Raw genomic sequence first — 72,089 nt, 5'->3', positions numbered from 1 at the left:
GTGCTGCTGAAACCGTAGTTTGCACCTGAGCTAATAGGCTATAGCATTATCAGTCAATTCTATGTTCGGGACTTTGGAAAGCGCTTTGGTTTATGTGTGTCGTTTAAATATGTGGAACATTTTAGGCAAAGTTACCGTCCTCTCCTTGCTTCTGGCTAAAGGTATGTTTATCATTTTCTTGTTTAAGTGTCTCTCTGTCACTGTGTGTCCATAAAGGGGTCTTAGTAGTTTTCTCCGTCCGTAATTCAGTTTACAATGGCTTCTATGTGCGCTGTCGGGTATGGTGTCACTCGTGCTTAATTCTCTGACTGCTTAACACATCCATTCATTCTTGCTGTTTCAAGTGGAGCCTTGGAAGTTTGCTCCTTAGTTTCTTAAGTTAAAATTACTGAAATGTTGTGTTTAATTGAATAATATGTACCTAAACATGGCGACGCGGTGGCGCAGTATAGTGATATCGGCTCACAGGAAGGTCGCTGGTTCGAGCCACGGCTGGGTGAGTAAGCGTTTCTGTGTGGAGTTTGTTGCACAGTTCAAAGACATGCGGTACAGGTGAATTGGGTAAGCTAAATTGTCCGTAGTCTTTGAGTGTGAATGAGTGTGTATGGGTGTTTCCCAGAGATGGATTGCAGCTGGAAGGGCATCCGCTGCGTAAAACATGTGCTGGATGAGTTGCCGGTTCATTCCGCCGTGGCGACCCTGGATTAATAAAGGGACTAAGTCGAAAAGAAAATGAATGAATGAATGAATGAATGTACATTCATTTTACGATCAGAATGAGCTGTAACACAAAACAGGGCAGCTGACTTATAGGCTAGCTAAAATAAATGAACTAATGAACTGAATATAAAGTAACGTAAGCAGAACAGGAGACTAAAAATTAACAAAACATTACAGTATTAAAATAGACTGAAAAAGTAAAAGCACAGAACAGAACAGAATAAAAAGTTGCCTTCACCGACATTGAGGTAAATTTGGATTTATATTCAAACATTCGGACTTTCTTCTTAATAATATACATTTCAGTAACGTTATGCTTTGCAATTTCTAAATAGTGAAGTCAAATCAAATTAGCAGCCAGTGACTAACGTTATCAAAGTACAACACTGTTCACAGTCAACTAAATAGAGCTCATGTTGATTTCAAGTCATACTTGCATGTGATTTTACACCGAACATTCAAAATACCATGGTAAACACTATAGGGAGCATGTCACAGCAAGTTGTCACTGAACGAATGTACGAATATATAACCAACTTTACCTCAATTTCACCGACCCGCCCGCTGCACACAAACAACATTTTATTTAAAGGCGCACATATAATAATATTAATCAAAACTATTTTATAATAGTTATTAACATTTATAGGCCCTACAAACGAAAAACTAAAGATGGTAAGTATGTGGATCAATTGTGAGAAGAAGAAAGGGTTTGCGAAAGAGAGCCGTATGCTAATCTACCGGCGTACAGGGCGCCCTTTAGTCAGAAGTCGGTGTTTCGGCGAGTCGGGAAATTGCTTTTTATTACATAATGTATGACAAAACCGCAATTCTGCGATGTTGAATATACGTTTTGGATGTTTTTACACATGTCAGCGACCTCGCGAATCGCCTGTCTTGATAAAAGACGTAATAAGCAGAGAATCGAACCTGCTGTGCGTTGTTAAAGCGTTAGTTCAACTGGTTCAACCATGACAAATGACTACTCGCACTCAAGTGTTTCCAAACATTTATGGGTTTCTTTGTTCTGTTGAAAAAATATTCTGAATAAAGCATGAAGAAAGTTAATGGAGCTTTCCTCAAACCATCTTTGTTTGTGTTCATCAGAATAAGACACTCATAAATGTTTGTAAGCCTAAATGAAGACAGCATTTAAATGATGGGGCTTTAAAATAATGCCTTTTGTGTGCAGTTGTCAACACTGGAAGTGGATCCAAAAAGACAATCATTGATCAAGTGTTTTGATCCACGTCAAATGACTGTTAACTTTTAATGTTATTTCTGGTAACCTATACGTCAACGCCACTGTTAGTTATGCGAACTTAAACCAACTAATACAACACGTAGGCTTCAAATAATGCACTCAATTTATTTTTTACACATATTTTTATTGATAATTTTGACCACCAACTGGCAGGATTATGCAAAGATATAATAGTCTCCTATTTCTCGACTTCAGCGAGTACATTATCAGCCCAAATGAATTTTCACGACTTCATCATGGCAGGAATCGTGTTTGCGCCGCCCCAAAACTGTCTCTGTGCCGTGGAGCGGAATCCACAAAGACTGAGCGGAACAGTATGCCTACAGGCATGATATGTCCGACGGAGGTTGAAGTGTTTGTCCAATATGGAAATATGATATCATTTATAATATAAAAAAATATATTTTAGAAATATGAACTGGCGGCACTTTTTGTTTTGCTGCTTAAACATAAAGTGCCGCCAGTTCATATTTCCAAAATCTTCATAATAAACTAGGCCTAAACTAGCAGTTTCTGTATTTATTTCTTATTTCTTTAATTGTACTTACGTCTATTTCTTATACAAACTACTAAAATGTCAACAAAAGTCGCTTTGTCAAAAAAAAAGTTCAACATAAAAAGTCGACAGAGCAGAGATCAACATCCCATTATGCAATCCACAAACGGAAAACACTTGTGAATCACAAAATATGGAAATTGATAATTAACATGTAATTACATGAATCATATTTTACAGTCATTTATCAATATTAAAGGAGTTGAGAATTTTGAAAAGTTTCTTATAAGCTCAAAACATGATGCGGGTAGACCTGTCGCGTTTACCTAATGGCGCTACACATCAAGTGCTGCTCTACTCACGTTTAACACAAGAGAAGGATGCGTTTCTTCTGTGCGACAGAAAAGGTTCTCTTTTCACTGGAGGTAGGCTATAGCGCTGTTGTCATGCAATGAATGCTTTTAGTGACATTTTTTTAAATGTCTGGTGCCGGATTCAGGGGACAATTTGTTGTTAAGCAAGAGGCCCGTGAGATTACGTGTTCAGATATTGGACAACCACTTCAACTTCCGTCGGACATATCATGCCTGCAGGCATACTGTTCCGCTCAGTGATTGTGGGTTCCGCTCCACGGCACAGAGACAGTTTTGGGGCGGCGCAAACACGATTCCTGCCAAGATGAAGTCGTGAAAATTCATTTGGGCTGATACTTGTTGAAGTTGACAAATAGGAGATTATGTCTATGCATAACCCTTCTTCTGCTTAAAGGTATACGTGGATCATATTCATGTTTGTATCTGTGTGTATACGTATACTCAGAATAATTCGCCAATACGCATTTTTATGTGCATTTTCCCGCTTAATATTGGCTTTGGCGTGCGCGTAGCCTACTTTTGCTTTGTGGGCGCACGCATGCAGTTTCATATTCTGCTGCACTCATACTTTCACACCTTCTTTAATCCGATTCATTTGATCTGTATCAAAAAAGATACACTCACTTTCATACGTGACCTGAAGTTTAAACGCATGGAGTAGCCTTGGGAATAGTTTTCTGCCGCTACTGTACACTGAAAAAAAAGTGTTCAATGCAAAACTGTTGCAACCTATTTATTTGCAATGTTCAACTTCATTTGTAATTCAGCCTTAAATCAATTGTGTACAACCACTTAACGTAAAAAATTTAGTAAATCCAAGGAATCATCTTTGAATATTTTTTTTGTATGTTGAGTTGTCATTTTGTGTTTTGTTCTGTGTAATATTTGCTTGTGTTCATTTTTTATATATTGTGCAAGAAGCATGCTCTGTGCTTATTTTCTTAATTTTTTTGTTGTATATATTGCTCGTTTAATGTTATATTTTTTGCTGCTTGTTGTTCCTTTTTCTGTTTGTATACTTTTTGTTACTTTTGCAGTCTTTTAATAATATTTTATTTTGTTTTGTAAACGGCCTGTGTGTCAATGTGCTGCTTTTTATTCTGTTTGCCTTGTGTTACTGTTTTATAACCTTTTTTTGCACTGACAATTAAAGTTATTCCGATTTATTAAATTAATGTTTAGGTACATTATTAACATTTAAAATAGTTATTATAATAAATGTAAAATTAAAACCGTAAAAAATTATTTTTATTTGCGCGCGCGTGTGTGTGTTTGTATAGAGACATTTGTAATATGTGCCTAAACAATGGACAAGTTTTGTAATTGTTAGGCCTACGTGACATTTACATTAAGCCACTGTTTTCTTACATAGCTATACACCATATGCATCCCTTAGACTTACAAAAGTATCCGGTATGCAGCAGAAATATTCATGTGTAATAAAGATGTTAAATGAAAATGTTGACAAAAATATTATTACACGCCACCCTTACGACTGATTTTAATGTCACAAATAATAATCTCTTTACTGCATGATTCTTTCTTTGTTTACTGTGGATTAGGTGGTGTATAATCAAACATTTTCAACACTATCAACCGGATAACTCAAAAACATCTTGACTTCTTATTTGCTGTAAGTCCCTCCGTCAAACAGACCAAACGCCATCCAAAAACAATTACTGTGCTCTTCCAGCTGCAAACTACTGGGAAACACCCATACACACTCATTTACACTCAAACACTACGGCCAATTTAGTTGATCAATTCCCCTATAGCGCATGTGTTTGGACTGTGGGGGAAACCGGAGCACCCGGAGGAAACCCACACCAACACGGGGAGAACATGCAAACTCCACACAGAAACACCACCTGACCCAGCCGAGACTCGAACCAGCGATCTTCTTGCCGTGAGGCGACAGTGCTAATAACTTTATGCTTTATGGCCGTGCCATAAAATTCAGATTTTTTTTTTCAGCTGATAAGACACATTTATCTCCAATGCTGTCAGAGTTTATTTGATTTAAATTATTTTGTACATTAAAAGTTATTTAAAAAATATGACAAAATGCCAGTTCCAAAAACAGAGTCTTATTAAGTAACCGGGCTGTTTTTCCTGAACATTTTGGTACTGGATTTACTGCATAATGTCATATTTTTCATTTGTTTAATTCACTTATGCAGCCTAGATAATTTATTTTTAAACATTTTTGAGAAATTAAGCCTTGTAAAGAGAGAAGGATAGACTTTTAGTGTTCATTTTCTTCTATATTCATCCATTTATTTATTTATTTATTTATTTATTTATTTATTTTGAGTTGTTTTATTATTTATTTATCTGTGTCTTTATTCATCTTTGCGTACTGAAGGCCCCATAAAGGAGGGTATAGAAAGGTGTAAGTATGATTTTAGAGTCCTACAGTTTTCTTGCTGGTGTTGCTATATATTCGATGTCATCTCTTTGCTGATAGGACTTCTATTTTTCATATACATTTATAAATCTGTATATTATCTGGAAAAAATGCAATAAAAATATTGAAAATAAATTAAGCCGTAAAGGACACACAGTAATGCCTTGCTGACATAGTTTTTGCTCGAAATATAACATGCGCAGTTCTTGCTGAACTGTAATGACCATAAATTCGGAAGTGCTAAACCGAGCAAGACTCATTAAGATTTCAGAATGACTTGAAGTGAAAGCTACGGGAAAAACTCGCTTTATCCCGCGGCGTCTCCCACACTGTTTGCCGATATCCATTTCAATCAATCTATTATTGAATTAGTTATGTTTTCCATTAATGTTATTAAATATTATCATACATTAAATTTCTGTGTGAAATATTACGTTTTATTATGTTTGTGTTTTTCAGTTTTGAGTGTCATTTATAGGCTAGGCTCTACGTTTTATTACACTGTAAAACCCAATAAGTTAAGGTAACTCAAATCATTTGAGGAAACCGATTACAACAAACCATTTAAGTTCAAAAAATAATCCTAATGATTTCTGTGAACTTAATCCATTTGAGTAAACGAAGCTATTTGAGCACAGTAAAACCCAGTAAATGAAGAGAACTCAAACCAACTGAGTACTGTAAAATCCAATAAGTTAAGGCAACTCAAATCATTAGAGGAAACCGATTGCAACAAACCATCTGAGTGAAAAACTAATCTATATGAGTACTGTGAACTTAATTTAAGATGAAGTAGTGAGGTATTTAATTAACTCGTTACCTTCCACAGAGTTCAACACTTTTCAAATGAGTAGAATTAACTTTCAGTCAATTTTGAGTTCACTACACTCATTTCATTTGATAAAGTTAACTGTTGGGTTTAACAGTGTAGGCCTATGCGTTTTACTTTTATTGTTTTGTATTTTGCGTTACATTTTATGCTGTTTTGTGTTATTACTTTTTATTCTGCCACTTTATTACTGCCACTGTTGAGTTGGGTTTTATTCTGCTTAGCATTTGCTTGTGTTCATTCTTATTCTGTTTTGCAAATGCAAGCATGGTGTGCTTTTTCTTACGTTTCTTAATTATTTGTTATTTATTCTTATTTATTTTGTGCTTGTTTCTTTGCTGCATTACAAACATTATTTTCTCCTTTTGCTTTTTGTGTAACTTTTTATTGTTTAGTCTAGTTATTTTTATTTTAAATTGCCTGTTGTGTTACTTTTTTACAACATTTTCGCCTCTATGGACGCCCCGGCCCTGACAGCACGTATCAGAAATATTCATGTGTAGTAGTTTGCATGTTCTCCCTGCGTTCGCGTGGGTTTCCTCCTGGTGCTCCGGTTTCCCCCACAGTCCAAAGACGTGCGGTACAGGTGAATTGGGTAAGCTAAATTGTCCGTTGTGTGTGAGTGTGCGCTGCGTAAAACATGTGCTGGATAAGTTGGCGGTTCATTCCGCTGTGGCGACCCCTGATTAATAAAGGAACTAAGCCGAAAAGAAAATGAATGAATGAATATATTATTATACGCTATACATACAGCCTATTTTATTTCACAATGAATTCTATATTTATTGCATGATTCTTTGTTTAGTTTGGGTTTGGTGAAGTGTAAAAACAAACGTTTTCATCACTGTCCTCCAGTTTACTTTCTATTTCTATATGCTGTCATTTCCCTCCAGTTTAAACGCCGCACACTTCATATTCATTCAAAAGCAATGACTAATACTGAACAAATTGTTTGGCTTAGTTTCACTGGGCTGTATTTGGACTGTTTTGTTCTTATAAAATATCTTTATTTTCAAATACCTGCTGATCGGCTGCGTGTAAAAGTTGTTCAATTTTAATGATTTTTTTCTGTTTATTTGCTCATCTCTAACTCAGATAGTTGTTTATGATGGCTATGTATTATTATAAAACAAGTAGTGGTTTAAGGTTTTGCTCTGAAGTCGCTTACAAAACCTCATTACAAAACCCAAAATCTCCGCAGACCGACTCAAAACTAGTTTTCGGTCTGTATGGGCTGGCCTAGTCCTGACCATTTTTTATGTTTGTTTATCAGCTTGATTAAACTGTCTAGGCTAGCGCACTGGCGACTAATTTAAGCAAGTAAGAAACTGGGCAAATCACACAAGGGGCTAAATTCTTAACAAAAAACAAACAAAAAAACTATGTCTAGAAGTAGCACAAAAACATACAAAACGAACAAAGTGAAATATAATACAAGTAATACAATAAGCAGAATACAGAATATAATTAATAAGTAATATAGACTAAATAAAAACAATCACAAACAGGATACAAAACGGAATAAAATGTAGCTCAAAATGCAGGAAAATAAAATATACTTCTAAATGCAGGCTATAAAACAGTATAAAACCCATGCAGCATATAAAAGCGAATATAACGTTACTCAAAATGCAGGATTCTTATGTTATGTTGGCATTATAAAGTTTCACAGTCAAAACCACAGCCAAACTATGGGCCTGTACTTAAATCAGCATCAAATTCAAGTGAAGAACAAGATCTTTTCGGAGATCTGAATACTTTTTTTTTTGAGAGAAGAAAAATCGCTTGTGCCAAAGCGACTGAGGAAAAAAAATGCACTTTCTAACATCACTGCACACGTAGCACCGCCTTTGGTGGAAATTAAGGGAGGGGTATAGCGCAGCGATACAGCACACGAGTGTCTCTCAGTCAGTCACCGCCAGCCATTCTGTGTGCGTTAATCCTCTTTAATGTGGAACTTGTTGAAGTTTGGAACTATGAGGAAAGCTCCCTTTCTCTGCATAAGTCTACTTCTTGCTAAAGGTAGGCTGCGTGCATCATGTTCTTGATTGTCTGTTAGTAGTGCGGCGATTTTCTCTCTTTTACCGTTTCTATTGATTTTTTCCCCCTTTGCGCTCGTGTCTTTTGGTCTTTGGGGTTTGTCTTTAAATAGAAGACGCATTAGACATGTATTATATTATGATTAGCATTTTAAAAATAATAATTACTATTATTCCCAGGAAAAGGTGGCGGACAGGAGAAAACGGGCTCAAGCACCCAAAGCCCAACCCTCTGCACAGAACAACCACTGTCGCCCACTTTCAGCCTCTTTTCTGATAAGGGAGGGCCCGTGTGCGGGTATGGGCTTTATCACCATGAAGATTTATTGATTTAAAATACGTTTAAGTAGAACCTAATTAGCTTTGTCACAAAGTGTATTGTCAAAAATTACACTCAAGTGTGTTTGTCATTACTCTATTTAAATGTCCTTTTTAATATAAATTTTTATATATGTAAGCGCACTTTTTTAAAAGTATAGTGTTTGGATTTTCAGTATAAAAACGTACACTTTTATTACAATAAGGCTCACTTCAACCATATAAACAACCAAATAAACGCTTTGCATTAGACGCTTTGCACTAGGCGCTCAGATCTCAGTTGCATATGAGTCATATCAGGATTGTAATCTTTATCCTGTAGTACTACAGGGTTTTGTGAACTTCATTCTTGCTTCAAGAAAAGTAAAGTAATGCCTCATTCAAATACTATATCGCATGAGAAGCAATTCTCACAAAACAGAGGGAAGGCAGAGTTGCTTGACTTAAAATAATGGTTAACCTGCTGCTGCTGCTGCTTGGTTAATTTAAAATGAGCTGAAACAACACAATTCATATAATTTGGCTAATTTATTTGTTTTACGTTCAGTCCACTTAAATTTGGAAACCGTTAACTTAATAGTTTTTTGTTGGGACAACATGAAGTAATTGTGTTAGTTCAACTGTTTTAGGGGGTTTGTCGTCAGCGTGCTTTGTGTGGGATTGAATTAAGCGAGGGAAATGTTTACAATAAAGTGTTTAAAGATAACAGAAAGACTTGTTAGAGTTTAATCTTAACTTCAGTTTAAAGATTTAGAGGATTTTTATGTAATGCTTTGAGTTTTGAGATTACCACCTCACAGAAGCACCCATGCTTTGGGTGTTGGCTGCTTTAGCTAAAATGCAGTTTGTTGCTTTGCTCTTAAAAAACTGTAACTCATGATATAAGCTTAAGATGGCTCTTTTAGTTATTTTAGTATAACTCCAAGTAAAACTAAGAGACTTGTGAGACACATTAAAGACATACATGATATTATCAGACCTTTGAGTTTGATAAACAAATGTATTTAAACTTTTATTTTATACAATCATGTTGGACCAACTCAATAGCATTTAATTGTGTAAATTGATTTTTTAGTTGATGCTAAACCATATTATTGGATGGAAATACTATCCTCAGTTAAATTGAGTTCATCCAATTCATTTTTTAAGTGTGTTCTGTGCACAAAGAAAGACATTTGGAAGAAAGTCAGTCACCAAACAGATCTCGCCACCTCTTTGCTACACTGTAAAAAATAAAAAGTTGAGCTAACTTTGAGCTAAATTTTGAGTTTATTAAGCTTCAGTGGTTGAAGTTGAACCAAGTGAAGTTTCATAAACTAATTTGGAGAGGAGCACGTGATATGATCGAGCACGTCTGGCCACTCATCTGTAATCAGTAATAATCCAATCAGAGTGATCCTAGTTTACTATAAATGGATCGTTTTCTCCCTACCGCTCTATCTTCGTTTGGAAGAATCCCCCCTTCCACCCCATCTCCTCCTTTTCTAAAGGGGGAGCTCTCGAGACCTCAAATATCTCCGAGCTCAGGGTTCTCTCCCGGAACAGCTTGCCAAACCTGCTTTAAACACCAAGCATATCTAAGTGGGAACTCTTGAAATGATTTTTTAAGTTGTCTGAAAGGGCTGGTTTAATTCAAGTATACTTTACTAAAAATTTGGCACAATTTCAGCCACTGGAGCTTAATAAACTCAACATTTCTTTGCAGCCAGTTGCTTTAACATTTTAAGTTAACTCAACTTTTTATTTTTACAGTGTTTAACGCTCAAGTAAAGAAATAAAAATTCTCCTCCACTGAATCTTTCATTGAACCAACTGTTCCAAACATGCAAGTAAATCGTTTTCATGAGTAAACTCAACTCTGAGCTCAAAAATAAGTCCAACTAACTTACAATTTTAACAATTTCTAAGCTGGATTTTTACAGTGTACCATAGTATTTATTTTTCCAGTACTGATAGTTAATGAGTGTCAGAATTTGTTTGTTTACTCACATTTTTCCAAACATCTGCCTTTAGAAATCTACAATAACCTGAGGGTGAGTACATGATGGCAGAAATGTCATTTTTAGGTGAACATTTTGAGTGACCGAATTCTTTAAAAAAGATGCTTAAGCTTTTACAAAAACAAGAACATGACACCTAAGAAGAAGGTCGCCGGTTCGAGCTCCAGCTGGGTCAGTTGGCGATTCTGTGTGGAGTTTGCATGTTCTCCCCATGTTGGCGTTTCCCCCACAGTCCAAATATCTAATGTGATCTCTGATTGATTGTGTTTTCCAGGTGTGTTTAGTGTTGAGACTGAAGAAGTGAAGGCGGTGAGAGGAGAAACTAAAACTCTACACACTGGAGTCAAAGACTATTTTAAGATATTTTGGAGGAATGAAAACAACAGTAATATAGCTGACTGTCAAGTACTGACAGATGATTCAACACTATGTAAGACTCTCAGAGACGGAGTGCAGATCGACAATCAGACTGGATCTCTCACCTTCATCAACATCAGTGATGAACTCGGCGGACTTTACAAACTGCAGATCATCAACAAGAGCTTTGAGCGGTCAACCAACGAGTTCAATGTTGCTGTCTTTAGTAAGTAAATTCCTCATATCATTTAAGCTTGCAAAATGTTGGTGCATCTTGGTCCCAATAAGACCAACACAGAGGTATTAAAAACTTAAAATGCCTTAAAATCCAAGCTGGCAACAACCCCGTCCTAACTGTAAATCATACTCAGAAAACACATGAAGTCACAGGTGAGAACATATCCTCTTCAGATGGAGCTACATTTGACTGTGCTCAGTTCACAAAATAAATTTGAATACGCCTTGTGTTTCAGCCTTGATAATAGTGTTGCGCAATGTTACTGCCAACACAGAGACACATTGTTGCCTGTATTTCACATTGAACCTTTATTCTGCCTTTTCCAGATCCTTTTCCCATTCCCATAGTCTACAAATCAGAGAACTCCTCATGCTCTCAGTGTTTCCTGCTGTGTTCAGTGAATGAGACACAGACGACTCTCTCCTGGTACAAAGGAGACCGTTTACTGTCCTCCATCCACATCTCTGATCCCAACAACAGCATCCCTCTGCATCTAAAGGGGAATTATGAAGACATTAATGAATACAGATGTGTGGTGAACAACTCAATCAGCACCCAGACTAAACCCCTCAGCACATCTGAACTCTGTCAGTCATGTGCAGGTATGAGTGAATGAATAAATAAATGTTTTTCTACAGCGCCTTACTCTGCATTGCTGTACAAGCGAAGCGATTTACAGTCATATGAGCAGGTCTCTCATGGTTATTATGGAGGTATTTCCATCTCATTTCAGAGCCAGAACATTAGTTCATCTATTGATCACAAATGAAGACATCTTTAACAAATTTCCTTTCCACTAGAAGTTAATTACATTAAAAAGATTCATATGAATCAAGTAGTTAAATTTTACGTTTCCCAAGAGGCATCACTATTGTGTTACAAAATGTAGAGATTTAGCTTCAGTCACACAAACATGGAAAACTCAACACATGTGGGAAACAAAAGCTTGTTGTTTAAATTTTCATCAATTGGACGGAAAGAGTAGAGAATGTAACACCAGTTATTGTTTTACACCTTACTTCCATAATAAGTCCATAATAATCCAAATATGGATTGGAGCAACATTAGTATTTGATTACACCAGCATCGAACACACCTGAATCATGGAAGCAATGGGAAAATGTTATTAAATATTTAAAATATGGTAGGTTTTAGACAAGTTATGTCTAAAATGTACAGTATAATTATGTGTAAAAATGATTATAGCACTTAATTTTCATCAGTCAGATTTCATATTGTAGTAAAAGTCATAAAATAGAAAGTGTACTGTTTTCTCTGATGACTGTTTCTCTTTGTCCATTACAGAAACAGGGCTAAACCCAGGTTATATAGCACTGATCTGTCTGACGGGGATTGCAGGAGTTGTGATTTACTGGCGCTGGAGGAAAAGAGGAAAAACTGGACGAAATGGCAAGTGTTAGTACAGCTGGTATACATGTGTGCAAGTTGTCTTTAAAAACTGCACACATTACCTTATCTCTAACTTGCTGAAACAAAACAATAACACAGTCAAAGTAACAAAGGTTTCTATTATTATATAAATTATTATTCTTAATGTAAGGGACTTGTGCACTTTTACGTTAGACACAATTCTTTACACTATGGCTCCAGCTTTACAAAATGCTTTTAATAAAAAAAAATCCCATGATTGCTTACAATTAAAACAGCAAATCAGAACAATTTGTGACAGTAAGGAAAACGTAAATAATAAAAAAGTAGTGATTTCTAAATTTACTTTGACCTGTGTTTCAATACAACAAACATTATTTAATGTGTTTCTGTTGTTGTTGTTGTTGTTGTTGTTTTCCAAATAAACACGTTTTCCAATTTTGGTTCTTGCAACACACTCCGAAAAGTTGTGACAGGATCAGTTTAGGGCTGGTAATCCAGCCTGATCTCACGAGAGAACGTAAGTATTTTACGTTTTGTCAGTTTAGTGGCTAATTCGTACGAATTCGTACGAGTTCAGTCGTACGAAATTGTTCGATTTTAAAAAGGAGGCGTGGCACCTAACCCCACCCCTAAACCCAACCGTCATTGGGGGATGAGCAAAACGTACTAAATTGTACGAACTAGATCGTATGAATTCAAACGAATTAGCCACTAAATCAAAAAGTTACGAATTGGCGTGAGATTGTGTTGGGTAATCAGGTAAATTGGTTAAATAATGGTGTGAAACAGGTGATGTCAACAGGTGATTGTAATTATAATTTGGTACAAAAGCAGCATCCAAGAAAGGTCTAGTCCTGCAGGAGCAAAGATTGGCCAAGTATCGCCAGTTTGCCAACAAATAAGTGAGAAAATTATTGAAATGTTCCTCAGAGAAAGAGAGGAGGACATTTGGATATTTCACCTTCAGCAGTGCAGAACATCATTAAAAGATTCAAGGAATCTGGATGGATCTGGAGGAATTTCAGTGTGGAAAGGACAAGGGTGCAACCCTAAGCTGAACAACCGTCATCTCCGATCCCTCAGGGGGCGCTGCATCAAGAATCATCACTCATCTATAAGCCATATCACCACATGAGCTCAGGACTACTGCGGCAAACCTTTGTCAAGTACCACAATACGGAGTCACATCCACAAATGCCAGTTAAAACTGTACTGTGCCAAAAAGAAGCCCTATGTTAACAGTGTCCAGAAGTGCTGTTGACTTCTCTGTGTTCGGAGGCATCTGGGATGGACCATCACACAGTGGAAACATGTACTGTGGTCAGATGAATCAGTAATTCAGGTATTTTAGTAGAGAAATGGACGCCTTGAGTTCCGGACCAAAGAAGAAAAGGATCATCCAGACTGTTACCAGCAACAAGTCCAGAATCCAGGGTCTGTCATGGTATGGGGTTGTGTCAACGTACTTGGCACTTCTGTGATGCTCCATTGAGGCTGAAAAGCACACAGAGCTTTTGGAGCACAATATGCTGCCTTCTTTTCCAGGGATGCCCATGCATATTACACAGTCCTGGCTGAGGAGGAAGAGGATACAGATACTGGACTGGCCTGCCTACAGTCCTGACCTGTTTCCAATAGATAATGTGCGGCGCATTCACAAGACCTCGTACTTGGAATGTGTTACAAGAACCAAAACTATAATATTAGTGTTAGTTTTGAAAAAACAAAAACAAAAAAACCCAATATAAATGATGAGGAACACATTTAATAATATTTGTTGTATTGTCTGCAATGAAATACAAGTCAAATTAAATACAGAAATCACTACTTTTTTTATTTGTGTTTTCCACACTGTCACAATTTCTGATTTGGAGTTACTGGAGTTAGTAATTACTAAGGATGGGTGTTTTTGTTTTGTTCGTTTGGGTGGGTTTTGCACGTTATTTGGGCTGGAAACAAAATCTTCTTCTGGCTTTGTCGGGGAAACATTTTACTTGTATTTGCTCTAATGCTCTCATTGCTGAATTACAGCGGCTGCTTACCGTTATCAGAATGGAGGAACAGGAGGATCACCAGACGAGGAGGAGAATCTGGATTATTGAAGAACAATCTTAAGCACAGATCATCAACATGAGAGCATAATCTGGTTTTAAATTCACACACAGCATTCGTTTTAAAGACGAAATGCAGCCATATGTACTTCTGGCTACATAATTCACGATCTCCAGAAATGTATACAGGGCTACGTTTTCAGAATGAGCCTATGTTGCCGAACAGTGTGAGTTGGAATTAGTGTTAGGGCAAATACATTACAAGTGACATGAGTTGCATAAAAATATTAGGCCTACTTTTCTAAGTAATGAGTAAAAAAGTTATAACATTTGACTTACTTTTAAAAAATGTAACGTGAGATACTTTTCAGTTTAAAGAATTCTTTAAAAAAAGTATTGCTGAATTAAATTAAGGTAGTTACGTTGAATCTTGCAATAATGAGAGAATTTTCTCCCCACAGGAACAGCTTACGTTTCTGTGATGGAAGTATTGTCATTATTTTGAACACATGGAAGAAAATGAATGGGGATTATAGTCTCAATGTGATTTTACTGAACTTACAAGACAAAAATTGCTTTAAACATTCATTAATCTGTATATACGGCATGTAGATCTCTGGTCAGGCAGTTCTCAGAAGATAACATTATTCTACGTGAAGTTTAGTTATAAGCTAATTTCGAGAGGATCACGTGCTTATGATTGCTAGCGGCTGGATCCGCATTATCCAATTCTCAATGCACCAATCAGACGACTCCTAAGCTACTACAAATACCCTGGGTTACGTACCACCGCTATCTTCGTTTTGAAGAATCCCCCTTCCACCCCTACTCCTCCTCCTTCCTAGATGGGTGACACGGTGGCCCAGTGCTTAGCACTGTTGCCTCACAGCAAGAATGTCTCTGGTTCTAGGCTTTACCAAACCAGCAGACATTTCTGTGCGGAGTTTGCATTTTCTCCCCGTGCTCATGTGAGTTTCCCCCGGGTTCCCCGGTTTCCTCCCACCGTCCAAAAAACATGCAACATAAGTTAATTGAATAATCCAAACCGACACTATAGACATGCTCCTAGTAAATGGTTATCTCTTAAGAGCAATCACTGGCTGTTCATTGGTTATTACAGCGGAGGAGTTCTCGAGATCTACCTGAGCTCAAACTCCCCTCTCGCCTTGCCTAGGGAGGAAGCCCCGGGCTCGAGGATCTTATGAGCTCAGGGCTCTCTCCCGGGACAGCATGCCAAACAAGCTTATAATATCAGTGTGAACTCTTGAAATTATTATTTTGTTGTTATATTATTATGATGTGCTTATTTAAAGGTGAAGTTCTGAAAGAGATCAAACCTCGGCCTGCAAAAAAAAAAAGTTGACTCAACTCAAAACTGTAAGGCAACTTGCTGCAGAGCTTTTTTGACTTGACTCAACTTTCAACCCTTGATTCGATTTAAGTTGAGTCAACTCAAAAATGTCCTGAAGTTGGTTTTATGTTCGGATATTCAGACATTCTCCTTAATAATATCATTTCAGTAAAGTATTCTTTGCAAGTTCTAAATAGGAAAATCATATTAGCAGCAAATGACTATCAAAGTACAGCATTGTTTACAACAATATAGAGACTGCTAAATGAACGAATGTGCGAATATAAAACCAACTTTAGCTCTATTCAGGGTTATGTCACGTGACTAGCGTCACATTATTGTGGCTTTGAGGCCACAATTACTGGCCAGAGTTATTTAAAATTACACTTTGTTTCAATATATATTAAATATAAATATATTAATTATATAATAAATCTATTATATAATATTTAATTACAGAAAATAATTAAAAGGTCAAATTCTGGACATTTTGGCCATGGGGGGGGGTGGTTCGTTTAAACCACCCGAACCCCATCCCCCTGGTTACAGGCATGGGCGTACTGTTTTTTACAAACTATGTTGTAGGGAAGTATGTGATATTGGATGCAGCCATACACACACACACTCAAGAAGAATATGAGGGACTGAAAGTGTAGTACAACATGTCTTTCATGTGGCAGTGTGGCTGCCCATGCAGGGCCAACACTAATGTGACAATTAAAGGTACAGTAGGTGATCGTCGACACATACGAGGACTTTGTTTTGGTGACAGAGCTTCTACAGTGCAACAGGATTACAGAGACAGGACAAAAAACAGATCATGAATATATATTTTTAAAAAATGGTGACTGATTTAGCTGTACCACACGGAGAATAATAAATAATTGGACCAAGTTACATGTGTCCTCGTTCATTCACCGGCTGCAACGAAAAGAGAAGGGAGTTAGCCCCGAAACTAATATTCTTCGGCCCTGAAGTAATAAGTGAATCTCCCCTGCTATCTCTAACACCACAAAGAGACAGAGCAGGAGAGGTTTAAAGTGGCTGACAATAATACATATTCTTAATAAGTGGCGCAGTAGGTAGTGCTGTCACCTCAAAGCAAGAAGGTCACTGGTTTGAGCCTCAGTTGGGTCAGTTGGCGTTTCTCTGTGGAGTTTGCATGTTCTCCCCGTGTTGGTGTGGGTTTCCTCCGGGTGCTCCGGTTTCCCCCACAGTCCAAACATGCAATTGGGGATGCTAAATTGTCCATAGTGTATGAGTGTGAGTGAGTGTGTATGGATGTTTCCCAGAGATGGGTTGCGGCTGGAAGTGCATCCGCTGAGTAAAACATGTGCTGGATAAATTGCCGGTTCATTACCCCAGATTAATAAAGGGACTAAGCCGAAAAGAAATGAATGAATGAGTAAATAAAATACTGCGTGTGGCAAAAAATAAATATATATAATTTTTTATTTTATTCTAATTATTGCCATAGAGCAGATATATATATATATATATATAAATTGAAAAAGCGTCTGCTCTATGGCAATAATTTGAATAAAATAAAATAAAAATTTATTTACAAAAACACAGCATTTGGTAGGATACCCTGTGGAAAAAAAATAAAATTGAACAAATTTTTTTTTTAAAGCGCAGCATTGGGTACCCTGTGGGGAAATAAATCGGGCTGGAGACACGAAAACTACTTTTCTGTTCAAATACATTTGACACAAATACATACTCGTGCTGAGAGACACATAAAGGGGAAATTCGTGAGATATGAAACTATGGTAAGTTTGTAGTCTTGTGGTTTCATCAGCACATTCTTTAGCTTATTACAAACCAACGCTCGCTGTCATTCAGGAGGAAGAGCAAAACCGCAATCAATCAGACAAACAGATTAACAATTAAAGGTACAGTAGGTGATCGTCTTCAGAAACATGTGTTGTTGTGCTGGTTCAGTCTCTTCACAGTCCAATAGTACTGATTAAAGTAAATGATCTAAATGTGTTTTATATTCTGGGTGAGGCATAAAACTAAAAATGTTGGTCATCGAATTTGTCAGGCCGACAATTCCTTTAATTTTAATAAGCAGCCCAAACAGTCAGTCGGCAAATGTAGATTTGAACTATACTGCGCTGCCGTTCACACAGATCAGCTGTTTGCACTTGTACATGAGAGTGACCGCGGTAAAAACAATTGCTCAAAACTTATTAAACTTCTGAATCAATATTGGAGTGAGTTTTGCATGCTGGAGGAAGGACGACACTATGGCTGAAGTGTTTCTGTTACACAGGGAATGTTCTGTTTTAAAACTATTTCAGTCACGCAGAGTTGATGTAGATTGGTTTGTTATTAATGGGTTATCTGCACAGAAGTGTTGTTCAGCCACTGAAATCTCCTGGTGAACGATCGATCTGACTATTTTCAGGTTCATAAGGTCCTTTTACAGCATCCATAATGTAGATTTATATTTAGTTTAACAACAAAACATCAGTAAATCAAACTCGGGTCACTGTGAGCACCTTAGTGCTGTATTGGTGCACTTTACTACTAGGTTATTGACACCAACCGATTAATTAAATTCTTAATGGCTCTGGGCCCCACACTAGACATTCATGGTATTAATGGGGGGTGTCTGCTAATGTGGGCTGCTCACAGAGTCAGCTGTGGTCCAGTGCGCACACAAAGCCAGCAGCTTTGCACAGGAGAAAAATAAGGTGGAAATGATGACAGAAGTTTCAGTTTCAGGTCTAACTCTCCTTTCAAGTTTTGATTGAGTTTTGACTGTCAGTAAAAAGTAGAGTGAGGGTACAATTGTGTACCTTTTTCCGAGAATGCAGTGGAAATGCAGCATCCATTTTGCATATTTCGTTGACTACTTATGCGACTATAAATACGGCCAGGTGGAATATGTGAAAACCACATATTTTTAGCTAATTGTTGAGTCTGTTTATTTACTTCTGTTATTGTGTGTAAATATATACTGTATTTGTTCAGTTTATATATGACTTTCAGTAATTTGATCAACTAATTTGCAGATGTTTAGATTTGCATTGTAAACCTCAATCATTTTTTTAAAGTTATTGTGTTTAATTTCATTATTTTCAGGTTTTTAGTTACTCACAAAATCTTTCAGCATAAATCTGCTGTTTTTTTTTATATATATAAAATTCTGCACAGATATATAAAGCTAAATATAATGTCTGATTCTGTTTGTCCCAGATTCTGTTTGTCCCTGACTATAAGTTACATTGTTAATAGAATTCTGTATTGGCTGTTGCTTGAAGCGTACGATCACAGCGCAGTGCTGAGATTGATTACTGTGCATTGCCAATGGAGCCAAATGGTCTGCAGAAGAGCATCTCTGAACACACAACACGTCCAACCTTGAGGCGGATGGGCTACAGCAGCAGAAGACCACACCAGGTGCCGCTCCTGTCAGCTAAGATCAGGAAACTGAGGCTACAATTCACACAGGCTCACCAAAACTGGACAATAGAAGATTGGAGAAACGTTGCCTGGTCTGATGAGTCTCCATTTCTGCTGACACATTCAGATGGTCGGGTCAGAATTTGGCCTCAACATCATGAAAGCATGGATCCATCCTGCCTTGTATCAGCGGTTCAGGCTGGTGGTGGTGGTGTAATGGTGTGGGGGATATTCTCTTGGCACACTTTGGGTTCATTAGTACCAACTGAGCATCATGTCAACACCACAGCCTACCTGAGTATTGTTGCTGACCATGTCCATCCCTTTATGAGCACAGTGTCTCCATCTTCTGATGGCTACTTCCAGCAGGAAGACTGGTTTCTTGAACATGACAATGAGTTCACTGTACTCAAATGGCCTCCACAGTCACCAGAGCTCAATCCAATAGAGCACCTTTGGGATGTGGTGACATGGGAGATTGGCATCATGGATGTGCAGCCGACAAATCTGCAGCAACTGCGTGATGCTATCATGTCAATATGGAGCAAAATCTCTGAGGAATATTTCCAGTAGCTTGTTGAATCTCCGCCATGAAAGATTAAGGCAGCTCTGAAGGCAAAAGGGGTCCAACATGGTACTAGTAAGGTGTACCTAATAAAGTGGCCTGTGAGTGTGTGTGTGTGTGTGTGTGTGTATATATATATATATATATTAGTTTTTTTATTATTATTAATTAATTTATTTATTTATTATATATTTATAATTATGACATATAGCCTATATTTATCAGGTCCAAGCAACATTTCCTGGTTTTGATAAATAGGTTACTATATGTTACTACTTAAAATTTAAGTACAGCTGTTTTCTTTTTACTTTTTAAGAACAATGCCGTTTTAAAAGCACATTTTAATTTAAACTTTTTTTGTCTGCAAGCACAGTTAATGTTCAAACTATTTATGTGTTGTTATGTGTTGTCCTTTAAGGGGCGGGGCTGCGGTTTGGTGTATATGGTTAAAGCGGAAAGGGTTATAAAAAGAGCAGCGGCTTTTTTCGCAATGAGATAAAAGTGAGCGTTGTTCCCTCTATGAATCAGAATCAGAAAGAGCTTTATTGCCAGGTATGTTCACACATACGAGGACTTTGTTTTGGTGACAGAGCTTCTACAGTGCAACAGGATTACAGAGACAGGACAAAAAACAGATCATGAATATATATTTTAAAAAAATGGTGACTGATTTAGCTGTACCACACGGAGAATAATAAATAATTGGACCAAGTTACATGTGTCCTCGTTCATTCACCGGCTGCAACGAAAAGAGAAGGGAGTTAGCCTCGAAACTAATATTCTTCGGCCCTGAAGTAATAAGTGAATCTCCCCTGCTATCTCTAACACCACAAAGAGACAGAGCAGGAGAGGTTTAAAGTGGCTGACAATAATACATATTCTTAATAAGTGGCGCAGTAGGTAGTGCTGTCACCTCAAAGCAAGAAGGTCACTGGTTTGAGCCTCGGATGGGTCAGTTGGTGTTTCTGTGTGGAGTTTGCATGTTCTCCCCGTGTTGGTGTGGGTTTCCTCCGGGTGCTCCGGTTTCCCCCACAGTCAAAAGACATGCACTTGGGGATGCTAAATTGTCCATAGTGTATGTGTGTGAGTGAGTGTGTATGGATGTTTCCCAGAGAGTGCATGTGCTGGATAAATTGGCGGTTCATGACCCCAGATTAATAAAGGGATTAAGCCGAAAAGAAAATGAATGAATGAGTAAATAAAATACTGCGTGTGGCAAAAATAAATTAAATAAATAAATAAATATAAATTTTTATTTTATTCTAATTATTCCCATAGAGCAGATATATATATAAATTGAAAAAGGCGTCTGCTCTATGGCAATAATTAGAATAAAATAAAATAAAAATTTATTTACCAAAACACAGCATTTGGTAGGCTACCTTGTGAAAAAAAAATAAAATTGAACAAATTTTTTTTAAAGCGCAGCATTGGGTACCCTGTGGGAAATACATCGGGCTGGAGACACGAAAACTCAAATACATTTAACACAAATACATACTCGTGCTGAGTGACACTAAAGGGGAAAGTTGTGTGGTTCTTGTGGTCGCTTGTTTCATCAGCACATTCATAAACATATTACCAAACCAACGCTCGCTGTCATTCAGGAGGAGGAGCAGAGTCGCAATCAATCAGACAAACAGATGCGGTGCTCCACAATTCACAACAGCTCTGCAGTCAAGTGAACAGAACGCTTCAGACGAGAGCCAGACAGCTGAAGGAGGAATGATGTTCAGAGAAAACGAGCTGATTCTCTTCATCTTGTGCACCATCCTCTGTCATGGTAAGAGCTTCAGACTTTAAGCAGCCTGTTCAGTCCTTTGACATTTTGTGGAGACTTTTTACTAATGTGGAAAAATAGCGGAGAGTAGATTACTGATGCCATGTCTTTCTGCTCAATGAACTTTAACATTCACTATAACAGGGGTCTCCATGACGAGCTACTTAAATCATATCTGCGCATTACTAAATTAAACATAAGTAACTTAGATAGCCTGAGGGTTTAGTTTCCTGAATGGTTTTGTGTAGTTATATTCTAACTGAGGAAACTAACAATTAAACAGTCTCCAATTACTTATTTATACTTTAGAAAGGTGCAGATCTGAGTACAAATACATAATAAAATCCTTCATTGTCAGCGAGCTCTCTACAGCCCTTAACATTTTACTGCGGTCACGCCATCTGCGGTTCCGAGAGAGACGGTCGCGCTATCTGTGCTTTAAATTGTAGTGCGCGTCTACTCTGTGTTTTGCGGTAGATTAAAGACGCGTGTGTTTAATGCGCGGCAGTTTTAAAATCTTGTTTCACTTTTATTCGCGTAAATGAATTCAAATGAGGGATAATAAAAAATCGTCACTTTTGTTCATATTTGGGTATATAATAATCATGAATTTGCATGTAGGCTATGCTATTATTCCTTTGTTTTGCTGTAATTGTGTTTTATTTGCGAGTTTAAAACAAAATTAATTAAAGTCATTACCCGGCTGTCATGACTATTCACATTCCTTTTCATATTCACAACTTACTATTTAGGTGTTTACTGTACAATTATGACTGTTTTATTGGTTTATTTGTGTTTTTGTTAATAATTTCCCCTTTTTCATGTGAAATGTTGCTAAGTTAATGAAATTATGAATAATGAAATTATTTTTTTTACGAATGTTCATTTTCCCTACTTCAATCAGATTTAAATAATAACATACCAAAATCATGTGAAATACTGACTTTTTACCAAAGAGTCATATTAGAAAATTCATAAAAAAATAAAATCTAATTGTTTTCTGCCAACTCCACCAGATTATTATTCTACACGTCCTGATGTACCACTGTACCAGCTTTTCATATCATATTACTGTTGCATATTTTAATAATAGCGCGCTAAAATCATGGAAAATACAGTGTTTTTTACTGTACGGTCATATTAGAAAATTCATAAAAAAATAAAATCAAATTGTTTTCTGCCAACTCCACCAGATTATTATTCTACATAAGTATTAAATTGTACTTTATTACTTACTTTGCACTACATGAACCTCCAATTATAAAGTAAAAAAGGGGGGAGGTGATAACAAATCAACCAGGCAGGTTTCTTAAAGAAACAGGACCCTTAATGACAGGGTGAAAATTAAATTATGTGTAGGTTCAAATTGTACAATTTTAATAAAAAATTGATTCTACATTGTTATATGAATTCAATAATTAAATTTATTCAATAAATGGTTTGGTAAAATTAAAACACTTAAGTATTTTAAATGAATACAATAAGTCTTTTTACACGGACTGTAAATGCATGGGCCATGTCCTTATAAATACATAACATCTTCAACTTAATTTTGAAATTTGTAGTTCATTACAATATTTGCAATATGATAATTAGATAAATGTTCTAAACTTTATGAACTTTAAACTTTTTTAATGACTTATTGGCTTCATTTTATTAAAACAAATCTAATTTGGCTATTATTTAATGAACTAAAATTTTTACTTAATTACAAAAAACAGACAAGTGACATGAAAAGTGAGCACAGTGTAGAATAATAACAATTTGATTTGATTTTTTATGAATTTTCTAATATGACCGTAAAGTAAAAAAAAACATTATTTTCCATGATTTTAGCACGCTATTATTAAAATATGCAACAGTAATATGATATGAAAAGTGGGTACAGTGGTACATCAGGACATTTAGAATAATAATCTGGTGGAGTTGGCAGAAAACAATTAGATTTTATTTTTTTATGAATTTTCTAATATGACTCTTCAGTAAAAAGTCAGTATTTCACATGATTTTGGTATGTTATTATTTAAATGTGATATAAGTAGGGAAAATGAACATTCGTAAAAAAAAAATAATTTCATTATTCATAATTTCATTAACTTAGCAACATTTCACATGAAAAAGGGAAAATTATTAACAAAAACACAAATAAACCAATAAAACAGTCATAATTGTACAGTAAACACCTAAATAGTAAGTTGTGAATATGAAAAGGAATGTGAATAGTCATGACAGCCGGGTAATGACTTTAATTAATTTTGTTTTAAACTCGCAAATAAAACACAATTACAGCAAAACAAAGGAATAATAGCATAGCCTACATGCAAATTCATGATTATTATATACCCAAATATGAACAAAAGTGACGATTTTTTATTATCCCTCATTTGAATTCATTTACGCGAATAAAAGTGAAACAAGATTATAAAACTGCCGCGCATTAAACACACGCGTCTTTAATCTACCGCAAAACACAGAGTAGACGCGCACTACAATTTAAAGCACAGATAGCGCGACCGTCTCTCTCGGAACCGCAGATACTGAGGGGGTCCTATTGATCGTGTGTTATTATTTAGACGCGCGGTTCAGTGTGTGTAATGTAATCATGGAGGATTATTATGTATAAAAGTGCAGAAATAGCCTATTGTTCAGTCACGCTTGACTGCGATTTACACCGCATTTAAATATTACTTACACTTATGGTTTCCTTTTGTTGTGAGTGTGAGGGCTGACGTGCTAAGTCATGACATTACCAAGTGTGCAGCACGCTGCTTTCGAGTGACGCTCCCGCCTGTTAGGTCGCTCCGTGGGAGGTAGAGGTTGGTTTTATGTTCGCACATTAGTTCATTTAGCAATCTCTATATTGTTTACCATGTTACTTTGAATATTCAATCGGAATTAGCATGCAAGTATGACTTCTAAACAACATCAACACTATCTAATTCACTGTGAACAATGCTGTACTTTGATAGTCATTTTCCCTATTTAAAACTTGCAAAGAATACTTTTCTGAAATGATATTATTAAAGAGAATGTCTGAATATCTGAATATAAAACCAACATTACCTCTATCCCTGGGTTTGGCTGCAGTACAAGTCATAAAGCCTCCTCTGTGGGAATGACCCAGATAGCATATGAATGTGGGCCACTTTAGGCAGTTATACGGCACTGGTGGTATTCCTTCAGCCCAGACAAAATGAATGTGAGCCTGAAGTGGCCCACCTGTACAATGGCAAAGAGGGGGGCAAAGATTCAAATTTGTGTATGGGCCATTTAAGGCAAAGTTTAGGCACTTATGTCAAAATGTAATCTGAATGTGAGCCTAATGTGGCCCATGTGGAAAATGATCAATTTGGTCCAAATGACAGAGAACAAATGTGGGCCGCAGTTGGCAAAATAGTGGCATAGTCATTTAAGAGTAATCTGGGTCTGAACCTAAAGTGGCTCACACGTGTAGGTGTAAATGTGGCCCAGTTATCTTAAAACATGTGGACCACTTTTGTCAAATATTTGGTACAGTAAGCTCTGGCTATTGCGGCTGTGAGCCTAATGTGGCCCAGGGAAAATATGGCAAATGTGGCCCAGTTATTTTAAAACATATGTAGGCCACTTTTGGCAAATATTCAGCACAGTAAGCTCTGACTAATGTGCATTTGAGCCTATAGTGGCCCAAAGAAGATATGGCCCATGTGGAAAATTATCAATTTGGTCCAAATGACAGAGAACAAATGTGGGCCGCAGTTGGCAAAATAGTGGCATAGTCATTTAAGAGTAATCTGGGTCTGAACCTAAAGTGGCTCACACGTGTAGGTGCAAATGTGGCGCAGTTAATATAAAACATGTGGACCACTTTTGTCAAATATTTGGTACAGTAAGCTCTGGCTATTGCGGCTGTGAGCCTAATGTGGCCCAGGGAAAATATGGCAAATGTGGCCCAGTTGTTTTAAAACATATGTGGGCCACTTTTGTCAAATATTTGGTACAGTAAGCTCTGGCTATTGCGGCTGTAAGTCTAATGTGGCCCAGGGAAAATATGGCAAAGGTGGCCCAGTTATTTTAAAACATATGTGGGCCACTTTTGGCAAATATTTAGCGCAGTAAGCTCTGACTAATGTGCATTTATGCCTATAGTGGCCCAAAGAAGATATGGCAAATGGGGCCCAGTTATCCTAAAACATATGTGGGCCACTTTTGGCAAATATTCAGCACAGTAAGCTCTGACTAATGTGCATTTGAGCCTATAGTGGCCCAAACAAGATATGGCAAATGTGGCCCAGTTATCCTAAAACAAATGTGGGCAACTTTTGGCAAATATTTGGCACAGTTAGCCCTGGCTATTGTGGCTGTGAGCCTAAAGCGACCCAGAGGAGATATGGCAAATGTGGGCCAGGTATCTTAAAACATATGTGGACCCCATAGACTAAAGTCACCATCATGGAGGAAAGTGTTTGCTTGAGTTGGGCTCAGCCCTGAACCTCTAAATATAAACTTTCTTTTGGGCTGCTGTAACTTTTAAGAACTTTGCCTGAAAAGTTTGTTCATTACAGCAAACAAAATGAAATGAGGCACAACCTGTGATGAAATAATATAATTCACTGTTTACCAATGTTTAATCCATTATTAAAAGTAATAGGCCAGATTTGGGCCAGAATAAAAGCAAAGTGTGGCACAGAATCGGGTCAATTCTTGTACGTTTGGTTGAATTCTGGCTAATATGTGGTATTTCTTTGGCTTATTTGTGGCCCAGATCTGACAAACAGGAAACATTTAGCAATTAAAGCCATTCCTCTGGATTTAAGGAACCATCCGCAACAAACACAGGGTTTAAGTCGTGACTGATAATGTAAAGAGGTAAGTGCAGTTGTGACACTCATATCACCCACATAGGGTTGAGCAAGTGCGGGTGCAGCATTATGAGTGACATTAACTTGACTTTGAGACTGCCGGTGGCAAACGAGCCACCCCATACGGTGTTGAGCTGACCAAGGGAATTGTCTGTGGAGCAACAGATATGGTACAGTCATCATGCACTAATTGGTCTATCATGCCTTTTATAGAGGTCAGTGGGCATCCAGGGTTGCACAGCACTCATCAATAAACAAGACTTTTTTATTTAAAAACATTCTGTCGTGTTGTGTTTGGTACAGACAGACAGACAAAATTGCTTGTTGCTGGAGTCTTGTCACGTCGCATGCTGTTAGGACTCGGTGTGAATGTATATCATCTTTAAGAATGTGTATGTTGCACTGTCTGAAGCCTTCACCTAAGCTTTCACACATCATATCACATGTGCTGCCGATGATGTGACTAAGTGATTTGAATTCTTCTTTCATAATACAAACTCCTGCTGCTACTATTGAGTGGAGTATAACATGTTATAAATACTGTATGTGTCTGTGCTGTTTGTCTTAGCAAAGCACTCTTATTATTTTGGCTCCTTATAGGTTTATGCTGAAAGCACTTACATTGAAACGGTCATTACTCTTCTAGTTTCCTAACTGATACTTTTATACTGAGTATTTAATTTGATCTTTGATTGATTGTGTTTTCCAGGTGTGTTTGGTGTTGAGACTGAAGAAGTGAAGGCGGTGAGAGGAGAAACTCCAACTCTACACACTGGAGTCAAAGAGTATCATCAGATTATTTGGTTTTATGGACCTAAAGACAGTAAAATAGCTCAATGTCGACAGGTAAACGCAGATAAATCTCCATCATGCTGGATTACTGAGAGTCTCAGAGACGGACTGCAGATCGACAATCAGACCGGATCTCTCACCTTCATCAACATCAGTGATGAACTCAGCGGACTTTACAAACTGCAGATCATCAACAAAAGCTTCAAGCTGTCAACCAAAGAGTTCAATGTTACTTTCTATGGTGAGTAAATTATCTTATATATCTTTAAAGTCTTTTCTCAATTACAGTGTAGTTAATCTAAGAGGTCAAAAGAGTTGGCGCATCTTAGTCCCAGCAAGACCAACACAGAACTAATAAAGTATTAAAAACTCATAATGCCTTAAAATCAAAGCTGACAGCAACCCCATCCTAACTGTAAATCACTGGCCGCATACTCAAACACAAAGAAAAACATGAGGGACAGGTGAAGCCATATCCTCTCCAGATGGTGCTAAATTTATCTGGACGCGATTGACAAAATAAATCTGAACAAAAGCCGTGTTTTCAGCCTTGATAAAAGTGTTGCGCAATGTTACTTACTAAACATCCACTGACAAACCACATTCCAGGACTCGACAATAAGGAATGCCAGATGGCCCGGGGCCAGCGTGCAAGATGCTCGGGACAGTAGGATGGTTCCTGGGTGCAACTATGCAGGCTGAACTATGCATTACGATGTATCGTTTGGGAAAAGAGCGATGTGGTGACGAGTGTTTCCCAAAACCGCAGTTTCTCTGTCACAGATCCATCATTTGTACAACATTAGTTATAATGTAAAATGTCCATAATGATGCTCTAAATGGGGTGGACTACTACATAAATATAAAGAGCTTAGAATGACCAAGAGGCGAAACTCAATAGAATGTTCAATTGCAACAGCCCCGGATTCCGCCATTTTGGAGTGAAAGCGATCGACTGTCCATTGGAGCTTATTGCTGTCGCGCTTTGTTTTTTATTTATTTATTTATTTAAAAAGCAGATTAAAGCTAATATACAACCTGAAAGACGACAATACAACACTTAGTTGTAAGTGTACTTGTACTTACTTGTAGACTTATAATATGCTGTTGTTCTATTGGAATTTTCATTCCAAAATGGCCGCCACGCCATCTAGTGGCCAAATCGCACCAGAGTGTTGATATATATATATACACACACACACACACTATCAAATTTGTTTACATCACAATTGTAATTTTTTAAATTGTCAGTTGTATTTAAAGTAAAGTTATGCTGAATAAAAAGTGTATGCATCCAGTTATGTTTGGCTTTTGACGCATTATTTGAAATATGTGGCTAAGAAACAGCTATTAACTTGAACATTTTGGCAGGACAAGTGAAAATTTGAAAAAATCCCTAGCGTTGAACCCTGCATTCTTGCCTATTTTTCACATTGAACCTTTATTCTGCCTTTTCCAGATCCTCTTCCCATTCCCACAGTCCACCAATCAGAGAACTCCTCATGCTCTCAGTGTTTCCTGCTGTGTTCAGTGAACGAGACACAGACGACTCTCTCCTGGTACAAAAAAGACCGCTTACTGTCCTCCATCCACATCTCTGATCCCAACAACAGCATCCCTCTGCATCTAAAGGGGAATTATGAAGACATTAATGAATACAGATGTGTGGTGAACAACTCAATCAGCACCCAGACTAAACCCCTCAGCAGATCTGAACTCTGTCAGTCATGTGCAGGTATGAGTGAATGTATTTCTGCAGGGTTTTACTGTGCACTACTGTACAAACACAGAGCTTTACTATCACACCATGAGCAGGTCTCTCTGAATCAGCCAGTTTAGTAGATGGTCCACAAGAGGAGAGGATATTAAGCTTTACACTTTTTGTTTCAATGATAAAATAAAAGTCTTAAAGATTTAGAAAAACGTCAGTATTTGCTTTTCATTTTTGTAAAATCTTTTTAAATACACTTTTAAATGTGCTTTAAATGCCAAAAATATCAATAAAAACTAACAACATAACAATGAAAACAATCTGAAACAGTTATATAACAGTAAATATAAAAAAAAATGATTGATTTTAGCCATAACCTATAAAAGTGCAGTATTATTATACATTTATAATTATAGCAGCACTTAATATTAATAAATCTGATTTTGTAATGTGGCAGAGGTCACAGTTTTACTGTTTTCACTAATGACTGTCTCTCTTTGTCTATTACAGAAACAGGTCTGAACCCACTTCATATAGCCCTGATCTGTCTGATGGTGATGGTGATTGTGATGGTGGCAGGAGCCCTGATTGCCTGGCGCTGCAGGAAAGAGGTTTAAACTGGATATAAAGGCAAGTGTTGCATACAGATAAAGTAGACTGTCTACAAGTAATCTTTAAAAAAAGCTCTGTGCTGGACTATTTCTCTCATCTCTCTCATGCTAATACAGATCAATAATAAACAATGAAAACTAAGAAGCACATGTGAACCCTGATATATAGCTATAATATGTCAGAAATCGAAATAACAGAGCAGGAGCGCGTGGCTGAACTCTTGACAGTGCACTGTTTGGTTGCTAAACGTAACTAGTTTTAAAAACATCTCACATTTGAATCATAAAACATCCTCCTGGCTTTGTAGGAGAAACAGATCCCTTGTGTTTGTTGTAATGCTGCACTGGTGTGTTCGCAGAGGCTGATTTATGAACGAAGGATCGGGGGAATCAACAGATGAAGAGGAGAATCTCTGGATTAATCTGAGCCGCAGATCACCAACATGAGACCATCATGTGTGTTTTTATCTGCTTTTAAATACGCGTCCAGCACTGAAACAGCTCTTGGAGAGTTAAACTCTTTATTTTCTGATTCAGCAATCAGGGTTTTTTACATTCATCAGCAGCTATTGATGCTGCGGACACAACCTCTTCCATCATGCTTTATTTACAGATTTCTAGATGGATACTGTTGAAGATGTTGTTATTCTTGTCACCATTTTTCATATATATTAAATACTTGCCGTTTGTGAATTGGCTGCCATTCATTTCCACTGGGACGTGTTATTTTATTTAAACAGGCCCTCTCTTAACCAGCTCATCATCTGACCGCTGTTTCAGCCAGAAAGCAGAATCACCGGATTCAATTCTACCTACTACTCTGACTGCTGGCAGACTAGTGTTGCCAACTCAATGATAGTTGCTAGATGAAATAGACAGACTTCACAACATTTTATAAATAACAATATGATTAATAGAGGCTATTTGGCATTGATCGGGGGGCCCTAATTCCCCGGGGTCTTAAGCGGCTGCTTACCTAGCTTATTGGTTAAGTCCACTCCTGTTGTTTTCTTATCTGACATGACAGATAAAGATATAAATGAGAGCAAAATATACAGTACAATAGCATAGATATTAGCAAGTAATATACACTGTAAAAGATAATGAGTTCCACTCAATTCATTCATGTCGTCCCAACACAAATCGATTAAGTTCACTTCATAGTTTTTACAAATTTAAGCAGATTGAACATAAAATATTTAAGCTGCCCCTTAAAGCTTATTTGAGTTTACAAGTAATGAAATAAATACACAATTTTACTAATGTTACTGAAGGATTTACTGGGTGTACAGCTGATGGACTCCATGACTCCCCAAACCCCCTTTTCATAATGTGAACAGTTTTAGTTTATGTGTGGGTAATGGCTAGAAGGGATACAGCTGTGGATACACACATCAAAACAGCAGGATTTTTGGCTTTTGTTTTGTTGCACTCTGTAAAGACATGCCCTAAATATATAACAGTTTAACTCACATATAAAACTTGCTCTGGCAAATAAAAACGTGGAAATATAATATCTTCTTTGGTTCTACGCATCATGTAAACATGAATTATATTGCAAGTCATATCTCTGCCCATAATAATCAGTGAAAACCAGCGCTACTTGTGGAATATATAACCAAATCATCAGCATACATGTAATGATTTATTATAGCATCACCAAGCACACAGCCAGTCAGTCACTTAATTCCTCAGACAACTCATTCATGCATTAAAAATAGCAGGTGAATGTAAACCTCCTTGTCGTACTCCAAATAATCCTTTAAGTGTATCAGATACATAAGCGAACAGTATATAGTTTAATGTCTAGAAGAGATACAGCTGTGGATACGCACGTAAATATAGCAGGATTGTTTTGTAAGCAGCATTTGTGGAGCTCTGCAGCCATCTGCTGGACAATTTATGAAAGGTTTTTGTTTTTCCCAGAATAAAAATACAGTTTATGTGCCATGAACATTAAAAAAAGTTAAATGTCTTACAAAATAAATGTTAAAAATGTCCGTATTACATCACAAAACAACATAAATGTATTAGAAATTAATATATAAATAAATAAAACATCAGAAAAATCTAAATAAAAATATTTTAAAGTCCTCATACCTTTGTATTTCTAAATATTCTATCATAATTATTATTTACTTTATTTTTTCTGACCTCAATGCTTCACTTCTTACTGAAATAATCCTTATGAAAGTGAAATGTGGTCAAAAACTCTGTCAGCTACTTCACTTGAACAGGAACACTGAAATTAAACCGGTTCATCCACATATCCTCATCAACAGCTCTCGCTTTTTTCCGGCAACTGAACGAGCTTTGACTGAATTCGGACTAGTCCAGCAGCAGGACCTGCATCACTGCCCGGTACTGTTACTTTGAGCTCTGTTTTAACAGTTATACCTTTTTTACACTGTTATTATCATTCTGTTTTGTACATAATCGACACTAGCTCGTTCCGGAGGCTTGTTTACCCGTGTGAAAATGTAAACAAAGCGTAATAATTAACTGACAATATAAAAGACGATAGGCCTAAAACCAGACATTTTTTCTGCTCAAATCTTTCCGTATGTGTAGGCTAACAACAAAAACCGTGTCAGACTTTCGGTACTATATGAAAAACTGTCAAACTGTCTATTGATTTAGCTTTGCTGTAATGTTCTTAATTGATTTATTTTCATATACTTGTAATTACTTACTCTTTTTTTTTTTGGTAAGTCTTTTTTCTCTCTGCAGTTAATGTAACTTGTATTTTCCCTCTCTTATATTGATCTCCTGATTGTGGTTGTATTTTGTCATTCATGAATAATTAAAAATAAATAAATAAAATAAACAATATTAATTTTCTATCATTAATTTCTGTTTATCGTACCAATCAACTCAATTATGAATATACAACTGATAAAACAGGTTGTGTTGGTGGTTATAAATGAAGCGTTAAAGCAGGTTCATCAGTGTTTAATTAGATGTTGCTTATATTGATAAATCTTTATGTAGTTTTGCAATAGATTTAACCTTAAAATGTTATTCATCTTTTGATTGATTTATTATTTGATCCACTTCTTTTACATCCAGCACAAAATTAAATCAAAACTGACCATTTGATTTTGTTAGCTCGCATTGCTAGTTTTGCTGTGAACGCTTCACCTGTGCATGTCATTCACGCCCGATTCACACAGGGCTTCAGGATAGAGCTGCACGATTCCGGCTAAAATGAGAGTGACGACTTTTTTTTGGCTTAAAATCAAGATCACGATTTTCTCCCGATTCTGTAGATGTAAAATAAAGGTCAATAGGAGTAGGCCATTATTATTGTATTTGTCAAACATACGGGAAAACAACAATAACAATATTAGGCCTATGTGTAGGTCTACTGATGGTTAAAATGCTACATTTTGTATAGACATAGAATAGTAGACTTGAACAGACTTTAAATTTGGTCTGGTTGTTAATTCACAGTTAAGTGATGACATTAGAATACAACTATTCATAATTCTGAAGTTGAATTATTTGAGATATGTGCTTATCGTTTGTCATTGACAACATTATTAGACCATTTTTTCACTGGTAAAATTAAACATTTGTCATTATCAGATTCCCTCTTGTATTATATTCATCATTATATAGGCTAGAGTCAACCCAGGCTCATTCTGAGAACGTAGTCCCATGGACGTTTCTGGCGACTGCGAAATACGTAGCCGAGGGTACGTACGGCTGCATTTCATTTTTTTAAGTGAACGCTGCGGGGCGGTGTGACGTCGTTCCTTTCGACGCTTGCCGGCCGGCAGCTCGCCTCCATGTGGAGCGCTTTCCTCCTGCAACTGGTTTGTCCGGTTAGCTCTTTGTGTACTTTGGCGGACTCGAGGCGCAGAGAGGGGCTGACCACGACGACGACGACCGGGTTCGAGTCCAGGGAAGAGCAGTTCCAGAAATCAGGTAAGAAAACAAAAACAAAATGCAAAAAATGAAGCGAACAAGTTAATCACAGGGTGAGAATGTGGTCAAAATCTGAAAACGTGGTAAAAATCCGACGAGGGCTTTTCTTTTTCTGGATGGCTTTTGTGAATCGTCGTTGGTGAATCATCCTGTCATCCAGGCAGACAGGCGGAAGGTCGTTCAACAGCTGCCTCTAGCGGGTTTACACGAGAACGGCGCGGGAAAAAGTGCGCACAGCGGCCTCTCGCGGACTCGCGAAAACAAAAACTGCAAAAATACGTTCCTCCCGGGACGTATTTCGCGGTCTCCAGAAACGTCCCCGGGACTACGTTCTCAGAATGAGCCTGGGTTGGCTAGAGTAGTTATACTGACACTGTTAGACATTTATTCTCCTGCACGACACTCTGTGTTCGCTATGAAAGAAAAAAAAACATATCAAATGCTTGTTATAAGCATAACTTTACACTGCGTATGATCATTTAAATGATGTTCGCGCTTTTAGTTTCACTTTCACTGCCGAGTGCGCTCATGTCATAGCTGCCGTCACTTTGAGAATGGAAATCATTCTTCCCACGCAGCTTCCAAACGCTCACTCTGTGCAACAAACTGAACGTTATTTACTGCTTTATTACCTGTTAATAACACTCGTGCGACCGCCTCCAAACGTGTAAATATAATTGGATGACTCGTAGAGATGCTGGATTAAGATTGTGTGGGAGGGTCGAATCGAGATCGTGATCTTTTTCTGATTAATCGTGCAGCCCTACTTCAGCGTCACAGCTTGATGGAGGGCGTGTCTAAAGTTAGGGCTGATGCGATGGTCATAGCTGCATCAGCCAATAAAATTAGTCCACAGGCAGCTACTGTCTGAGCTAGGGTATGTGCATAAAGCGATCTGATTGGCTTGAAAAGAAATTCCCAACTTCTGCAGCGAGCAACGTGGCTGAAGCGGTGCTGACGTATTCACAATTCAGTTTAGCAATGCTAGACATCACCCAATCAAAGTGAATGGAAAGCGTTGACATGACGTAAGAAATGTTTGCCCTTAAATTGCCCCTCCAACTGTCAGCGTATGACAACAAACAGAAATGGTGAGTAGGAGGAGTCTGTTCGGTTGTAATAACTCTCCCCAAACTCTTTTCCCAATCTTTCAGAATGAAATGCCTACTTTACTACATCCAATCAGCTTGCAGTAGAAAAAAACAAGCCACGCCCACTGTTTTCTCATTTAATATTCTGTTTCTCTAACTGCGTCACGATATGACAAGAAATGGTCGCAGCTTCCAGTTCATGTGGACTTTAAGAAATGATGTGCCAATAATTGTCCGGATTCTGTCTTGTCTATTATGCAACCCAGGCTCATTCTGAAAACGTAGTCCCGTGGACGTTTCTGGAGAATTACGCGAAATACGTAGCCGGGGGTATGTACGGCTGCATTTAATTTTTTAAGCGAACGCTGCGGGGCGGTGTGACGCCGTTCCTTTCGGCGCTTGGCAGCCGGCCGGCCGCTCGCCTCCGTGTGGAGGGCTTTCCTGCTGCAACCAGTTTGTCCGGTTAGCTCTTCGTGTACTTTGGCGAACTCGAGTCGGAGAGAGGGGCTGACCACGACGACCGGGTTCGAGTCCGGGGAAGAGCGGTTCCAGAAATCAGGTAAGAAAACAAAAACAAAATCCAAAAAATGAAGCGAACAAGTTCGTCACAGGGTGAGAATGTGGTCAAAATCCGAAAACGTGGTAAAAATCAGACGAGGGCTTTTCTTTTTCTGGACGGCTTTTGTGAATCGTCGTTGGTTGGATTTAGGGACGGAGGAGGGTGGGTCAGCCGATTGGCCGGTCGCACGGTCAATCATTCTGTCATCCAGGCAGACAGGCGGAAGGTCGTTCGACAGCGGCCTCTAGCGGGTTTACGCGAGAACGGTGCGGGTACAAACGGCGCTCGCGAGAGATGTTCGAGACGTAAAAAAGCGCCACAGCGGCCTCTCGCGGATTCGCGAAAACAAAAACTGCAAAAATACGTACCTCCCGGGACGTATTTCGCAGTCTCCAGAAACGTCCACAGGACTACGTTCTCAGAATGAGCCTGGGTTGCTATCATGTTGTGCCTCGAGTATTCTCGGGTTAAGCACTTATTTTCTGTCGTTGTATTCGTCTTTGTACGAGCGCCGTCTCAGATGCTCTTGTGCCATGCGCGCACCTGCTTGTCTTGTCCAGCCCTGCTCCTCCCTGCCAGCCCAGTCATGTTTGTTTTTGTGTTTAACTTATGTCCCCCCCCCCCCCAAGGTTGTTTTTGTTTCCTTTTTAATTTTTTTTTACACTTAATAAATACCCATTATTGACTGTAATTCAGTCCTTGTTCTTTCCCCAACCACACACGTGACAATAACCTCTTTTTTTCATCCTCAGGCATGTCAACGAAAGAATCAAAGCCAAATCTCAGCCATTCACAGGTTACAGACATTCTCAAGCGACTCTATGGGTTAACCACGTCTGTCATTCGACCACTGCCAAGCTATATTGATCAGAACTTCCATGTGGTCTCCAGTGAGGGTGGAGAATATGTCTTAAAAGCAATGAACTCCGCAGACAGCCAAGACACTGCTGTTATTGAGTTGCAGAATTACTCGATGACCTTCTTACACCAAAGAGGCCTTCCTGCGCAGACCGCTTTACCCACACTGACTGGACAACTGATGAGCTTAGAGGAAATTGGTAGGAATACTGCAAATTGTAAATACAACACAAAGTTGTTGTAGGTCAAATGATAATCAAGAGTTTAATTGATTGCTTGTATTGCAGATTGTGGTTTTGGCACACAGATATATTTAGTCCGACTGCTGACCTACTTGCCTGGCACTACCATATCAAAAATTTCCATCAACACTCAGATTCTGTACGACATTGGGAAAATGGCCGCCACTTTGGATACAGTTTTACTGCAAGTAAGATCTCTTACTGCATTACATTATTATTCATATTGATTATTTATCATCGTTATTTGTACTTATTATTTCCCAATTTATATCCTGTACTGTTTGTTTTCTCACCGCTTCTTGGAAAGATGGAGCATCCAAACATCAGTGTCCTTCACAGAGACAATTTTATTTGGAGTCTCGCCAGCATTCCACTCCTAAACCAGTATATTCATGTGATGGATGGGGATCCGGTACAAAAGGTTGTTGAAGCAGTTATGGAGCAGTACCAGGTCCAAGTCAGGCCAAAACTACCACTGTTTCGCAAGTGTAAGTTGTTATTTAGATTTTTTTAAAACCCAAAATCAGAAAAAGTTAGGACAGCATGGAAAATGTAAATAAAAAAGAAAGGAGTGATTTCTAAATTTACTTCGACATTGCAGACAATACAACAAACATTATTTAATGTGTTCCTCGTGATTTATATCGCTTTTGTTTTTAAATAAACACGTATTACAATTTTAGATCTTGCAACACATTTCAAAAAAGCTGAAACAGTAAAGCATTTACCACTTTGTAATGTTGCCATTCCTTTTCACAACACTTAAGAGACGTTTAAGGACTAAAGACAACAAGTGATGAAGTGTTTCAGGTTTGAATTTGTCCCATTATTCCAGCAAACAAGTCTTAAGTTGGGCAACAGTACAGGGTCTTCATTGTCACATTTTGTGCTCCAAAATGCGCCGCACATTCTCAGTTGGAGACAGGTCGGGACTGCAGGCAGGCCAGTCAAGTACCTGTACTCTTTTTCTCCGCAGCCAGGACTGTGTAATGTGTGCAGAATGTGGTTTTGCATTGTCTTGTCTTGAAATATGCATGGGCGTCCCTGGTAAAGAAGACAGCAGATTGTGCTCCAAAATCTCTGTGTGCTTTTCAGCATTAATGGAGCATCACAGAAGTGCACGTTACCTTTGCCAAGGGCACTGACACAACCCCAGACCATGGCTGTCCCTGGATTCTGGACTTGTTGCTGGTAACAGTCTGGATGATCCATTTATTCTTTGTCCGTTTCTCCCAAAAATACCTGAAATACTGATTCATCTGACCACAGTACGCATCTCTACTGTGTGATGGTCCATCCCAGATGCCTCCAAGCCCAGATAAGTTGACGGCGCTTCTGGACACTGTTAACATAGGGCTTCCTTTTGGCACAGTACAGTTTCAACTGGCATTTGTGGATGTTACTACGTATTGTGGTACTCGACAAAGGTTTGCCGCAGTAGTCCTGAGCCCATGTGGTGATATCGCTTATAGATGAGTGATGATTCTTGATGCAGCGCCCCCTGAGGGATCGGAGATCACGGTTGTTAAGCTTAGGCTTGCGCTCTTGTCCTTTACGCACTGAAATTTTTCCAGATTCCTTGAATCTTTTAATGATGTTCTGCACTGCTGAAGGTGAAATATCCAAATGTCTTCCTCTGTTTCTCTGAGGAACATTGTTTTTAAACATTTCAATCATTTTCTCATGTATTTGTTGGCAAACCGGCGATCCTCGGCCCATCTTTGCTCCTAAAGGACTAGACCTTTCTTGGATGCTGCTTTTGTATCAATCAGAATTACAATCACCTGTTGACATCACATCATTAGTTCACCAATTTACCTGATTACCAGCCCTAAACTGCTCCTGTCCGAACTTTGTTTGGAATGTGTTGCAGGTCTGAATGACAGGAAAGGAAATAAAGTTGATCAGACAAAACATGAAATATTTTGTGTTCATATTGTCTGCAATGAAATACAAGTAAGTTTGGAAATCACTACTATTTTATTATTTGTGTTTTCCATACTGTCCTAACCTTTTCTGATTTAGGGTTGTAATTTGATTGTAAAGTCAACATGTTTTATTCTTATTTGTTTTTATTGCAGGCATCAACCACGGAGACTTAAATGACCGTAATCTCTTGGTAAATCAAGATGGACCCTCAAAATATGCAATCTCTGGAATTCTTGATTTTGCAGACATGAGCTGTGGGTATTTCATATTCGAGCTGGCCATCACTATCAGGTACATGATGACTGAAAGTCCCAATCCGTTAGATGTTGGAGGGCCAGTGGTGGCAGGATGGGAAAGTGTTTTCCCTCTCAACGAGGCAGAAAGAGACTCGCTCTACTGGCTGGTTCTGTGTCGGTTTTGCCAGTCTCTTGTTATAGCCCGCTACACTGTAATCCAGCAGCCGGAGAATGAGGAATACGTGCGGATGGCTTCTAAGAAATGTGTGCAGCATCTCAGCCGTCTTTGGGAGCTGGGGAAAGATGAAGTTGAACGAAGATGTTTTCAGAATGCAGCACAGTTCAGCCAGTCTTGACGGAGCACCAAAGCACAAATATATGGACAAATAGATAGTAATATATGTAAGAATACGTAATATTCTGTCATGCATTAATACCAAAATCATTTGTCAAAATCACTGTGGGACTAACTGTGTGCTGAGAAGCCCAAAAAACGTAGCAGTAAAGCATTTACCACCTTGTAGTGTTGTCATTCCTTTCCACAACACTTAAAAGACGTTGAGGGAGTGAAGACACCAAGTGATGAAGTGTTACAGGAGTCATTTTGTCCTATTCTTCCTTCAAACAAGTCTTAAGGTGGGCAACAGTACAGGGTCTTTGTTGTTGCCATTTGTGCCACACATTCTCTATTGGAGACAGGTCAGGACTGCAGGCAGGCCAGTCAAGTATCTGTATCCACTTCCTCCAAATATGTGCAGAATGTGGTTTTGCATTGTCTTTTTAAAATATGCATGGGCGTCCCTGGAAAAGATGTCTTCTTGAAGGCTCCAAAATCTCAATGGAGGCAAAATTATTTTCCTGAGGGCCAGTTTATCTCCAGCTAAACAATTAAACACTTCTGAAGCAGCTAAACAAGGGATGGAAACGTCTAGGAGAGTGTGTTGGAGATTAATGTTGGAGGTAAATCCTTCACACAACAGCAGTTTAAGGACACCACAACTGTACTATAGTACACTCAACAAAGTGGAGTAGTAGTTGACTGCGTTTTTGACCATATTTCCCTTTTTATAAGATTATTCCGATAAAAAGCGAAGCATTAACGTCAGAAAAAAATAATAGTAATAATTATAATGATAGAATATTTGAAAAAGGTATGAGGACATTCACTAAATAGTACTTTTATTTAGATTTTCTGTCTTTCATTAGTTAATAATCATTTAAATTGTATACATGTTTTTTTATTATTATTAAGGACATTTGTAACTTTTTAGCATTATTTTGTAAGACATTTAACTTTTGTTATGTATATAGGCACAATTTTTTGTATATTTTTATTCTGGGGGAAACAAAACCTTTATGAATTGTCCAGCAGATGGCTGCAGAGATCCATAAATGCTGCTCAGAGGCTATTAAACTGAAACAAAACACAAGACAGAAGTCCTGCTATATTACTCGCTTTCTAACACAGCACACAAGTCAACATCTTGTAAAAAAGCTGAACATATGTTGCATGTCCCCAAAAAGGACCAGTTGCATTGAATATAAATAAGAAATATATGTATAATTGTGATTGATTCATGTAAAATTATGATTTAAAAAATAATAAACAATCAATACATAATAATAAATAGTGAAAAGCGTCTTGAAGGGGGCGGGGCATGTCGGATACTAGAGAGCATTTGATTGGTCAAGATTTGATGAGAAACTGAAGTATGAGGAGAAGGGATTGTTATATGTTTATATCAGTTTTATATCTTCTAAATGTATATTTTGATATTGTTTTGTACCGCACTAGCTTATAGATGTCATTGAAGACGATAACATACTGATATTAACATCTAAAAAAACGGTGTTTTAATTTTACGGGACCTTAAAGTGTATCAGCTTTGTTTTGGTGTGTTTACATTGCATGTTTCAACGTTACTGTCGATGTACTAATTAATATACAGATATTTCTACGTGTATTTAATTTTTTCTGTGAAAATTATAAAATCTTTTATAATTCTTTGACCTCAAGAAACAAGAAGGCTGTAAAACCTCTCTAATAATTAAAGAAAATCTTTACAATCTAATAATTTAAATATAATGGATCCCCCCATATATATAATCCTGCATTTTTTTATTTATTTAATCTATGTTCTGCATCACTAAGTTTTGTATGACTGTTACATATGTTATCATATAATCCTGCATGCTTGTCAGTTATATGCTTCAATAAAAAAGAAAAGGTATGCGATATTTAATGTATTATATTCTATGGTGATGGTGAAGAAGCTTTCTGAAGCACCAAACCAAAGCGTTCCCCTCAAGTGTATCGTAAAAAGGTTCATTACTCGAAGCTTTCTAACCTCACACAACACACAACATCGACATCTTGTGGTGAAAAGGTGGACATGTTGCATATCCCAGCTGCTATTAATATAAATAAGAAATAAATGTATATTTTCGATTGTTTCATGCAAAAATTATGCTTTAAAAATAATAAACAATCAATACATAATAATAAATAAATAAACTCTGTGTGGAGATATTCAAGCTTCGAAGCCTTGGCGTCAAATCACTACAACAGACGTCAACACAGCGTATTCGACTTTGAGTGACGCTCCTTTCCACCAATAGAGTTTCAGAACATCCAACGTCCGTCCAATCAGGAGCAGGTGGGCGTGAGCGAAGGATTAGGGAAGGTATTCGGGCTGTATTGAACTGAACGCTGCTGTATTTTAATAATACTTCCAGAATAACGCTAGAGTCGCAATGGTGTCGCACTCGCTGGTTTTACCCATGATCGGCTTCACCACACTGTGGGGTTTGGTCGGGATCGTCGCCCCGTTTTTAGTACCCAAAGGACCGAACAGAGGGTGAGGAGAGATGCTGGAGCAGGCCCAGAGATCCATCCATCTTTAAACACACAACCATTCATTTACAGTACAGCAATGTCATTTGAATGTTGTTACGATGTTATTCAGATGTTGATATTTGACGTATCTTTATTACAGCGTCATCATAACCAGTTTGGTGCTGACCGCAGTTTGCTGCTATTTATTGTGAGTATACTGACAAAATAATGTCCATTTAGACTGTCGATTAACTGTATAAGATGTTTTTTGAACACATTTTCTAATATTTTTTAGTAATTAAGACATTATTTCGGCATGTGTGTATGCTAATATATGATACATTCCTAAAAACAGGTTAAAATAAGCTATTGTTGACATGCTAAGATATTAATTTGGGTAAAATTGAGGTAAAGTTGGTTTTATATTTACACATTCAGACTTTCTCCTTAATAACAATGTCAGAAAAGTATTCTTTTCTAATTATATTTAATACTACAGTATACTGTACTATAGTTAACAATACTAGTACATTACATCGCAGTTTACTATAGTAAAAACTAAAAATACCGTGTTCATTACAGTTTATCTGTTCACCATTCATAAAAACATATTTTTTCTAATATTTTTGGTAATTAAGATATTATTCCGTCATGTGTGTATGCTAATTTATTATACATTCATAAAAACAGGTTAAAATAAGGTATTGTTAACATGCTAAGATACTAATTCGGGTAAAATTGAGGTAAAGTTGGTTTTATATTCACACATTCGGACTTTCCCCTTAATAATATAATGGCAGAAAAGTATTCTTTGCTAATTTTATATAGTGAAATCATAGTAGCAGCCAAGGACTATCAAATACAGCATTGTTCACAGTCAATTAAACTGTGCTAACTTTGTTACTTACTTGCTAAAGTCATACTTGCACTCGATTTTAGACCAAAAATTCAGTCGAAAGTAGTGTGGTAAACAATTTAGGGTCCATGTCAAAAGTTGTCACTGTTTAAAGATGAAAGAATGCTAATATAGAATCAATTATACCTCAATAAGATACTATAGTATTTACTAAAAATTACTTTTTGAACCATACTATTGTACAGTACTTGAATTAATCTGCTGTGGTAATTGTGTGCTATAGCTTTATGGGAATACAACTACTATAGAAATATAAACAAATTACCCAATACAATATATGGTATATTACACTACAGTACATCACAGTTTACTGTAGTAAAGTTCACTATAGTTAATTCTACAGTATACTGTACCATAGTTAATGTTACTAGTACACTACATCACAGTTTACTGTAGTAAAAACTAAAGCTACAGTATTTAGTACAGTTTATCAGTTTACTATAGTTATTACTACAGTATACTGTACTATAGTAACTTATACTAGTACACTACATCAGTTTACTGTAGTAAAAACTGAAGCTACAGTATTTATTACAGTTTATCAGTTTACTATAGTTATTACTACAGTATACTGTACTATAGTAACTTATACTAGTACACTACATCATAGTTTACTGTAGTAAAAACTAAAGCTACAGTATTTAGTACAGTTTATCAGTTTACTATAGTTATTACTACAGTATACTGTACTATAGTAACTTATACTAGTACACTACATCAGTTTACTGTAGTAAAAACTGAAGCTACAGTATTTATTACAGTTTATCAGTTTACTATAGTTATTACTACAGTATACTGTACTATAGTAACTTATACTAGTACACTACATCACAGTTTACTGTAGTAAAAACTGAAGCTACAGTATTTATTACAGTTTATCAGTTTACTATAGTTATTACTACAGTATACTCAGACATTCATTAACAAATGATTGTGAAATACTATAATATTTACAGTATTACACATTTCAAAACACTAGTATTTACTATAAATGACCATAGTATTTTTCATGTGGGCTTTGATGGTTCTAGTAGGAACTTTTTAGGCATACATGGAGCCTTTTTATTTCACAAAAAGATCCTTATATTGGGAAAAAATGTTATTTAGATTATTAAAATCTACAACATTATACATTATTATTTGAATAACTTTATACTATAAAACTTTATGAGCAACCAAAGCTGCTTCTATCATTGAGCACTTTAGTTTTGTAAAGTTTACAAAATCCACAGAACATTTCTTACTGTTATTTGTTGATTCTGGGAAAATATAATGTTAATTATTCATAGTCTATTCAGTGTATAAGATATTTCTGCTACTTTGAGGAATGTTTTGGCTATTTAGAAATTAAACTTTTATTCTTGCATGATAAAATAGTATTAATTTATAAAAACAAAAGCTCTTTATTGGCATTGATGGTTGTATTAAGATGTTTTGACACACATTTCTTCACAAAATGATTCTTTATCATGGGGAAAAAAGGTTATTTATATTTTTGAAGACTTTGGGGAACCAAAAAGAAGGTTCTTCTATACTAGTGTTTCCCAACCACGTTCCTGGAGGACCACCAGCACTGCATGTTTTAGATGTATCCTTTGTCTGTCACACTTATTACAAGTCTTTCAGTCTCTGCTAATGAGCTGTTGATATGAATCAGGCGTATTTGCTTAAGAAGACATGGAAAATGTGCAGAGCTGGAGGTCTTCCAGGAACGTGGTTGAGAAACACTGTTCTATACTATCAGAGTATCCTGTGTTTGGTTCTTCCTGGCGTCTTTAAAGGTCTCATGAAGTGCTTAGAAATGTAAAATTTTTTAATTTAATGTTTGACATGAAAAACGAAGAGAGGGAGGGGCATATAGTAGCTCCTCCCCTTTTTAAAAGCAGCCAATAGCCTGTTGTTTTATCACCGATCTGCCAGTGAGAGTGGTTGAGCTCAAGTGCATCAAATGAGAAGCAACTGAGAAGCGTCTTGAAGGGGGCGGGGCATGTCAGATACTAGAGAGCATTTGATTGGTCAAGATTTGATGAGAAACTGAACTATGAGGAGACGGGATCCATTTTTATATGTTTATATCAGTTTTATATCTTCTAAACGTATATTTTGATATTGTTTTGTACCGCATTAGCTTATAGATGTCCTTGAAGACTATAACATACTGATATTAACATCTAAAAAAACGTTATTTTAATTTTACGGGACCTTAAAGTGTATCAGCTTTGTTTTGGTGTGTTTACATTGCATGTTTCAATGTTACTGTCTATGTACTAAATGATATACAGATATTTCTACATGTTTAATGACCTATTCTTATCAATTGCAGCTGGTTAGTGGCAATACTGGCCCAAGCAAATCCTCTGTTTGGCCCTCAGCTTAAAAACGAAACCATATGGTATCTGCGGTACTACTGGGAGTAAATGGAGGTAAACTAGTGCTCGTATCAGCTTATTTGACCTTCTTTGTTGATTACGATGATCGTGATTCATTCTCGTGTCTTGCAGGAGTCATCTGGAGGATTCAGAATATTTACTTCATCGGGATTTTACTCTTACAGTTCATTAAATCTGCAAAAATATTAAAATAGTGGAGGATCTATTCCAAGAGAACAACCCTTGTGTTGTCACTAAACAACATCTGATGTTACAAACAACTAAAAAAAGTTGTTCTCACATAAATCACATGATTTTTTGATCAAACATGACTGAAAACTTGGGAAATACTTCAGAATATGTATATAAAAGAAATGATATACTGAGATATTCTTGTGAAATGTGAAGAATTGTCCGTTTGTGTGCTTCGGATGTATGAGAGTTTGAGTAATGTGAGTATTTTTTGCTGTGCATTTACAAAACATCGTGTCGTCCTCACCTGCACGTGACTATCCATGTTTACTTCCTAAAATAATTATGTTTTCTATTTATTCATGTGTTTATTTGTATTATAGACAGATTGATAGTCTATTGCTGTTATTATATGTAGATGAAGCTGTCGTACGTGTTCAGGAAAGACTACGGAACTGGGGAAAATAAAGCGAAGTATTAAAATGAACTTTCATATTCCTCAAGCGTAGTCTCTTATTTATCTGGGGTCGCCACTGTGGAATGATCCACCAACTATTCCAGCATATGTTTTATGCAACGGATGCCCTTGCAGCTGCAACCCAGTACTGGAAAACTCCCATACACACTCATTCACACACATACACTCTGACTAGTTTAGTTTACCCAATTCACCTATAGTGCATGTGTTTGGACTGTGGAGGAAACCCACGCCAACACGAGGAGAACATGCAGACTCGGAAAGCCAACTGGCCCTGCCGGGACTCGAACCAGCAAACTTCTTGCTTCAGGGTGACAGTGCTAACCACTGAGCCACTGTCTTGTCCATGAACTTTCAGTGACTGCTTCAAAATGTACATGAGTTATCTTTGATTATATAAGGCTTCAGGTTTATCTGAATAAAATGCAAGTTAAGAGTGTACAGACTTTTTGCAGTTCGAGGACAGTGTGTATAACAATAAATTAATAAAAACAGTATTATTACTCATGAAGAGAGCATGTAAACAGACCTTGGCTGATTCATCTGTATTTTATGCCTAAGGTTGATTAATTGTGACTTGTTTAGAAGAGCTGATATACATATTATATATGATGTGCTTTCATAAAATCAGTAAAAAGCTTTGGCTGTAGAGAAATCTTTGTGTTTTACATTAATAACTGCGTAAATGATCAGAAATTCATAGTACTGCTTGGTCATTAACGTCCTCTACGCCTTAAAATCTTGTTTCATGATAATCAACAGTACTTAATTAATTAATCTTTTGGCATATTTGGTTCAAGAAGGCCAACCCAGTTTTATTTAATCCAGAAAATAAGTATTTCCAGATTAATTTAATGATTTTTTTAAAAGTGTGCATTAAAATGTTAGCCATAAACCAAATTAACCACTTGTGGATGTCAGTGTATAATACTAATTAATTAATTACAATAAGTGTTGTTGACAGTGTTATAAGCGATCAAAATAATACTTTTATTTTTAAGTTGCTATATTTTTATCAGGGGTGTCAAACTCGGTTCCTGGAGGGCCGCAGCTCTGCACAGTTTACTTCCAACTCTAATTAAAGACACCTGATTGTACTAATTGAGTCCTTCAGGCTTGTTTGAAACCTTCAGGCAAGTGTGTTGAAGCAGGTTTGGAACTAAACTATAGGGCTGCGGCCTTTCAGGAACTGACTTTGACACCCCCGATTTATATTATTTCTTATATAAATAATATAATTTAGTATTGAGGTGTTTGTAAAACAACCAAATAATAATCAAATAAAGTTTAAACGTTTGCTTTAAAGGGACTATTAACGCGCACACACAAGGATCTGCCATCATTTACAGCTTGACTGAGGTAAAGTTGGTTTTATATTCGCACATTTGTTTATTTAATGGCCCCTATATTGTTAAACACGAATATTCAGCCAGATGTAAGTGTGACTTGAAAACAAATTAGCACCATTTATTTGACTGTAAACAATGTTGTGCCTAGATAGCCATTTATTTTCATTCAGCTTAGTCCCTTTATTCATTAGCGGTCGCCACGGCAGAATGAACCACCAACATATCCAGCATATGTTTCACGCAGCAGATGCTCTTCCAGCTGCAACCCAGTACTGGGAAACATCCATACACACACGTTCACTACGGTCAGTTTAGTTTTCCCAATTCCCCTATAGGGCATGCGTTTGGACTGTGGGGGAAACCGGAGCACCCAGAGGAAGCGCACAATAACATGGGGAGAACATGCAAACTCCACACAGAAATGCCAGCTGACCCAGCTGGGACTCAAACCAGCGACCTTCTTGCTGTGTGGTGATAGTGCTGACCACTGAGCCTCCGTGTCGTCCACCTACATTGGGTGCTAATATGATTTCACTTAGAATTCGCAAAGAATACTTTTCGGAAATGACATTATTAGAAAGAATATCTGAATGTCCGAATATAATACCAAGTTTACCTCAATCACTGCTTGTTTCCAAACCTGTTTGAGTTTCATTCGTCTGTTGAACACACAAAACATACATTCCTATTTAGAAAAATGGACTGTAACAATTGACTTTTATAGAATTTTTATATGTTTTTACCTTACTAAGGATGCCAAATGCTTCTTTATTATTCATATTATCTTATTTTGTGTTCACGTCAGGGTAATTGACAAAAAATAAAATAAAAATAAAATTGGACGAACTGTCACTTTAAGGGAATGGGCGGTCGCTGCAGAATTCTGAATTCTGATTGGCTGTTCCTGACGGCTCTTGGGTAATGTAGTTCTTCACCGCAATATGGCTCCGCTAAACGTATTTTTAATATTATTAACGTGGACCGACTGGTTAAACTGACGAATATAGCTATTACTCAGTAGCTCATGGTGCATCTCCCTTTACAGTCACACACGTTGTCATTCAAAAGAATTCATTAATGACGATAACTAAAGAAAGTTTGGCTTCAGGAATCAGACGGGCGCACTACAAGCTCATAAATATTCGCAATACGTCAGGACAACCTAATTAATATTTAACAGCTAACATACGCTAGCGGATTCATAGTTTCCCACACGGACTTTAGTGAGGGCAAGGCATGTTTTTGCAGCAGATTACAACGCTGGACCGCTTTTAGATAAAACAACAAAATCATAACAAACGAGACTTGATGACTCTTAAAAGTTGTCCTGCGTCGTGTTTAAGCTTATGTGAGATTGTTTGGACGTCTGCAGCAACCAGGTAATGTCATACAAAAGTTGTTTCAGACTTTTTATATACGTTAGTATGGAAATAATAATAATAATAATAGTTTTCATTATGACTATTTTCAGACTTAGCCTATATGCTATGCGTTTGAGCTGAAAGTATTAGCTCCTCTGTGAAATTATTATTATTATTATTATTAGGGACCGAGCACCGAACGGTGCAAGGCCCTATTGGACTTGCTCCGTTTATTATTATTATTATTATTATTATTATTATTATTATTATTATTATTATTATTATTATTATTATTATTATTCTTCTCCCGAATGAATCGCGATTTTGAGGGTCTAAACATGCCCGAAAACTCACGAAAATTTGCACACGCCCCAGAAGTGGCGAAAATTTACGTTTATTATAGGCTTCGGAAGTGGGCGTGGCAAAATGACTCGACAGCGCCACCTAGAAAATTGATACGGACAAGCCCCCGAGCCACGAATCACGCACATGCACGAAAATTGGCACACACCTCAAACATGCCAAGACCTACAAAAAAGTCTCAAGGAGCGATATCTCAAACCCAACAGGAAGTCGGATATTTATAGCTTCCTGCGGCGAAAAAGTGGCGTTTTTGCCATTTCCAGGCGTTGTACTTTAACGAACTCCTCCTAGGGATTTGATCCGATCGACACCAAAATTGGGTTATGTCATCTAAAGGCCTTGGCGATGTTAAATTGCGAAGCTTTAGAGTTTTCGTCGATGGGCGTGTCCGTGGCGGCCTCGTAAATTTTGACGACTCGCCACGAAACATCAAGTTGTTATAACTCAGGCATGCATTATCCGATCTGCCTCAAAATTCACGCGCTTGATAACCGTCCTGACCTGAACACGTTTACATGCCAATATCCCAATACAGTTATAGCGCCACCTGCTGGCTACAGGAAATGACATGATTTACAGCGAAACAAACTCCTCCCACAAATTTCATGATATCAGCACCAAATTTGACTGGTGTCATCTGAAAGCAGTATCGATGATATATTGTGAAGGTCTAGAGTTTTCGTCGATGGGCGTGTCCGTGGCGGACTCGCAAACTTTGATGATTCGCCACCAAACATCAAGTTGTTATAACTCAGGCATGCATGATCCGATCTGCCTCAAAACTCACACATTTGATAAATGTCCTGACCTGAACATGTTTACATGCCAATAACTCAATACAGTTATAGCGCCACCTGCTGGCAACAGTAAAATTGCCTATAACTCAGCCAAACAATATCCGATCTGCCTAAAACTTCACATGGTTGATAAGATTGCTCTCCTGAAGACAACTACCTGCCAATATTGAGTCACAGTCATAGCGCCACCTGGTGGCAACAGTAAAATTGCCTATAACTCAGCCAAACAATGTCCGATCCGCCTGAAAATTCACATGGTTGATTAAAATCCTCTCCTGAAGACATCTACATGCCAATCTTGAGTCACAGTCATAGCGCCACCTGCTGACGGGAGCAAGTATGGCATAAATCTGTGATTTTCTCAGATTTTTTTATGTATCGGCTTAAATTATTATTGTTCGCGGTTCTCTGTCGTCCTACGGCCACCGGGCGGCGGTGAGCCCGTGTGCGAGGTCCCTATCATCGCTGCTTGCAGCTTTAATTATTATTATTATTATTATTAAATTTGCCAAGTGATGTTTAACAGAGCAAGGACTTTTCTTTTCTGGAGAAAGTCTGATTTTTTATATCTGGAATATTTATAAATGATAATTATATATATATATATATATATATATATATATATATATATATATATATATATATATATATATATATATATATATATATATAAAATATTATTATTATTATTAATATTATTATTTATTTTTTAATCATCCTCTAAGGTCAAATTAACGTTAGCCCCCTTTAGAAATTAATATATTTTTGGATTGGCTTCAAATTAACCTAACTAGTTAACCTAATTTAACCTAATATTATCATAAGAAATTACACTTTAGGCAGAATACTAGTGTCTTTCAAAATAAAAATATTATGTACTGTAATCATGCCAGAAACAAAAGAAATTAGTTATTAAAATTAAAGAAAATCCTGCTAAAAAAACTGCTTCAACCAGCCCAGGCTGGTTAGCTGGTGCTGGTCGACCAGCCTGGTTTTAGAGTGGTTATTATCCATTTCCAGCGGCTTCCAGCCATTTCCAGCCTGGTCTTATCTGGTCAGGCTGGGAGATGACCAGTTAAAACCAACTTGACCAGGCTGGGAGCTCAGCCAAAACCTGCTATGTCCATCTTAAACCAGGCTGGTAACGCTGGTTTTAGATGGTTTTAGCTTGTCATTTTCCAGCCTGACCAGCTAAGACCAAGTTGGAAATGTCTGAAGCCAGCCTGGAAATGGCCAAAAGCCCTCTAAAAAAAGGCTGGTCGACCAGCTAAAACCAGCCAACCAGCTTAGGTCTTAAACAGCACTTGGGAAATATATATAAAAAATCTAATTTCACAGGCAGGCTAATAATTTAGGCTTCATCTGTACATACTCTACAATATACTCTCTGTGTTTTTAGATATCTATAATTGACAAGCGTGTAGATTATTAACGGCACACCATACCAGAGTTCAAATTTTTCTTTCAACCATATCAGTTTCTTCCTCCAGACGGATCAAATCCTGTGGCATGTTTGCGTACCGCCGTTTCAGTCTTCTGTGCAGAAGATCAGCTGTTACAACATGGAGAAGTCAAAGTCACACTGCAGGGAAGCGGCTGGATATAAGTGGCATTTTTCCTCCCATTGCCACTCCATTTACTGAGACTGAAGATGTGGACTATCAAAAACTTGATGACAATATTAGGAAATATGGAAGTTTACCTTTTAGAGGTGGGTAAAGTGTGCTGGCAGCCATGATTAAACACAATACATGGCATGCAATAGCAATTATAATGACACATTGTGAATATAAAGACCATAATATATATTGTATATAATAATTATACAGTATATAATCAATATATCTATATGGTTAGTTGTTGTAATGATTGTGTGTGTCCTGGATTTATGCTGACAATAGTTAACAGATGTTAGTAATGAGGTAAACCTAGTGCAACAACAGGTTAAAGTCCACTTTTAAAGGGGCAGTTCACCCAAAAATTAACTTTTCCTTACCATTTACTCTCTCAAGTGGCTGTAAATGTTGTAAAAAAACAAGATATTTTGAGGAATGTTGGAAAACCTTCCTCAAAAGCATGCAATTGACATATTTAGTTGGAACAAAACTACTATAGAATGTCGCTTTTTTTAACAACATTCTTTAAAATATGGTGTTTTGTGTTCGACAAACTAAACTAAAACTGGTTTGTGACCAGTTAAGGCTGAGTTTATGGCAGAATTTTCATATTTTGGGTGTGCTTTGGGTTTGGCTATGCCTATAAACCTGTTGAAGTGCTCCACCTAGTGGACATTCTGAAAATTACATCTACATTCAACCCAAAATCATTGGATATTCAGTTATATATATTCAATATATGTTGTCTGACTTGGTATCTATCTATCTATCTATCTATCTATCTATCTATCTATCTATCTATCTATCTATCTATCTATCTATCTATCTATCTATCTATCTATCTATCTATCTGTCTATCTGTCTGTCTGTCTATCTGTCTATCTGTCTATCTATCTATCTATCTATCCATCCATCCATCCATCCATCCATCCATCCATCCATCCATCCATCCATCCATCCATCCATCATTTGTTTGTTTGAATATCTGTCTGTCCATCCATCCATCCATCCATCCATCCATCCATCCATCCATCGGTTTGATTGAATATCTATCCATCCATCCATCCATCCATCCATCTATCATTTGTTTGTTTGAATATCTGTCTGTCTGTCTGTCCATCCATCCATCCATCCATCCATCCATCCATCCATCCATCCATCCATCGGTTTGATTGAATATCTATCTATCTATCCATCCATCCATCCATCCATCCATCCATCCATCCATCCATCCATCCATCCATCATTTGTTTGAATATCTATCTATCTATCTATCTATCTATCTATCTATCTATCTATCTATCTATCTATCTATCTATCTATCTATCTATCTATCTATCTATCTATCTATCCATCTTTCCATCCATCCATCCATCCATCCATCCACTTTTCCATCAATCTACCTTTCCATCCATCCTTCCTTCTCAAATATAAAGGTTTTATGCTAATCCAAATGGCCACTCTCATAGGGCTATCAGCATGTTAAACATGCCAACAACAAACCAAAGTTGTCAGCAGTAGCGTGTTAAACATGCAGCAATGTGCTGTCTTTCTTTCTAATTCAGACTCACAAGTTGAACATGCTAGCAACATGCCAATCCATGTTAACTTTGTGCTAGAGAAAGTTAGCAACATGTCAAACATGCTAACAAAATGCTAAAATATGTCAGTGATATACTAAATTTGCTAGCAACATGTTTATTAATTCTAGAAATGTTATCAACTTAAAAATAAAGCAAACATGCTAGCAACTAATGTGCAAATATACTAGCATGCATAAATGAGTTGGCCAAGTATGCTAAACTTATGCTAATAACAAGCTAGAAATATCTTAAATGTTTCTTTCTTTCTTATACTGAAAACATGGTAAACATGCTAGCAGCAGTGCCAATCCATGTTAACTTTGTATTAAAGCATGTTAGCGACATATTAAGTAATTCTAGCAATGTGTTGGCAACTGTTAAAATTTTCACACACATGCTAACAACTAATTCATGCTAACATAGCGTGCAAACATGCTAGCATCCATTAACAGCAATATATGCTAAATCATTCAAGCAGTTTGCTAAAACATGTTAGAAACATGTTCATTTATGCTAATAACATATCATCAATGTTTTTAAACATGCTAGAGATATCAACAAACCTCTTTTATTCGCTCATACATCACTTTTCTTTCTTTCTAATGAATGTTTACATGTTAAAGTTGCTAACAGCATGCCAATCCATCCTAACCTTGTATTAAAGCATATTAGCTACATGTTAATTTTAGCAAAGTGTTGAAAACTTAAAAATATCACACACATGCTAGGAACTAATTCATGCCAATATGCTAGCATGCATTAACAGCAATATATGCTAAATCATTCCAGAAATGTGCTAAAACATGTTAGAAACTTGCTAATTTATGCTAATAACATGTTAGCAATGTGTTTAAACGTGCTAGAAATATCATAAACTTTTTTCTTTTATTCGCTCATACATCAATTTCCTTGCTTTCTATTTAATGCTAACATGTTAAACTTAAACAGCATGCCAGTCCATCTGAACCTTGTATTAAAGCATGTTAGCAACATGTTAATTCTACTAATGTGCTGAAAAATCTACACACACAGACAGCATGCAAACTTGCTAGCATGCATTAACTGCAATATACGCTAAATCATTCTAGCAATGTGCTAAAACATGTTAAACACCTGCTTATTTATGCTAATAACATGTAATCAATGTAAATCCTAACATGTAAATCAAATTTTCTTCATTTGTAATTAATGCTAACATGTTAAACTTGCTAACAGCACGCCAATCCATGTTAAATTTAGCATGAAAGCATGTTAGCAACAAATGAAGTAATTCTACCAATGTGTTGACAACTGTTATAATATATCACACGTTAGGAGCTAATTCATGCCAACATAGCGTGCAAACATGCTATCAATGTGATAAAACATGTCAAAAACATGTTAATGTATGCTAATAACATGTTAGCAATGTGTTAAACAAGCTAAAAACACCCCAAAACCTTTTCTTATCTTCTTATGTCCACTTGCAGGTCTAGTAGTGCAGGGCTCTAATGGCGAATATCCATATCTGACGGCGGAGGAGAGGGTTGAGGTGGTGAAGAGAGTGAAACAGGCCCTGCCAAAGGACAAGCTAGTTATGGCTGGATCTGGCTGTGAATGTAAGACTCCCATCTATATTTACCATACAGTATGAACACCAGATTACACTTATAGACTATTCTGAAGATTCCTACTGATTCCTTATTTTTTGGCGTGTTTGTCAGACTTAAATATTTCAGATCTTTCTTTTTAAATATCAGTCAAAGATAACACAAGCAAACACATCATGCAGTTTTTAAATGAAGGTTCTTATTATTAAAGGTGCAGTATGTAAGTTTGACACCCAGTGGTTGAACTAGGTATTGCACCCCTGGTTTAAAATACACGCAAAAGCAGGTTGCCAGATTGAGACACCAACAACGGCTGATTTAAGTCGTGTTCTAAAAGCAACAGCACATGATAGAAGGAATAATATCCATATTAAAAGGAGTTATTGTCCTAACCAAGCAGCAACCTCCCGCTCTCCCTCGAGAAGCCAATACGGAAGTAACTAAAACTGCAATTTATCGACTCGCCTTTGGGGGCTGGCTCCAGGAAATCCAGATGATTTCTGACTGCAATGGGAAATTGGCTAATTTCACAGCTGATAAAGACATGTTTACAGCCTGGTACAACAGATGGATTTGGTGTATATAGCTAATATCACCCTTCATGACGACTGTGGGGGGAGGGGGGGGTTATAACTCATCCGTTTGGTTTTTATTAAGTCTGCTTAATTAAGAGCGAGGCCACTTGAGTGACAGCTAAGTCTCGCTGCTCGCTGTCTCGTCACCTCAGCTGATTCCGGCTGATTAGCCGCTGAACTCGGCATATACATCGTATTTTCGTTTTAGTTAATGTTTCTTTAATTGCCTTTTGGAATTATTTCTTGCAATTATCAGAAACTATAGCATGCTGTGTGCACTTAATTGTGCTCACAAACCATTCAAGTTGCCTCCATTTCCCAGGTGAGTGAAATTCTATACTTATATAGCATCTCTATAAATGTATTTGTTTTATTTAAGATCATTTATCATTTATAATGTTCTTCAGAGCTGTAATGCCCTCCAGAATCTGCCAGATTGATTAGCTGTAGGCTCTAGAACAGTCATCTGAAGCGTTATCATACAGTGTTATGCCTGGAGTTCATCAATAGTCCTGCATTTACCAACACAGACTATATCTGAAGTGTTTGGAAGTAATTCGCGTTTTCCTCCTGTAGAAAAACATCATAAGAACAAAGCTTAGTGTCTAAATGTAGTGTACATTGTACAACCAAGCACATGTGGTCAGAACAGAAACGAGACTTTGGAGTGGCCTAGTCAAAGTCCTGACCTGAATCCAATTGAGATCCAGTGAGATGACCTTAAAAAGCTGGTTCATTTATATGTGCCATCCTCCAACTGAATAATAATATTAATAATAATAATAATAATTAGGTTATTAACAATAAAGTTGCAAATTGTATGTTCAGATCAATGTTTTGTGTCCAAATGTGAAGTTTTGGGCAAGTAACCATATAATAATGTGTATTACACTAGCCAGTTGTTATTGCAGTATAAAGTCTAAAGACTGAAACACTAACAATGTTTAAATAATGTAAAAATACGAGAGCTATTGTAATTATTTAATTGATTTCTTTCTGAGTTACCTTCCTTTAATTTTAAAGTGTGGAAATACTTCGCTCAGTACATTGATTTAAAATAACATCACTACATTGAAATAGTCTATAATGCAGATAGACAACATTCATTTGTTTTTTCCTTGTAGCCACCAGAGCCACAATCCAAATGAGCCAGAGAATGGCAGACGTGGGTGCTGATTGTGTTTTAGTGGTAACACCTTGTTTTTACCGTGGCCGAATGGACAGCCGAGCTCTTATAAACCACTACGCTAAGGTATTTTTGAGTAGATGTTTTTAACTCAGTGCATTATTAGTCAGTATTAATTTAATCAAGGATTTAAGATTTAATCAAGGACTGTTCTCTAGAGGCATCTGTGGACATATTTTAGCGCTCATTTGCATTTTACTTTGTTAAATTGCGCTTGAGCTTCACACTCCGTCTTATTAAAATGCATTGTTGCTTTCTTCCATCCCAAGGTGGCAGATTCCTGTTCAGTGCCAGTTGTGTTGTACAGCGTGCCAGCAAACACTGGTCTTGACCTGCCTGTGGATGCTGTAATTCAGCTCTCCAAGCATCCCAATATTGTCGGCCTCAAAGACAGTGGTGGAGATGTAAGATGAGGCATTTTATGAATTTAACATAGCAATGTTTATTTTATTTATGTAATATTTTTGCATGGCTTTCTGAAATACTTGATTTTGATTGGTCAGTCACGACAATCCATGATATGTTATTCCAAGAAAACAGCTGATTGAACCAATTACACATTACTACAATATTTTGATTTATATATTTAACACACGTATACACAGTATTGTGATTTGGAGTGGCCTAGTCAAAGTCCTGACCTGAATCTAATTGAGATGCTGAGGAATGACTTTAAAAAGGCGGTTGTATGTATTTGTCATTTCACTGTTCTTGACTATTTGGTGCCATAATAATAATAATAATAATAATAATAATAATAATAATAATAATAATAATAATAATATGATACTCATATGATACTAATAATAATATACTATTAATAAAGATAATAATAATAATGTTAATAATTATATGTTATGTTTTATGTTCAGATCAATGTTTTGTGTCCAAATGTAATGTTTAGTAGCAAGCAGGGCTTAATTTGTGCCGGAACATGCCGGATCTGCATTTTAGTGATCCCCCTCCTCAACCGCTCTTTCTTCCGTACCCCCCCCCCCCCCACAACCCCTTTCAGTTTTGCCCGCAACAACTCCACAATCTCGGGTAACATGCAGGATCCGTTACCCCCATTTTTTCCGGGATCTTGCAATTCACAAATCAGCACTAGTAGCAAGTAACCATAGCATACACTATGCAGTTGTAGTGTTTTAATAATTTATAAGTATGAACGCTATTGTAATAATTGAATATATTAGTATATATTATATATAGGTAGTTTTGATACTGATTTCTTTTTTAATAACCTTCTTTTGACACTAGTTTTAAAGTGTGAAAGTACTGCATAATAAGTGCATTTCTAATTTGACTTCATATTTGTGTCTGTTTTCATTTTTTTGCCATCACCGTGAAACACCTGAATATTTGATAATTGATAGATCACCAGAATAGCTCTGATGGTGCAGAAAACCAGATCGCAGGATTTTCAGGTGCTGGCAGGATCAGCTGGTTTCCTCATGGCTGCATACGCCGTAGGTGAGAATGAGTTCATCATAATCTTCACACTGTGAAATATTTTTGTCTTGTTATTAGAAATATAATTAGAGACAGCCTGACACATTTACATATACATTTAGGTGTCACTTAATATTTTAAATAAGTATTAGTATCAGTATAAGTTACATTACTTGCGCCACATACAACACTGTAAAAAATAAAGTTAACTCAAGCTTAAAGTTTATTTACTTTAATTTTATTTGACTTCACTGGAAAAAAATAGTAAACCCATTTTTAAAATGGTTAGTTGACTTTACTTTTAAAAAGGGAGTAGACCCATTGCTTTTAAAGTGATTAGTTGACTTTACTTAAAAATTTGAGTAAACCTGTTGCTTTAAAAACTATTAGTTGACCTTGCTTGAAAAAGATGAGTAAACCCACTGCTTTTAAAGAAATTTTACTTAAAAAATTGTAAACCCCTTGCTTTTAAATCGATTAGTTGACTTTACTTTAAAGAATTGAGTTAACTCGTTGCTTTTAAATCGATTAGTTGACTTTACTTTAAAGAATTGAGTTAACTCGTTGCTTTTAAATCGATTAGTTGACTTTACTTTAAAGAATTGAGTTAACTCGTTGCTTTTAAATCGATTAGTTGACTTTACTTTAAAGAATTGAGTTAACCCGTTGCTTTTAAATCGATTAGTTGACTTTACTTTAAAGAATTGAGTTAACCCGTTGCTTTTAAATCGATTAGTTGACTTTACTTTAAAGAATTGAGTTAACTCGTTGCTTTTAAATCGATTAGTTGACTTTACTTTAAAGAATTGAGTTAACTCGTTGCTTTTAAATCGATTAGTTGACTTTACTTTAAAGAATTGAGTTAACCCGTTGCTTTTAAATCGATTAGTTGACTTAAAAGTGAGAAAACCCATTGCATTAAAAGCGATTAATTGACTTTTCTTTAGAAATTGAGTTAACCTGTTGCTTTTAAAGTGACTAGTTGACTTTACTCAAGAAAATGAGTAAACTCGACAACGATTAGTTGACTTTACTTTACTTAAAAATTTGTCAACCTGTTGCTTTTAAAGCTATTAGTTGACTTAAAAATTGAATAAACCTGTTGCTTTAAAAATGATTAGTTGACTTAACTTAAAGTGAGTAAACCCATTGCCTTTAAAGCTATTAGTTGACTTTACTTAAAAAGTGAGTAAACCCTTTAATTTTAAGCGATTAGTTCGCTTTACTTAAAAAAAGTTAGTAAAACCATTGCATTCAAAGCGATTAGTTGATTTTACCTAAAATAGTGAGTAAACCCACTGTTCTTAAAGCGATTAGTTGACTTTAAAAATATTCAACAAATAAAAATAAGTCAACAAATCCCTTTAAAAGCAATGGGTTTACTCACTTTTTAAAAGTGATTACTTGACTTTACTTAAAGTGAGTAAACTTGTTGCTTTTAAATTGATTAGTTGACTTTTTTTTTAATTAGCAAATCTGTAGCCTTCAAATTATTAAGTAAATCAACTATGTGCATAATTATGAAAATTAAGCTAATTAAACTTAACATTTCCAAATCAACATGTTAAGTCAAGTTTTTTAAACTTAAAGCCAGCTTGTTTTTAATGGTGTACTACCTTTTTTAAGTAACTAGTCACTTTTTACAGTGTCCGCTATTCACATTATTGTTCATATTTGGAGGCAAAACTATGGTGAATCTAATAATTTGTGGACCCTGCCGGAAAACAAGCAACTATTAGAAACCACCACAGAAGAGCCTAATAGTTTACACTACAAATAACATTAAAGAAACTTTACAAACCATCCAATTATATATTTTAAAAGCAGCGTCTAGTGTCTTTAACACTGTCTAGTGTGTTTTGGGACAGACTCCATTAGGATGTTTTGGTTTTAACAAAGGCAAAAAAACACAAAGGACCAATGCAGTTTCCTTTAAAACCACGATAATTTCAATCACAACCATTAAAACCATTACAAATTCTCTGATTGTTTCTATACTTTATCTTTCAGCAGGGGGAATTGCATCTATGAAGCCTGACACAATCAAACCCCCCCTAATATGTGTCAAAAACACACAGGGTGGCGAATTACAAGCCCATTATGGCATATACGCTCCGTCGTCCTGTCAGTCAAGCTGTTTATGTAGGAGTGCTCTATATTTGTCTCTCAGATTGTCCATTTTGTTTTATACACTTGCATATTTTTGTTGCACACTAGTGACATTGTGTTCATTATAGACGCTGTAGGAGGCGTTTGCGCCCAGGAACAGAAAAGTCTAAGGGTTTCAACTACAAACAGCATTAAAAATGTTAAAAACTATCAAGTTTTACCATTAAAACCAGCACATTATAATAGTGCATTTTGGCAAGTGATCCATTAGTATTAATTGGGTTAAGGTTAGGGCTAGGTCTAGGACAAAATCTGTGAACAATATAACGGGTTCAGATGCAAAAACCTCTAAGTGCTGTCTGAAATATCCATAAAAATGAGCATTTCCTTTGTTTATGTCGAGCTATTTCACATTAAACATCATGAAAAGCACCTATTCTTTGGCATTAAAGTGAAATTTACTAAACTTACAAACAGGAGCCTGATAAAAATGCTCATTTAAGAACAAAATTCAAATGATATTTTGAGGTTTTTGCATCTGAACTCCTCATAATTCAATTTTTGTTGCTAATTCTGCACAGAGTTTTCTTACAAATATGCAGATTTACGCTAAATGATTTTGAGAGTGTTGGAGTTGAAAGCCTAACACAAATAAAAATAACGTTTACTGGAGTTTTACGATCAAAATTCAATTCGAACCACTTGTTTAGTAAATAAAACCACAACAGTTCTCCCATATGATAAATCCACTAAAACAGTGTTTCTCAACCATGTTCCTGGAGGACCACCAGCTTTGCACATTTTCCATGTCTCCTTAACCAAACCCACCTGATTCAGATCATCAGCTCAGTAGCAGAGACTGAAAGACCTGTCGGCAGCACGGTGACGCAGTGGGTAGAACAATCGCCTCACAGCGAGAAGGTCGCTGGTTCGAGCCTCAGCTGGGTCAGTTAGCATTTCAGTGTGGAGTTTGCATGTTCTCCCTGTGTTGGCTTGGGTTTCCTCCGGGTGCTTCGGTTTCCCCCACAAGTCTAAACACATGTGCTATAGGTGAATTGGGTAGGCTAAATTGTCCGTAGTGTGTGTGTGTGAATGAGTGTGTATGACTGTTTCCCAGTGATGGGTTGCAGCTGGAAGGGCATCCGCTGTGTAAAACATATGCTGGATAAGTTGGCGGTTCATTCTGCTGTGGCGACCCTGGATTAATAAAGCGACTAAGCCGAAAAGAAAATGTATGAATGACCTGTAATGGGTGTGACAGACAATGGAGACAACCAAAACATGCAGTGCTGGTGGTCCTCCAGGAACGTGGTTGAGAAACACTGCATTAAAGACTAAAAAATATTACTGTACAAATAGTTTTTGACACAAATTATCTAAAGCTTTGCACATTCATTCATTTTTTCTTCAGCTTAGTTCCTTTATTAATAAATAAAAATAGAAAAAATAAAAATTCTCCTACAGCTCTCCTGACAATAATGCTTGCTGCAAACCAACTGTATCGGCCCTGACAGCATCGCAGGAAAAAAAACACGCAACAAACCCAGTGAATCATGGAAACAAACACATGTGACCCTTCATGAACGGCTAAATACTGTGTGTCGTACACAGAGTGTGCGGACGCGGTCTCACCCAGTCATTGGGTCTCACAGCTTGGCAGGTCTGCCATGCCTTCAGAAAGCACGTGCTCTCATGAATAATTAAGAAGCAGGCTCTTCTCATAGGATAAGAAATCTCTATGAATAATAATGAGAAACTGACATGTCATCACTCCACTAGCAGATTCGCACCACATCACTGATTTTGATCCGCCCCAATCATGATTTTAAACCCGGAAGATGAAATTAGCTGACCAAAGCTCAAAATTATCCAGTGTTCCTCACAATTAAAGCTGACAGGTGCTAACGATGCTCAACACACACACAAACACACCCCAAAACAAAAGTACTCCAGGGTGTCTTGAACCTTTAACACAGCCACTAATAGAAGGCATCTTAACCATTAAAACCATTACAAATTCTCTGATTATTTCTTAACATAAGTTTTTCTGTAGATCTACCCCCCCTTCCCCCTAATATATGACAAAAACACACAGGGTGGCGAATTACAAGCCCATCATCGCGCGTGCGCACCGTCGCCCTGTCAGTCAAGCTGTTGCTTATGTAGGAGTGCTCTATATTTGTCTCTCAGATTGTTCATTTTATATTTAATGAATGCATGCGTGTGTGTGTTTTTTTTGCTGTTGCACACATGTGACGTTATAGGTGCGTGTTTATTACAGGCGCAGTAGGAGGCGTCTGCGCCCTGGCCAATGTCCTGGGTCAGCAGGTGTGTGAACTGGCGCAGCTGTGTGTTTCCGGACGCTGGGACGAAGCCAAAGAGCTCCAGTATCGCCTCATCGAACCCAACACAGCAGTGAGCATCACGTCGCATGGCAACCGCACACATTTATACCGCACATACATTCACTGCTATATAGGCACCATAAACATTGGCAGCGGCGGCCCTTCCCCCATGAGCTCTGCTTCAAAGGCCAGAGGAAGATTCGCACCAGACTGCAAATGTAAAACACACACACACACACACTCGAACACACATAAAAAAATAAAAGAGGAAGTATAATTGGTTGATCTTGAAGGGTTTGAATAGAATAAACATGCTCCTTTTTGACCTTGTGTGAGAGATTGAGCACGGCTAAAAACGCTTTCTTAGTTTTTGTCTCGTTTCTAGTCTAAATATCTAAACATTTCTTAAATCAAGAAGCGTTATATTATATATATTATTGGAGAAAGTCTCTGCTTCAGATAAAAAACAGCTGATTTGTAGACTTTTTTAATATATAGACTTTTGAATTCATTTCAAGCGTATAAAAAAATAACTACAATTAATAAACAAAGCAAACTAATTCAACAACACAACACAATTGTATCTCATAGGTGTCCAAAAAGCAATAGGAAGATGCAAATGCTTATTTAATTCTCCCTCTTTTACACTCTACATCAATTATAAATCACAATCCATAACAATAATCTCAAATTAACACTGTGATTCTGTCTTTTAAGCATGGCGAAAATGCTTTTCTTACATTTTTCTCGTTTCTAGTCCAAATATCTCCAGATATAGTCCAAATATACCAAGAGGCATTTTCTAGACATTTATTTATTTAAAAATTTGTCATTTATGGACTTTTAATATTGATTTTAGACTATTTAAACTGTGTAAAAAGTCAAAAATAACTACAATTAATAAACAAAGCAAAATAAAACACAACACAACTCATACATGTCCGAAAAGTTATAAGATAAAGCAAATGCTTATTTAATCCTACCTCTTTTCTATTCCACATCTGTTATAAATAACATTAAATAATAATCCACAACAATAATCATCACATTAACACCATGATTCTGTCTTTTAAGCACAGTAAAAAATGCTTTTCTTTGTTTTTGTCTCGTTTCTAGTCCAAATATCTCCAAATATAGTCCAAATATAGCAAAAAAACATTTCCTAGACATTTATTTATTTATTTATTTATTTATTTATTATTTATTTATTTATTTATTTGTATTAATTCTATTATAAATAACAATAAATAATAATCCACAGCAATAATCTCAAATTAACACTGTGATTCTGTCTTTTAAGCATGGCGAAAATGCTTTTCTTACATTTTTCTCTTGATTCTAGTCCAAATATCTCCAGATATAGTCCAAATATACCAAGAGGCATTTTTTAGACATTTATTTATTTCAAAATTTTTACTTTTTTAATATTGATTTTAGACTATTTAAAGCATGTAAAAAGTCAAAATAACTACAATTAATAAACAAAGCAAAATAAAACACAACACAACTTATACATGTCCGAAAAGTAATAAGATGAAGCAAATGCTTATTTAATCCTCTTTTCTACTCTACATCAATTATAAGTAACAATAATTAATAATCCACTTTAATAATCATCACATTAACACCGTGATTCTGTCTTTTAAGCACAGCAAAAAATGCTTTTCTTTGTTTTTATCTCGTTTCTTGTCCAAATATCTCCAAATATAGTCCAAAGATAGCAAAAAACATAATCATCACATTAACACTAAGTCTTTTAAGAACTGCACAAAATGCTTTTCTTACATTTTCACTGGTTTCTAGTCCAAATATCTAAAAATTCTTCAATCAAGAAGTTTTTTCTAGACAAGCGAACATCTTGTTTTCAATAAAAAATTTATAAAAACAAGTCAATTTTAAGCCAGTTATTCTTCAAAAAAAACATGTTTTTTGATTATTTTACTTCACTTGCAGGTTACTTTGCTTGTTTTAAAGAGAAGGTGACTTATCTTTGATTTTGATTTTGAAAAAAGTTTACTTGTCTAGAAAATGCTTTTTTGGTAACACTTCAGTTTAAGTAATAATTCACAAAATTTACTACTAGTTAATTACCTGCCTATTAACAAGATATTAACTGTTTGTTAGCATTTATAGTGTGATCTTATTTTACATCCCTAATACTGTCCGATACCTAAACCCAACTACTACCTTACTAACTATTAATAAGCTGCACGATAAAGTATGATCTTATTATAATCTTAAAGTATGTCCTAGCCAATACCCAAACCTAAACCAAACTACCACCTTACTAACTATTAATAAGCAGCACTATGAAGTATGATCTTATTATGATCTTAAAGTATTTCCTAGCCAATACCCAAACCTAAACCCAACTACAACCTTACTATTATTAAGCAGCACTATAAAGTATGATCTTATTATGATCTTAAAGTGTGTCCTAGCCAATACCCAAACCTAAACCCAACTACAACCTTACTATTATTAAGCAGCACTATAAAGTATGATCTTATTATGATCTTAAAGTATTTCCTAGCCAATACCCAAACCTAAACCCAACTACAACCTTACTATTATTAAGCAGCACTATAAAGTATGATCTTATTATGATCTTAAAGTGTGTCCTAGCCAATACCCAAACCTAAACCCAACTACAACCTTACTATTATTAAGCAGCACTATAAAGTATGATCTTATTATGGTCTTAAAGTGTGTCCTTGCCAATACCCAAACCTAAACCCAACTACTACCATACTAACTATTAATAAGCAGCACTATGAAGTATGATCTTAAAGTGTGTCCTAGCCAATACCCAAACCTAAACCAAACTACTACCTTACTAACTATTAATAAGCAGCACTATGAAGTATGATCTTATTATGATCTTAAAGTGTGTCCTAACCAATACCAAAACCTAAACCCAACTACAACCTTACTATTATTAAGCAGCACTATAAAGTATGATCTTATTATGGTCTTAAAGTGTGTCCTAGCCAATACCCAAACCTAAACCCAACTACCACCTTACTATTAATAAGCAGCACTATGAAGTATGATCTTAAAATGTGTCTTAGCCAATACCCAAACCTAAACCCAACTACCACCTTACTAACTAATAATAAACAGGTAAGAGTTTATTGAGCTAAAAGTCTTAGTTAATGGTTTATTATTAGCATGAATTATACATTATGATAAATTATGACCCAATTTTTTTGCAGTGAGTTCATTCAAATGTGTGTTTTTTTTCACAGGTAACACGTGAGTTTGGCGTTCCAGCTTTAAAACTAGCGATGGACTGGTTTGGATATCATGGTGGCGTTTGCCGGTCGCCCCTACAGCCGCTGTCGAAAGCAGATTTAGAGGCGATTCGGGGAAAATTCTCCACCAATGGTTGGCTGTAGGAGTTGAAAGGCCAACAGAAATCAAAGTGTTACAGTATCAAGGGGTTACGATTGGCCTGTTTAATTATTCTGCTAGCATTAATGTCCAATGATTTTCTGACAACATGAGAATCGGGATTAAAACATGTTTTGGTGACTGATTTGCTTGAGTTTTGATGTTTGGCGGAGCGTGCTGGGGAATTCTATACAAAAAGAAATTAATTTTTAATATGGTTTTTGGGTTTAATGTTTATTTTATCTGCATCTCAGTAGTGTTACTCTTTGATGCATGCGGCAAATGATCCCCCCCCTTTATAACACACTGAAAATCTGTGTATTGTTTTTTGCTTGAATGAATAGTATTATAAAATAAGCTGTAGTATTGCTTTCTACACAATTTTATACCATGAGTATAATCAGTAATTTCTGATAAATAACGAAAGGTTAAAAATGACTTTGTTTTTGACCATAATTTTACAAATAACTGCATTTAACTCTTTAAAAAATGTATAAACGAAAAAAAAAAATGTGTGTGTGTGTGTGTGTGTAATTATATATATTATTTATAACAATTTGATTTTCCCAATGATGTATAGCTATATGCAAATAAAATGTCTCATATAAATGCATCACAGTATAAAAATAAGTGTATAATAATAATAATAATAATAAATATATAATATTAATACAATATTAAGTAGATTTTTGTAAGTTACAACTTATAAATTAACCCATGATTCTTCAAAAGTGGTCTAAAATGATAAAACCTAAATATTTATTTCTAAATAAGTCATAATTATTACTTTCCAAACAAAATAAAATCATTTAACTAACATGTTCACTGTCAGAATGAAAAACAAGTGATCAATATCTCATGCTGTAGGGGTTTGTCAGATCATATTCATGATTATGAATAATAATTAGCCCCAAATGTGTGGTAAACAAGGGCCAAACTGATTTATTACACTGATATAACTTTACAAACGTATTTCGACAGCTAATATTACTCTGTACATATTCTGGCCCACTATAATATAATTCCAAAACAAAACTGTACAACATTTGTAATGGTTAAACAGTATTTCTGTTGATACATAGTCTAATCCAGGTTCATGTCTTCTCAATGTTGATACTCATTTCTGTATAAGTACACTAAAGAGGAGAATGTGCTTTGCTGGTTTTACAGCTACAAAGAAGGCAATCATACACAATCGGTTTTCTCCGCACATGTGTGCAAAAACATTTCGGATTCATAGCCTCCTTAAAATAGTGGCTTGTGAAGCTACAATAGCACACATTAATAAGGCTGGACCTAGTACCATCGATGCATGGCAATGTTTTTCTTCCAGCATTTTGGACTATATAAAGGAATGAGCATGGAAAGGTGTTTTTTTTTTCTCTCCATGTAAATCTTTCAGATTGAAAATTGTTGATATGTCTGTTGCACCCATGTTTGTTTGAATGTCTTTTTCATTTTGTTAATCTAAAGTCAATAAAACGTTGATCACATAAAATAAAACAGTATTTCTGTAAAAAAACACTATAAAAGATGTGTAAACTAGTGTATTATCCATCAACCCACTCCAAAACCACATTAGAAATAACCCTTTCATTATTTACAAATGAGAATAATCATCACATTGTACGTACAGTATACACAGACACACATTTTTCATCTGTATTTATTTTTAAACTAAATATATTAAATATACAATATTTAAACATAATATGTAATGTCTTAGTGTTTATTTTAGAAATGATGTATTGCTATATTAAAATAAAATGTTTCCTATTAATGCATCACTGTTTGAACATTATAAGTGTGTAATAATAATAATAAATATATAATATTAGTACAATATTAAGTACATTTTTGTAAGTTACTGTATAACTCATGAGTTAACCCATGATTCCTTAAACGTGGTCTAAAATTATAAAACCAGGAATACTGTTTAACGATTATAAATGTTGTACAGTTTTGTTTTGGGATTATATTATAATGGGCCAGAATATGGAGTAATATTCCCTGCTGAAAAATCCAGCTTAAACCAGCCTAGGCTGGTTGGCCAGCCTGGTTTTAGAGGGGTTTTGGCCATTTCCAGGCTGGTTTCCAGCCATTTCTACCCTGGTCTTAGCAGGTCAGGCTGGAAAATGACCAGCTAAAACCAGCTTGACCAGCCTGGTTTAAGCTGGACACAACTGGTTTTGGCTGGGCTCCCAGCCTGGCTAGGCTGGTCAAGCTGGTTTTAGCTGGTAATTTTCCAGCCTGACCAGCTAAGACCGGGGTAGAAATGGCTGGAAACCAGCCTGGAAATGGCCAAAACCCCTCTAAAACCAGGCTGGTCGACCAGCTAAAACCAGCCAACCAGCCTAGGCTGGTTTAAGCTGTTTTTTTCAGGAGGGTTAGGTGTCAAAATACGTTTGTAAAGTTATCTATGAAGTTATATCAGTGTAATAAATCAGTTTTGCCGTTGTTTACCACACATTTGGGGCTGATTATTATTCATAATCATGAATATGATCTGACAAACCCCTACAGCATGAGAAATTGAGCACTTGTTTTTCATTCTGACAGTGAACATGTTAGTAAAGTGATTTTATTTTGTTTGGATAGTAATAATTTTTATTACTTAATACAACCCACTCCAAAAACACATCAGAAATACCCCTTTCATTATTTAGAAATGAGAATAATCATCACATTGTCTATTTTCCATCAGATAAAGCCACTGAAGCGTTTTGAAGCAGCCTTTTATTCCCATTCATTTTCATGCGTGTCCACAAGTGGGCGATGTACACCACCAAAGCAGCGTTAAAATCAGCTCATGAGGCGCAAAACCCCGTGATCTTCTCTTTTAAAACGGATAAAAAGCATTGGTATATGAGTCATGGCTGTCCAAAGAGTAGATTGTAGCAGAATGAGAAAATGAGGAGGGAAAAAAAGCAACATTTCTACATCTCCTGACTCTTGCTGGGAGCAAAATGACAAGAAACTCTAGACGGAGAGCAGTCATTATCTTCTCTCTTTACCTCATTCTCAGTCTATTTAGAGTGCTGTCGCTCTGACATTTCAGCATTTTCCCTCTGTAAAGTTCTCGTCTGACTGTCCTTGTTGCCAAACCTTGGATGAACTATATAGTTTTTTCTTCTCCACAAGCATTTTCCACAGCACGACTCTTCAACCCAAGGCAATGCGTTGACCTCGGCGGGCAGACAACGGTTTACCCTCTCAGTCATTAATGTAGCGCTTATGAACAGACATGTTTTAAAGGTATTCATATCATTCTTCATCCTCTTGACCCTTATTTGTCTCTCCTGTGCTTTCAGCCCCAACCTTTTGGTGCTCCTCTGCTGGTGCCGTAGGCAAAAGCGTTTCCTCCTGACATCCACTAACATTTAGATGTCAGCAAATATGTTAGGCGCCCATTCTCTTGTTGTAAACCTCGCATATCTTGTAATGGTTTCCTTTATGCTACTGTGGATGCTGATTTAAATTTATTCTGATTGGCGGATGAATATTCTATGGTGTGCCGTTATTTTCATAAACGTATATAAAAACATATAAAGTAGTTCCGGCAGGTTTTATACTATACTACAATCAATAAATAAATCACATCACATCACATACCTTTCTAACTATTAATAAGCAGCACTATAAAGTATGATCTTAATATGATCTTGAAGTGTCCTAGCCAATATCCAAACCTAAACCCAACTACCACCTTGCTAACTAATAATAAGCAGCACTATGAAGTATGATCTTATTATGATCTTAAAGTGTGTCCTAGCCAATACCCAAACCTAAACCCAACTACCACCTTGCTAACTAATAATAAGCAGCACTATGAAGTATGATCTTTTTATGATCTTAAAGTGTGTCTTAGCCAATACCCAAACCTAAACCCAACTACCACCTTGCTAACTAATAATAAGCAGCACTATGAAGTATGATCTTTTTATGATCTTAAAGTGTGTCCTAGCCAATACCCAAACCTAAACCCAACTACTACCTTACTAATAAGCAGCACTATGAAGTATGATCTTATTATGATCTTAAAGTATGTCCTAGCCAATACCCAAACCTAAACCCAACTACTACCTTACTAAGCAGCACTATGAAGTATGATCTTATTATGATCTTAAAGTATGTCCTAGCCAATACCCAAACCTAAACCCAACTACTACCTTACTAATAAGCAGCACTATGAAGTATGATCTTATTATGATCTTAAAGTATGTCCTAGCCAATACCCAAACCTAAACCAAACTACTACCTTACTAATAAGCAGCACTATGACGTATGATCTTATTATGATCTTAAAGTATGTCCTAGCCAATACCCAAACCTAAACCCAACTACTACCTTACTATTATTAAGCAGCACTATAAAGTATGATCTTATTATGGTCTTAAAGTGTGTCCTAGCCAATAACCAAACCCAACTACCACCTTACTAACTATTAATAAGCAGCACTATGAAGTATGATCTTATTATGATCTTAAAGTTTGTCCTAACCAATACCCAAACCTAAACCCAACTACTACCTTACTATTAATAAGCAGCACTATGAAGTATGATCTTATTATGATCTTAAAGTTTGTCCTAGCCAATACACAAACCAGACTCTACAGGCTTACGCACACACACACACAGATACACAGCACGACACTTCCTGGCCCCAATCCAACGCCTTCGTATGCTTTCACCCACTGGAGAGGGTGGGCAGGTCTGCGACCAGCGCCTCCATGGCTGCAGGACCTGATGGCTGCCCGCCCTTACCGGACTATTTCCACACCCCCTGTTCCCATCCCCTGTGGCAATGTTATGTCTTGTCGGTGTGTTTTTGTGCTAGATTGCTGGGGCTTTTTCTTATCCCTGATCTCACGGTGCTCTAACTTAAGAGCAAGGTGAGAGGGACTTTTTTTTTGCCTCTTTTTCCTGATTGTATTTTATTTCCTGTTCCACCTCCCGTGACCTGTCTTCCCTGGAGTTGTGATGTCTGTGCACGGTCGGGGGGTTCCATTTACCTGCATTTCGTTGCCTTGTACTTGTACATGTGTGATGACAATAAATTGAATCTAATCTAATCTAATCTAATATCTCAGACTTGCAATGTCAGACACAACGCACTCAATGGAGCTAGTGATGTCACTGTGATGGCTAGTGTTAGGTGTGGGCATGCAGCTCACCTTGCAACTGCACCAAGTCTACAGCCAGACCGCTTTCAATGTGGTTTCAACAACCAGATGCATTTAGACCTGTCCAGATTTGTCTGGAAAGCGTCCCAGACCACCTTCTGAAGTTGATCGGATTTATCTTGAATGCATTTGGAGGACAAGTATTGTATACACCTGTTCATTTCATGATAGCGATCCCATCAGGAAAACAAAATGCATGAAGTTACCAAGTGTAAACAACCACTACATATCTAAATGTATTGAGTTGCTGTCATGCCGTTGGCTGATTAGATATTTGCATTAACGAACAGTTGAACAGACGTACCTAATAAAGTGGCCACTGAGTGTAGCATCAGCTAATATTCCTTTCAAACTATTTATAGACCATTTAAACTTGACTATTCACATCAAGACTGAACACACATCTGTTTAGCTGTGCCTTTACTGAATGAGCACTGTGCTACGTCCGACAGATCACACTATTATATCTTTCTTTTCTTTTTCATTCTTTTATAACCTGTTTTAACACATTTTTATCTGTTTTTTAATCATTTTTTATTTGTTTTTATGTTCTTATGCTTTATTCCTGTTTATGTAAAGCACTTTGAATGGCCACTGTGCATGTGGCATATAAATGTGCTATATAAATAATGTGCTATATAAATAAACTTGCCTTGCCTAACAAATGGTGATTTTTCTGTGCACGCACAATGCATTCAGATGTTGGACTGAAAATAACAGTCACTTTGGAGTGAAAATACTTACTAAAAACAGAAAAGATAAGTGCTCGAGGCAACTAAAGACTGAAAAATTGTGTTTGTTTTTGTTGGCTTTTGGTTAAGATCAGTTTTAATTTGACATATCTTTATCTGTCTTTACCTTCTGACATTTTATTGATTATTTATATTGTGGTTTCTTTTGTTGGCACATCTCTGTTACTTCCAAATGTGCTAACGAAATACATCTTGACTTAACTTTGAAAGGGAATACAGGGATCCCATAAAAAGAAATGATGTAGTAAATTTACACAATCTGTAATGTGCAGCAGACGCTGACAAGAGAGGTGCGGATCCAAATACAGGCTTCATTTAACAGATTGGTCAGGCAAGTAACGGTCAACACAGGGGCAATCCGGAGTTGTGGCCATAAAACAGGCGGATGGTTAAAAGGCAGGCGGCAAACCAACGTAAACAAACATAATAAAAGAGCAAGGCAAGGAAAACGCATCGTGATGTTCACAATTATGTTTAACAAGACTCAGCTAAAGGGTGTGTGTGTGCTGCATTTAAAGTCTATCTAATCAGTCTTTGAGCAGCTATCAGCTGTGTGAGTGTAATCAATCGTGATCTGGAACAGGTGTGTGTGTGTGGTGCATGACTGGGACTTGTAGTTCATATATCAGAATTAGATCGCTGGTGATTGTGACACAATCACATAGGAAATGACTTTGTAAATGTTTTACATTTTGGCTAATGTTGTTGCTAATCTATGTGAATTGGTATGATTCACTTACATACTGAAAACATTAATAAAAGTATGAATCAGACTTGAGGCCTCACAGAAATTCACCTACAGCGCAGTCCAAACACATGCGCTATAGGTTAATTGGATGAACATGTGTGTGTGAATGAGAGTGTATGGGTGTTTCCCAGTAGTGGTTTGCGGCTAAAAGGGCATCCACTGTGTAAAACATATGCAGGAATAGTTGTCGGTTCATTCCGCTGTGGCGATCCATTATAAATAAGAGACTAAGCCGAAGGAAAAATGAATGAATGAATGAAAAAAGTAACAGTTATCAAGCCAGATATAAGCAACATCAGAGAGATCTCCAGAGAGAGCTCTAGCATTTGATCAATGCTCTAGGTGTGGCCTGGTGATAGTTAAATGAACGTCTGGCCGGGTATATAAAGGTTTTGTGGGTTCAGACTCCTCCTGGATGATCCAGTAAGCGTTGTGCTATTGAGCGGGGCACTTAACCTCAGGTTGCTCCAGGGGGATTGTTCCCGTATTAACAGTTTTATTC

The 72,089-nt window shown here is 36.7% G+C and overlaps 4 protein-coding genes across 5 annotated transcripts; all 4 read left to right on the top strand.

The window, feature by feature from the left end:
• Window positions 1–8,030: 8,030 nt before the first annotated feature.
• Window positions 8,031–14,536, top strand: si:ch73-304f21.1 (uncharacterized). Its single transcript, XM_056447627.1, has 6 exons — window positions 8,031–8,112; window positions 10,722–11,030; window positions 11,369–11,644; window positions 12,348–12,458; window positions 13,980–14,111; window positions 14,466–14,536. Exons 1-6 carry the CDS (start codon window positions 8,040–8,042, stop codon window positions 14,534–14,536), a joined length of 972 nt encoding a protein of 323 aa, XP_056303602.1. The 5' UTR covers window positions 8,031–8,039.
• Window positions 14,537–31,823: 17,287 nt separating this feature from the next.
• On the top strand, window positions 31,824–40,335 carry LOC130216015 (hydroxylysine kinase). The gene is made up of 5 exons (XM_056447897.1): window positions 31,824–31,911; window positions 35,883–36,188; window positions 36,276–36,418; window positions 36,538–36,718; window positions 38,312–40,335. Exons 2-5 carry the CDS (start codon window positions 35,885–35,887, stop codon window positions 38,749–38,751), a joined length of 1,068 nt encoding a protein of 355 aa, XP_056303872.1. The 5' UTR covers window positions 31,824–31,911; window positions 35,883–35,884; the 3' UTR covers window positions 38,752–40,335.
• Window positions 40,336–41,057: 722 nt separating this feature from the next.
• atpv0e2 (ATPase H+ transporting V0 subunit e2) lies at window positions 41,058–45,211 on the top strand. Its single transcript, XM_056447829.1, has 4 exons — window positions 41,058–41,253; window positions 41,392–41,439; window positions 44,471–44,570; window positions 44,649–45,211. Exons 1-3 carry the CDS (start codon window positions 41,150–41,152, stop codon window positions 44,562–44,564), a joined length of 246 nt encoding a protein of 81 aa, XP_056303804.1. The 5' UTR covers window positions 41,058–41,149; the 3' UTR covers window positions 44,565–44,570; window positions 44,649–45,211.
• A 2,508-nt stretch (window positions 45,212–47,719) lies between these two features.
• Window positions 47,720–65,049, top strand: hoga1 (4-hydroxy-2-oxoglutarate aldolase 1). 2 transcript variants are annotated; one of them, XM_056448279.1, is made up of 8 exons: window positions 47,720–47,914; window positions 50,547–50,767; window positions 53,725–53,853; window positions 55,544–55,671; window positions 55,875–56,009; window positions 56,982–57,078; window positions 61,448–61,581; window positions 64,760–65,049. In XM_056448279.1, the coding sequence occupies exons 1-8, from the start codon at window positions 47,844–47,846 to the stop codon at window positions 64,907–64,909; spliced, it is 1,065 nt and encodes a 354-aa protein (XP_056304254.1). In that variant the 5' UTR covers window positions 47,720–47,843; the 3' UTR covers window positions 64,910–65,049. The 2 variants fall into 2 exon arrangements, with proteins under 2 accessions (XP_056304254.1, XP_056304255.1); XM_056448280.1 differs by having other exon boundaries at window positions 50,534–50,767.
• The last annotated feature ends 7,040 nt before the right edge of the window (window positions 65,050–72,089 follow it).

The sequence above is a fragment of the Danio aesculapii genome, chromosome 22 (assembly GCF_903798145.1).
Source record: "Danio aesculapii chromosome 22, fDanAes4.1, whole genome shotgun sequence".
Lineage (NCBI taxonomy): Eukaryota > Metazoa > Chordata > Actinopteri > Cypriniformes > Danionidae > Danio > Danio aesculapii.
The sequence above is the reverse complement of the archived record's forward strand: the minus strand, read 5'-3'. Positions and strand labels throughout refer to the sequence as shown.

Coding starts and splice junctions, on each gene's coding strand:
- si:ch73-304f21.1 (XM_056447627.1), top strand. CDS start 8,040: ATGTGGAACTTGTTGAAGTTTGGAACTATGAGGAAAGCTCCCTTTCTC. Junction 11,031..11,368: donor GTTCAATGTTGCTGTCTTTA/GTAAGTAAATTC, acceptor TGCCTTTTCCAG/ATCCTTTTCCCATTCCCATA. Junction 12,459..13,979: donor AACTGGACGAAATGGCAAGT/GTTAGTACAGCT, acceptor CTTCTTTTCCAG/GGATGCCCATGCATATTACA.
- LOC130216015 (XM_056447897.1), top strand. CDS start 35,885: ATGTCAACGAAAGAATCAAAGCCAAATCTCAGCCATTCACAGGTTACA. Junction 36,189..36,275: donor GATGAGCTTAGAGGAAATTG/GTAGGAATACTG, acceptor CTTGTATTGCAG/ATTGTGGTTTTGGCACACAG. Junction 36,719..38,311: donor ACTACCACTGTTTCGCAAGT/GTAAGTTGTTAT, acceptor TTTTTATTGCAG/GCATCAACCACGGAGACTTA.
- atpv0e2 (XM_056447829.1), top strand. CDS start 41,150: ATGGTGTCGCACTCGCTGGTTTTACCCATGATCGGCTTCACCACACTG. Junction 41,254..41,391: donor CCCAAAGGACCGAACAGAGG/GTGAGGAGAGAT, acceptor TCTTTATTACAG/CGTCATCATAACCAGTTTGG. Junction 41,440..44,470: donor GCAGTTTGCTGCTATTTATT/GTGAGTATACTG, acceptor TATCAATTGCAG/CTGGTTAGTGGCAATACTGG.
- hoga1 (XM_056448279.1), top strand. CDS start 47,844: ATGACTCTTAAAAGTTGTCCTGCGTCGTGTTTAAGCTTATGTGAGATT. Junction 53,854..55,543: donor GGCTGGATCTGGCTGTGAAT/GTAAGACTCCCA, acceptor TTTTCCTTGTAG/CCACCAGAGCCACAATCCAA. Junction 55,672..55,874: donor TTATAAACCACTACGCTAAG/GTATTTTTGAGT, acceptor TTCCATCCCAAG/GTGGCAGATTCCTGTTCAGT.